The 70,231-nt window shown below is 49.5% G+C and overlaps 4 protein-coding genes and 1 long non-coding RNA gene across 7 annotated transcripts; 3 read left to right on the plus strand and 2 right to left on the minus strand.

Moving 5' to 3' along the window:
- Positions 1-1,904: 1,904 nt before the first annotated feature.
- LOC120699800 lies at positions 1,905-4,823 on the plus strand. 2 transcript variants are annotated; one of them, XR_005685595.1, is made up of 4 exons: positions 1,905-2,061; positions 2,601-2,880; positions 2,953-4,028; positions 4,441-4,823. It is a non-coding gene; the product is annotated as an uncharacterized LOC120699800 (long non-coding RNA). The 2 variants fall into 2 exon arrangements; XR_005685594.1 differs by having other exon boundaries at positions 4,519-4,823.
- A 759-nt stretch (positions 4,824-5,582) lies between these two features.
- Positions 5,583-6,851, minus strand: LOC120701087. Its single transcript, XM_039985251.1, has 2 exons — positions 6,291-6,851; positions 5,583-6,104 (listed from the first exon to the last, which is right to left on the minus strand). Exons 1-2 carry the CDS (start codon positions 6,849-6,851, stop codon positions 5,583-5,585), a joined length of 1,083 nt encoding a protein of 360 aa, XP_039841185.1.
- Positions 6,852-8,041: 1,190 nt separating this feature from the next.
- LOC120701088 (translation initiation factor IF-2-like) lies at positions 8,042-8,548 on the plus strand. Its single transcript, XM_039985252.1, has one exon. The coding sequence runs from the start codon at positions 8,042-8,044 to the stop codon at positions 8,546-8,548; it is 507 nt and encodes a 168-aa protein (XP_039841186.1).
- A 3,811-nt stretch (positions 8,549-12,359) lies between these two features.
- LOC120699796 (probable prefoldin subunit 3) lies at positions 12,360-50,213 on the plus strand. Of its 2 annotated transcripts, none has more exons than XM_039983876.1 (6): positions 12,360-12,522; positions 48,271-48,328; positions 48,657-48,728; positions 49,481-49,600; positions 49,674-49,775; positions 49,875-50,213. In XM_039983876.1, exons 1-6 carry the CDS (start codon positions 12,380-12,382, stop codon positions 49,944-49,946), a joined length of 567 nt encoding a protein of 188 aa, XP_039839810.1. In that variant the 5' UTR covers positions 12,360-12,379; the 3' UTR covers positions 49,947-50,213. The 2 variants fall into 2 exon arrangements, with proteins under 2 accessions (XP_039839810.1, XP_039839809.1); XM_039983875.1 differs by lacking the exon at positions 12,360-12,522 and adding an exon at positions 47,240-47,420.
- Positions 13,397-15,588, minus strand: LOC120699793 (HIPL1 protein-like). The gene is made up of 4 exons (XM_039983872.1): positions 14,911-15,588; positions 14,480-14,809; positions 14,144-14,307; positions 13,397-14,053 (listed from the first exon to the last, which is right to left on the minus strand). Exons 1-4 carry the CDS (start codon positions 15,283-15,285, stop codon positions 13,597-13,599), a joined length of 1,326 nt encoding a protein of 441 aa, XP_039839806.1. The 5' UTR covers positions 15,286-15,588; the 3' UTR covers positions 13,397-13,596.
- Positions 50,214-70,231: the final 20,018 nt, after the last annotated feature.

The raw sequence follows: 70,231 nt of genomic DNA on the forward strand, positions 1-70,231 counted from the left end.
GTCTTTAATTTTTTGGTCAATCATGGGCAAGTCCACTTTAGAAGATGGCTGCCTCCTATTCTCTTTGAACAATGGATCGAGGTGATCAACAACATCTACAACCATGTGTTTGAGGATAGAGCTGATGTACCTATCTGGAAGTGGAACAAAAACTCAATGTTCTCCACAAAATCAGTCTATGACTTCCTGACTAGGGAGGATGCTGGGAGACACTTTAATCACATTTGGAAAGCCAAAATCCCCTACAAGATCAAAATCTTTATGTGGTTAGTGGAGAATAATGCCATTTTAACCAAGAATAATCTAATATGAAGACATTGGGTAGGGGACCCCATATGTCAATTTTGCACTTCACATGAAACCATTGATCACTTGTTCTTTCAATGCCCAGTTGCTAAGATAACTTGGGGGGTAATTGGTTTCAACAATATAGGACTCGGATTAATAAATGGCTACCAGGGGTGTCCCTGTATACACTAGTGGCTGTGCAGCAGTCTACTGGGCCACTTGGAAATGCAGAAATAGAGCCTGCTTTGACATGAAGATAATCAAGAACCCTTTGGAGATCCTAATTCATGTCTGCTCATTCTTGACCTATTGGACAGGCTTATACAACTCTGAGACACAGGGGAAGATCTTGGAGGGCGTCCAGACTATGCTTGCTTGGGCCCATAGGATGATGGCGTGCCAGCCGACATCGACGACGACAACAGCCAGGATCCTGCCACCAACTCCAGAAGATGAACATGATGACAGCAAACTGAACCGATGGGGGAGCGCGGTCACTGAAGAAAAAACGCCGGGGACCTGTCGTTGTCCTTTTGATCTGTCTTGTGTCTTGACCTCATCAGCTTAAAACTCGGTCTGTAAAACTATTTGGAGGGTGCTGTGGCTTGGGAGCCTTGGGCCACATCTCTGCAGCGTTATCTAGCCTGAATCAGACTAGATTCCCCCCTATCCCCCTCTCCCTCTTTCATATTTCCCAAACTCTGTGAACTTTGTGGAATTTCTGTTGGATGCAATGGAAATGAGGGTTGCCTCGTGTCAAAAAAAAATATAAGTGTGGTCTTATTTTGAAGATCTTATCATAAGAAAATAATGATGCAGTCCAAATTTAATTTGGATACACGGTTCAACGATTATAGTTTTTTGAAGTTCTAAACATATCTGCATGTGGGATGACATCATCAATTTTGTCTTTTTTCACGCATTCATCAGATATTTTTATTTGAAATGAGTGCAGCGAACCGCGAACCTGGGTTCAGATTATTGGGCTGATAGCCCATCAACCAAACGTGGAATCTCCCGGCGATGGTTGTCCGAACCATCACCTGCATTGAAGACAGGTACAAACTCCTTTCGGGCGGCGAGTAGAGAAATTTCAACCGATCGACGCGCGCGCGACCGCCACGTCGAACTGGTCAAAACGTACACGAAAGCACACGGTGGCTGCTGCCGCACCTGTTCCGGGCACGCCGTCTGAGGCTGTTCACATTCATGTGTTTCTATATTCATCCTAAAAAATATATATATTATTCTGGTCATCGACATTTTCTTTTTTATATTATATTTTTTTCACTCATCTATCCTCTAAATCTTTCTCCTATACCAACTACCAGCAGTGGGGCCCACATGTCAGTTTATTTTTTCCCTTTTCTTCCTCCCGCAGCTGCTGTCGCTCCATATCCGCTCGTCACGCCGGCCCTGGCAACCAGCGGCGGCGGAAGCAGAGCGTGGGCACGGGTGGCTTTGTCGGCGGAGGTCTGCGCGCGCCAGCGGCGAAGGCGCCGGCGGAGCCCTGCGTGGAGCGGGCCGGGGGCGGCGGGCGGCAGAGGAGGAGCAGCGCGGGGCCGGGAACGGCGTGCCGGCGTGCGGCGGCAGCGGAGGCGCAGCGCGGGCCGGGGGCGGCGTGCGGTGGCGGAGGTGGAGCACGTTGGTCGGCGGCGGAGCCCTGCGCGGCGCGTCCGACCTGCACCGGACGTGCTCTGCCCCTTCGATTGCAGCACCCCGCTCTGCCCCTTCGTCTGCAACTTGTCCTTGTGAGCGCCAGAGGTGAAAAAGGTGAGCCCACTCTCGCAAGATCGATTTCCAATTTGTGTTTTGCATGTTCGTCAGCCAAAAATTCTGTGCAATGATAGTACTGATTAGAGAGCAACCCGGGTTCAGGGCAAACAGCAGAGCACTAGAGGACGAAACATTTTGCAACACCTTCAGTTAACCGAGATACATTATACATAGGTGAACAAACTCATCGATGGTGTCTTCACCTGCGAAAAATGCACAGAATCTGAAATAACTTTCTCACTCAAGAACTGGTCGGTTGGGTATTGCAGCAAGTGAATGTATAGGGATACACAGGAAACAGATCGTTTCCTCTTTAATTGCCTGTTCTAAACTACAATGTACTAGAAGAAAGAGGCCGTGCGTTATTCTGTATTATTTCTACTTGCAAGTGTAATTTTGGGGACTCAGGCTGCAATGTTGAAGTAAACTGTGTAGAATCCATCCATTCTTTTTGCTGGAATATCATTTCCCACCAGCACACATGGTAAATTGGTAATTCATTCCAATGATCAGTCAGACATACTTTTTATGAATAGGTGCAGTTGGTCTCTGCCATGGACAACTACCAAAGCTCGTTGCGAAATTTCTGGATGATGGAGGAGGAAGACGATGACATGCATTTCTTGCTTGATGATGATGAAGCGGAGGTGGCGACATACAATCTCCTGGTGGAAGCAGAGAGCTCTCGCACGCATCGTCGAAGTGATGGTCCTCCAAAGGTTATTCGGCGAGGGACCTTCCTTCTGGTCATAAGAGGATCAAAGCCGACTACTTCGTACCAAATCCAGTGTACAACGACAAGCAATTCCGTCGAAGGTATAGATGTGCATATTTCAAATAACGATAGCCCTATGTCTCTAGTGCCTCATATCAGAAGTGTTGTTTCAGATTTCGGATGCGTCGTCCTTTATTCAAGCGCATTAAAGAGGCTGTAAAAAATCATGATGACTACTTCAAAAAGAAATGCGATGCCACTGGCAAGGAAGGACTATCGGCTCTCCAAAAGTGTGTCGCGTCAATGCGCATTCTTGCTTACGGACTCCCGGCGGATGCTGTTGACGAGTACGTGCGTATCGGTGATTCAACTGCTAGACAAGCTTTGAATCATTTCTGTCAGGCTGTCATTGAAGTTTTTGGCGAGCAGTACCTACGGGCACCCAACGAAGCCGATGTAGCTAGGCTTCTTCAAGAGGGGCAGAATCGTGGGTTCCCGGGGATGCTAGGCAGCATAGATTGCATGCACTGGGAGTGGAGGAATTGCCCAAGGGTCAGTTCACGGGCAGAGGGAAGCATCCAACTATGATTTTAGAGGCTGTTGCATCGCATGATCTATGGAAATGGCATGCTTACTTTGGCATGCCGGGGAGTAACAATGACATTAATGTTCTTCATAGATCCCCTATGTTCTCTAGTTACCTAAGGGGTCGTTCAACCCCTGTGTCGTTTGCAGTGAATGGAAGGACATATAACATGGGCTATTACCTTGCGGATGGGATTTACCCTGAGTGGGCAGCATTTGTTAAGACTATTCGTCACCCCATGGAGCAAAAGATGCGGCATTTTGCAGCTCAACAGGAAAGTGCGCGCAAGGATATAGAGCGTGCATTTGGTGTGCTACAAACTCGGTTTGCCGTGATCAGAGGACCCGCATATGGCTGGGACCGTAGCCAGATTAATGATATAATGATGACTTGTGTTATTTTGCATAACATGGTAGTGGAAGATGAAGGAGCCCATGCTCGTAATGTTGATTTCTTGAACATAGGACAACTAGCTGTTCCGTACAGCAACAACCCAGACAGGGAGGCATTTGTTGCTGCACACCATAGGCTTCATGACCGAAACACGCACTATCAACTACAATATGATCTCATCGAGCACCAGTGGATGAGACTGGGATCTGCTCAACAGTAGATGCTCAACAGCTACAATATGTTTTCTCCCTGGTTATCTTGTCATGGCAGGTACATTGCAATTGAAATAATCTATGCCAGCCAAATACATTTTGTTTGTCCATGATGACAGGGCTCATGATTGTTTAACTACTTGGCAACTGTTTATATCTTATTTTACCTGGCATGATGAGTTGTGGATTTGGTTAATATAAGTGGGTCCTGTTTGGTAGTCTGAGAATTTCTTATCTAATTCTAGCTCTACATCTTGGTAGTCTCTTACAGGGTTCACCTTTCTGAGTTGTGCATGGTTGTATTTTGCACATTTGTATGATCTTTGATTTAGAGGTGGTTCCTGTTTTTTATTAACTATGTGGAAGGATCAGTGAATTTATGTACCCCTGCTAGTTCCTTTGTAGTTTTATTAGAATTCTCAATCTGCAATTTTTAATTTAAGTTTACTTGTGATTGTAATTGCCTGCAGAAGATGTTCGAGGTCTCCTTTTCAGATTACTTTTGTTTTCAGACTTTTGGGTAATGATCTATGGTTCACTGCACACAGTTTGGATTTTACAACCGACAAGCTCATGGAGGTAACTACTCTAAGAAGATGTTGGGACCAAGCTGGAGAGGCCTGCTGACACCGATGAAGCCATGGCTGGACAGGAGGTCGCTGCTGGCGAGTGATGATGCTTTCTTTTGGGTTACTTCTGTCGTTTGTGTTTCTAGAACCTATCTTGTAAGGTGGTGATATGAACTTCGAGTCAATGTTTGATTCCAGCTTTGCGCCACACTTTTGTCAGAAGCTGTTCTGTGGCTGCATGTTTAAGTATGAAAACTGAAGAATATTTGCATCGAGTTTTATCACGCCTCGTGCGTCTGCCTTTGTTTTTCATGTATTTTTCTGATCAGGAAAAATGAGACCTCGTCGAGCGTCTACCTTGGTCCTGCACCATCGTTCGTCGACCTCTTTTTCAGACTAGGAAACAAGTGCCAATTTGTCATGTTCTCTAATCATAATATTTCAGACTAGGAAACAAGTGCCTGCACTCGACTAACTTTAATCATAATATTTCAGACTAGGAAACAAGTAAAGGAAAGAGATAGGCATAAGTTACATATATGAAACCTTTAAAATTGACTTGTAGCTCGACACCTCTAATGTGTAGACTGTAAAGATGGCCTTTGCATGTGTAGTTTTTTCTTTAAATGAGCAGCTGCAGCAGCACAGGCGCCTGGTGCCCAGGTTGCAGCTTCACAGCCTGGGACAGCACAGGCTACAGCAGTGTCAGCAGCAGCCACAAACCCATATGTCAATCCACCACAGTATCACACCAAGAGATATGACACAGTGATAACAAGAGATAAATTCAGCCCAACACAAACATTCAGATTTTGAATGCCTGCTATATATGAGCATAATCCTGATTACAAAATAGGGGCATAAACACAAGTTGCATGATTGCCTTGTCACAAACACCTGTCCACAAGCTTACAGTAATATTACACACAGAAAATAAGATTCCAAGTCCACAAGCTTACAGTAATATTACACACAGCAAATAAGGTCCAAAGCACACTCAGACAACAGACATACAAGCTTACAATAATATTACAATGCAAGGTTCATGGCCCCTGTTCGTTCCTGCGCCTAGCAGCAGCCTTCTCCAGAATTCCGTGCTGACGAATTTCGTAATATGTTCGCAGAGGTGGTGGGCAAGAATCCAGATTAATTGCAAGGATCCTTTCGTCCTCTTTCTGCTCCTTCTCTGCCTTCTCCATGTCATGCTTCTCACGCATGAGCTGAATCTTCTCTTGCTCAAGTAGTATCAGTGACTGATTGTGGCTTCGCATTTCCTCGTAGCGCTTCTCATCTATCAAGGCAAGTTGCTGGAAACGATCATTTTTACGTGCAGTTTCTTCTTGCATCATAGAGATCTTTTGCAAAGAAAGATCTTGCATCTTCGAAGCGTACTCCATGGATGATGTTGACCCTGCAGAAGATTTCGCTTTCTTCTTCGGTACTTTAGATGTATCCCTGCCCGGAGGCCTCTTCTCAGCTGATCCAGTAGGGCTAGAATTATCATATCCAAGGTTGATGGTGTCGTCACGGCCACCTGACTTTCCAAATGATCTGACTTTTGGATCCTGCCATTTGGGCTCATTCTTCATGACTCCCAACAATGCAGGAACGCAAAGTTGTGTTCCATGACACCCGCAAAATTACTTGCTGCACGAGTGGTCTGCAGCAACAAATAGTAGTTGTTAAATTTACAATAACATGCATAAATTAGAGAAATGTACAGGAATAAAACAGGTCCACAACTCACAAACCTTATCGGCGTCGGACAGTCTGCTAGGATTCTCGCGAATGACATCAGCATGGAAGGATGAGAACTTCCCCACTTCAGCCTTGATAGTGTCCCAACGGTTCTGTAGAGACTTCACAGACCTTTCTGGGTACGCTCCCCTCCTCAAGTCGTATCGCTGCAGAATCCTAAACCACATGCCATCCTTTTTTTGTCCTGTACTTATAATTGGGTCACAACTTATCTCCAGCCATGACTTGACTAGGTTTACATCCTCTTCTGGGCTGAAATTGCTGCCTTTGCTCCTCTTTCCTTTGGAGGTTTCAGCTGCAGACACGGGAGGTTGATCCACATCTTCCTCATCGATTTGTGTAGATGCGGCTGCGTTTTCAGCAGGATCAAACAATTGTGGACTGTTGCTACCAGGATGCATCATTGGGACAGTGGGTGGAAACTGTGGCAACCCTTGAGGGAACCAAGATTGAGGACCTTGGTAGCCATACATGTATGGGTTCCAGGGGTATGGAGGCATGTTGCCGCCAGGAAATCCTCCCTGTGAACCATCATGTGATTGATTAGGATCCATCCTGAAATGACAGGAAAACACACATGTCAATGATAGCTATAACAACTGAAATATAACATCTACTCCCAATTGAAGTAAAAAAAAAGTCATGAGTAATGGAAGCAATTTTATAACAAAAAGTAGGTGGAGTAGCAACTGAAATATAACATCTACTCCCATAACTGAGTTCAAACTATTGTTAAGAGTAAAAAGAAAATGTGTAAATCGTATATTCAAATGTAAACTGTAGCTGGAATAGCTCATGTTTATCCCCAGAAAGACCTATTATCAGATTATTTTTGTACACTTCTAAAGAAAAAGTTGGTCTTTGTTCACCAGATCAATGTAACGTAGTCTGCTAATTCACAGCACAAATTCAGAATCACCCAGATAGGCAATGTAAACCACACCCTCATATAAAATTCAGAATCACCCTGACGAGATCGTCTTGCAACTCAGCAGGAAAAACTAAACACAACAAGCAATCCTGCAAACTAAACACCATATTCTAGGCCAACCCTTTTTCACCCGTGACACTAGTAGCATCAATCTAGTAGCATCATAACAGCTGCCAGAGAAGTTCCCATGTGATATCTTCCACTTAGTCCATTTTTTGTGGAACATCACTTGCTCAAAATAAAGCTAGATGCAGCCATACCCAAGAGTGCTGCAGAAGTGGTCAAAGTAAATGCTCGACATCAATTGTAAGTTGTAACCACAAGATAAAACGTCCTTCCCCCTAAATGCAAGCAGCTAACCTCTGTCCTTGGCACATTAACTTACTCTCGAGTACTAACACCATATAAATGGCGGTTACACCACATATTAACACATCCTTCGTACTATGATTCATCGCGTGCACTATTCACAACTAAGGCAGTAACGCATCAACAGAAGGGAACATGTCAGTATTAACTGTACCTTTTTGCTTAAAATGCAAGGCTGATAACAAGTAAATTCCCTGCCGTCTCGGCTTTTCTATGAAACCAGTGGATAATGGGTGCCAAGGACAAGGAAGCTCTGGTGGTACTTACAAACACATTCTGAACTAGGAAGGACAGTGTGTTGATCAAAGCACTGAACGGGATCCCCAATCCCAAGCCAAGAAGATCCTAACTAGCAATCCGCACCCAAGCACAGAGCAGTCGTGAGGTAGATGAAGGCCATATCAATTAATCAAGATGGCATGAATGCATGGATTTTTGCCGGCAATGAATTTCCAAAGTATTCTGTACGTGAGGCTAGCAGTTGGCGCCGAGCACCATTGCAACTGCAGTGCACATACCTCAGTTGGGCTGGACGGAGGGCGGAAAGAGCTGTGGAGCTCTCCTCGGATGTCGCCGCCGAATCAGGTGAACGCCGCCGCCTCCTCTTGCGCCCACGGGTGCGCACCGAAGCCTTCTCCAGGACCCTCGCACCCACGGACGGCCGCGCGGCCGGAGGGGATTCCGGGCCGGCCAGGCTCGGAGGCGGGAGCGGACGGCCGGGCGCGTGCTCCGGCAGGCGGCGGCAACCCGGATTTCGCTTCCACGCGGGGATCCAAAGTGGGCGACGGCGGCAGGCGAGGCAGCTCCGGAACGATGCAGGAAACCCGCTCCCCGGCGCACATCCACGCTCCCCTCGAGGCCCAGGCGCGCGCGGACGCCGGCGGATCTGTCCGCGCGCCGCTTCTCCCTCCCCGCGCCGACCGCTTGACGCGGTCCTCCTCCCTCCCGTAGCCTGCGGCCCACGCTCCCCTCGAGGCCCACAGGCGCGGACGCCGGCGGATCTGGCCGCGCGCCGCTTCTCCCTCCCTGCGCCGACCGCTTGGCGCGGCCCTCCTCCCACGCGTAGCCTGCGGCCCACCCTCCCCCCTCGGCCTCTGGCGACACCTCCGGGCCGGGGCGACGACTTCGCCGGCGGAGGACGGGCGCGGGGGATGGGGCTGCGGCCTGGAGCCGATTCTGCGGGCGGCGGGGGCGCTGGCAGTTGAGAGATCGAGGATGAGAGAAGGATACGGAAACCCCTGGGAATAGAGGAAACGGGAGGTTAACTCTGTTCGCTGTGCCGTGCGGTGGTTGGTGTTGATTCGTTGCGAAAAAAAATACTATTGTTAGTTAGTGGTTACTGAATGAGCTGGTTTGGTGTGTGAAAAAAATATTATTGGCTGGATGTAATGAATAAGAGTGTATCCGAGAGCCCGCTGCAGCCTTTTTTTTCTGGACGCCGTTCCTTCGGGAACATATACGGGACACCGGTGTGGATAGCCTGACGTCTGTAATCGCGCGCTGCAATGACTATCCACACGCTATTAAGCGTCAGAGCAAGCAATCATAATATTATTATTATTATTATTATTATTATTATTATTATTATTATTATTATTATTATTATTATACAACTTCCAGTGGTGTTTGCAGTACAACATCTGTCCGTCCCGTAGTACTCCCATTTGTTTGGGGCGAAGCTTCCGAGCGCCTCTCTCCTTAATTCCCCTTGGATTCTTCCTCGCCAGAAACCCGACGCGTCGTCGGTACGGTGAATCTCAAACATGTGTGTGCCGATTCAATTTTCTTGGAAAGCGACAAATAAAGGCTGGAGAAAAAGTTCTGTATACTACAAGAAAAAGCGGGACATGTTTTCATGTGACGAATCTAAAACATATTTCACGTCGAGTCGGACCCACTGTCAGTGGCATGCGCGGACCTCGTCCAAACTTTTAAACGGGGGCACAAAACGGGCTCCTCACACTACCGGCCTTTTGCTCTCTTCTATGAAACCGAAGCAAACAATCTCTAAAAGTCCATTGGCATGGCACTCATCGTCCACTACTATAGAGACCTTTGGTCCAGCACATTAATCCCGACTGCTTTTGAACCCGAAATCAATGATAACTTTAGTCCCGAGTCCAATAGCTAAAAGACAATAAAAATCTTTTATCCCGGGTGGTGCCTCCACCCGGAACTAAATGTCCCCCATTAATCCCGCGTGAAGCCATCACCCGCGACTAAACTTTTTAGTCCCCGGTGCTGACTCCACCCTAAAAGTCCGCCTCCCGAGTGAAGACTCCGCCCGCCACTAAAATGCATGTTCCTGGTTCGGCCATTTTTTCTTCAAAGTCCCGAGAAGCTCTCCGTCACTTTATATCTTGGACTTGGAGAGGAAGCACAACACCGGTGCCTTATCCTTTCGTCAATCTCTGAGCTCTCTTCTCTCCCCTCAACTCCTCTCTCTCTCTCATCTTTTCTTTCACACTTGGAGCAGGAGATTGAAGCGCTTGGCCGGGGAGGCGTGGGCGGGAGGAGGCCGAGGACCGCCGGCACGGGCAGGGCACCGCCGCCGGCTGCTGTGCGTCCAGATCGGGGGGCCAACGGTGCGGGCGGAGCGGGCCAGGCGCCGCCTCCGGCCGCCGCGCGTCCAAATCGGGAGCCACCTGGCAGAGCGGGCCGGTTGCCGCCGCCGGCCGCCGCGCGTCCAGGCCAGGGGCCACCGGCACTGGCGGAGCGGGCCGGGTGCCGCCGCCGGTCGCTGCGCGTCCAGGACGGGGCCACAGGCGCGGGCGGAGCGGGCCGGCCGCTGCGCATCCAGGCCGGGGGCCACCAGTGCGGGTTGAGCAGGTCGGGCGCCGCCGCCGGCTGTCGCGCGTGGGTGGGAGCGGCTCGGCCAGGCCCCAGCGCGGGCAACCTCGGGCGGGGCCAGCGCACGATGGGTCGGCCGGCGAGAGGGTGGCCTGGGGCAGGACCGGTGTGCGGCAGCTCGACGGCAAGTGCAAGCGTAGGAGGTGGAGATCGATAGTATTTTTTGATGAAATTGTTCTTAGCTGCTGTTGTTTGGAGGAACTTGGGGAAGATTGAATATGTTTAATTTGAAGATTGATGTTGGTTTAATTGTTGTAATTGAATGGAGAATTTGATGGGTTTGTAATTGATTGGGGAATTTGAGAAATGAGGCTTGCCGTGTAGGACAAGGATGAGGTAGAAGGAGAGGGCGCCATGGCCAGCGACAGCGGCCCGCCGGCCGACAAGCTGTCAAGGTCCACCTTTTTTTATTCGTGAAAACTTTTTTGTCCCGGGCCGTAGCATGAGCCGGAATTAAAAACACTCTTTAGTCCCAGTTGCCAGACTCGGGACCAAAGACCCCGATCTTTTGTCCCGGCTTGGGGATCCCGGTTGAAAAACCGAGACAAAAGAGACTTTCTAACCATGACTATTGAGCTGTTCTGTATTAGTGGTCAATTTTAGGCTGTTCCCAGTTAACCCCATCGGTTTGTCACTCACTGTATCGCTGACAATCTGACCCCATATCGCAGTGTCCTATTCTGTCTCGGAGTTGAGCATCAGAGCAAGCAATCAGGTAATCCCCTAAGCATCAAAGCAAGCAATCAAGCAATTAGGGAATCGTCGAAATTTGAATCGTTTTACAACTTTTATGCCAATAATCTAAAGATTTTTTTTGGAGATTTGTCCAGTTGGGGAGATTCCGCAGAAATCTCCTAAGACTTTGGAGAAGTTACTGAATTCATAAATCCACTGTCCAAACCTCAACCAAAAGTAAATTAAGTGAATTTTCAGGTTTTGTAGCCTTATTTCCACCCCTTTTCTTCAAACACATGCACTCAAAAAACCTTGCAACCAAGTAGATCGAGACCAAACCCTAGAAAAGCTCAAGGTAGCCAAGAACTTCAACAAATCATAGAAAATAAGAACAAAATATGAGGATTTGTTTTTCAAAGTTCAGTTCGACACGTGTGAAAGGACCGTGACATCTTTCCTCCAAAAAAAACGCCAATGGGAGCGGAGCTGGGCTGACCCGGCGCCTAGGGCTACTCCATGGGCTGATGGGGCTCTCGGTTGGACCCTTTGCTACAGTACTCTCTCTTTGTAGAAAAAGAACAGCCCAACGCCTAGAGTGCTCGTGACGGGGTCACGTTGGGGGTAACGCGCGTTACCCCCAGCCGAGCTGTCGCACATATTATTTCCCACTCTAGTTTTTGTATTTTGGGCCTAAAGTAGTCCAATAAATTAGTCCACATGTGTAATTCATTTTAAAATTGTTTCGAAATAATTTTTTTTTGTTTCAGAATAATTTTTTAAGTGTTCCGGCAATACGTAAAAAATTTTCGGGTAAAAATAAATATTTAAAAACAAAAAAATAATTATTAAACTTTTTATAATAAATGTGACTTCTAATATTTCCGCTCGTGGCCCCTGCCAAGTTAGAAGTCCCAACATACACCCGCAGAGCTGCCGGGGGCCTTGATTGTTGTTGCGCGCTCAATGGGCCTTGAATCTCATTACAAGCTGGGCCAAGCCCCATAACGAGGTCGGATGGACCCACCGAACAGAAACCCAATCCCTTCAACCCTTTGAGCGAAATGTGGAAAAGGAAGCAAAATCCATGGACCGATCCCATTGTCTCCACGCATAGGAACTACGAGATCACCCCAGGCGTCCAGGGGTCACGGACCGACCATAGACCCTGTTCAATAAGTCTCTTTGGGCTTTGACGAAGCTGCCGCCGCCTTCTCCCTCCTCTCTACACTTGGGCCTTCGCCTCTCTCTCTCTCTCTCATGGCGGCGGCGGCGGCGTCGACGCCGCAGGGGGTGGCGGAGCGCCGGGGCATCCCGGCGGCGGCCTTCGTCGAGGACGTCGAGGCCTACCTCCGCCAGGCCGGGCTCGACGTCAACTCCGCCCTGGCCTTCCTCCAGGAAAGGTAAACCCTGAACAAACTCAGTACCCTAGGGATCTCGCCATGCTCCGGAGCGCGCTTCATCCGGGAACAACGTACCGGAGTCGTTGCTCCCGCGCCGTGGCATCGGCTCTGAACTGGATCCACACTATCTGCCTATCTGGGAGTTCCTCCGACCAGTAGCTTGTGGGGTGGAGATGTGGCTGCTCTGTTTTCGATCCTACCTGCTTGTTCCTGAGAGCGGTGGCTATTGCCCCCTCCGCTTGTTAGTTGAGTTGACGAACTGGGAGCGATTGAATCGCCTGGTTCAGGGCTTCTGCGGGGGGTTTTGCGATTTTCTACTGGGTTCATAGAACATAGGCTGATCCTTCGCTTGGATCTCTGCAAGTTCCAACCTTGATAGCCGCCTTTGGCAGAGACTAAACAGATGGTTCGGTTCCTTTCTTTGCATCCTTCCTGGTTTTGGACCAGGTATATTGCAGAGGTGCATGCTCCCTGATTACGCACCTGGTAGGGGGAGCTGGGGGTGTTGGGTATGGAAGCCGGCATAATTCCCTGAAACTCACTATTTTTTTTTTGTAAACTTAGTGTTTTTTGTTTGTTGCCCCCTTGGATTGGGCTTGCTCTGGGAAAGGCTGTTCCCTCTTTTACATTTCACTAATGGATTAGCTTGCAATTCATTAAACATTTCGACCTAAAAGTCTGGAAATTGCCTTTGAACATGTGCCCTTTCCTTTTAGCATGGAAAATTCCATTTGGGCAATTTCTGAGAGGTCAGTGATTACGTTGCACATATTTGTTTTCTTCTTAATTGTTAGTGAAATATTGAGTGCAAGCCTGCGATGGAGTGATATAATTCAAACCCTTCCATGAGTTGTCCAATAAATGAGACGAAGGATTATTACAACGACCCACTTGATAAGGATTCTGTAGCAAGTACACATTTCTATGAAACTATATGTTTCAAAACAAATCTATTTTCCATTTTCAAATACACAAACTAACAAGACTTATGAATGCTAACAAGAATGCTCATGATGCACATTTGGGTCATTACAACGACCCTCTTGACCACCGGTAGGCGCATAGTTTCTGCCTTTAATTTGTCGTGCCACTGGAGCAGCAGTTCCATGAGCAGCAGCTCAAGCTGAAGGACAAGTTTGGTGTAGGCCGCCCTGCTCCTGCGCCGCCGCACAGGGACGAGGAGATGGCTGGGATCGCTACCAAGAAAACAAGTCCAAGGATGGAGATGAGCCACGTAAGCCATGGTGGCATCTTCTGCGGCGACGCGAGAGGAGGAGCGCCGCCGGCGTAGAGGCCTGGCTGAATGATTCGGTAGATGCCGCCGGTGGTGATGATGTAGACGTCCATGCTGCTGTCCTGGCACAAGAAGACGATGCTGCCGGCGATGGCCTCGCCGCCGCAGGGCACGGGGCTGCTCTTGGAGCACCGGACGTTGGGGATCCGGGCGGAGGGGTGTGCATGGAGCCCGCCAGCATTGCTCGCTGGAGTTTCCGCTGCAGCCCACACGGAAGAATTATATATGTACATGTACCTGTATGCATCCATTGGACAATAACTCAATAAGTATGGGTTAATCAACGCCTTAATGATCAGCAGCACTGACAGTTTACAGCATATGTACCTTCCATTCAAGAAGGGGTCAGCGGGACCTCGATTGACGAAACCACCTACGATGGATGGCGCCTGGCCGGCTGTTGGACGGCCGTGGTCGATGACGACGGAGACGGCGGCCGTGGTTGGAAAGGCGCTGTAGTTGGAGATCAGGTAGATCTGCTCATTCTGTTGCTGCACGTTCGTTTGCATTTACACAAGTTCATATTATTAAGCCATGACATATTTTGTACTGATTGTTCTTATTATCAGAAAATAGTTTTTAATGATAGTTGAAGGGTATAATCTGAACTTTTCTGAGACTATGAGATACAGTACTTGTTGTCATGTACTATTGTCATCGTACCTCATCCACTCCCGCGCAGTACAAGTCAGAAGGCTTCATGGAATCGAAGCTGCAGCCCCTCAGGTCGCCGAGTCCACTGGCAAAAATCTTGGGCTCCTTGTTGCCCGCCGGCATGCGGTCGACGTCGAGCCTGATGATCTTGCCCAGAAACGGGGAGCTCGCTTCGCCTCCTGCTCCACCACCACGCCCCACGGCGAGGTAGAGATGCCCATCATCGCCACCAGGACGGAAGAAGATCTGGCCTCCACGCGCGTCCACCAGCTGCGGCGGCAAACCCATGGCGAAGATCCTCCTCACCTCAGTTGGAGCAGCTCGAGCTTGATGAGTCCCCTGGTGAATCAAAGCAGCAGATCAAAGGTAGTAATAAAGCACATACATCTCAGAACTTTTAAATTTAGATCTGTATTCTTGACACGATCGAAGTACGTTACCATGCCATAGTCAACGCCCTTCGTGCTGAACTCCTCGACAACGAACTGGTACCTGCTCGATCGATTTCCACCACCAGCAGCAGGAGGAGGAGAAGGAGGAGACGAGGATGATGATGTTCCAGCGCCGCCGCACGCTGGTGAGTTGTCGCTATCGCAGGTGTAGGCGACAAACAAGAGTCCGTTGGCCGCGAACTCCGGGTGGAGCGCAAGCCCCGTTAGCCTAATGAGCGCCCGACCAGTGAGGTCGAGAATGGCCCCGTCGCCGTTGACCTGCAACGCCGCTCCGGACCCCCGTGGGGGCAGCATCGCAAGCGAGACCTTGCCGTCCTGGGTGTACAGGAAGGCCCTGCCGGAGCCGTCCGGGTGCACGGCCATGCCCTGGTAGGTGGCGGCGCCGGCGAGTCGCTCGAGGCATATGCCGGCATCCTGGTGCTGTGGCTGGGCGGAGGTGGTCGTCGACGGGGGTGGCGGAGCGCGGCACCGTGGGGGAATAGAGCTGATGCTGCCGGCGTTGACCGGCTTGGGAGAAGTCGAGGGTATGCACCTCTGTACGCGCAAGTACGAAGCAAATCAGCAACATCCACAAATAGCGTACGTGTGGATCTGGAGACAGTGTGGACGTTGGAAAAAAAATAAAGAGAACAAGAGATTTTGATTAAAATTAAAGGTTCAAAAATTGGGCGTCGATGTAGCCCTTACTTTTACTTAGGGGTGAATTTTAGTATGGATTATATAGGATGTTTGATACTAATTAAGGAGGCTAAACATAAAATAATTATAAAACTAATTAAATAAAGGAAGACAAATTCACGAGCCAAATCTGTTAAACTTAATTAATTAATCATTAATATATTTTTTCAGTAGCATATAACATGGTCAAATTCGATACGAGGGGGACTAAAATTTAATCACCCTAATCCAAACACAATCATAGAGCATCTCAAGCAAACTACATATCTCTCATATTCTTTATATCTTTTCTGTCCACCACCAATAGTACTTTTTACATTTTTAGTAGCCAGTGCGGTAGCAGATTTACTCAAAAGATAGTGTGTATGGAGGAATCTCCTACATTTGAGCAAGAGGAAGTTGTGTTTTGCAGGTTATCAAAAATATTTTGGTATTGCCGATGCAGCTGGAGCAACTCTCATTACCAAAATGATTACTTTTAGTATTGAAATTAGAGATCCTCTTACTTGGCAGAGGATGGCCTTGACAATGGTGGCGCAGGCGGGGTCGGAGGCGGGCACGTTCAGGGCCTCGAACTCCTCCCTGAGCACGGCATCGGCAGTGGGGTCACAGCAACTGAGGCCGACAACGTTGTCGCAGAAGTGCAGTGGCTCCCACAGCACCGTCGGCGCCCCTACAAGTGGAATAAAAAAACTTTTCAATGAAAATTTTCTCTGTTTGGTTTGTCTGCTTTCAGTTTATTTTGGTTTATTCTCTCCCAAAATATTATTGAATCGGCCGAAATTAGACCAGCCGAACAGATGTATACCAACACAGCAGCTGAACTGCTGAAGTGAAGAAGCTAAAAAAATAGTACCACCTCCGTCTCAATATATAACAACTTTCAAAAAGGATCAAAGTGATTAAGTGAAACATTACCATCTTTATCCAATATAATATCCCTAAAAAATTAATTTTAAATGAAAAAAGTTACATATTACATTAGTTGGGTTTATTGTGATAAACTAGTATTACTTTTATGTTGATAATCTTCAAGTTTAAAAGGTTTTATTTTGGCAAAAAAATCTAAAAAAAACTATATTTTGAGAGGAAGATAGCAGAAGTAATGCCAAAATTCAGCAGATCTGTTCCGCCCAAAATGGGAATGGGTGCCTTCTTCCCTAATCCAAAATTAAGAAAAGAAGATCTAAGAGGACCTGTAAATCATTGGACAGCAACAATTTCTACGAGGGCCGGTAAGTGGGCCTGTAAGGCTGTAACAAGTCCGGTAAATGGGCTTTTGGTGGTCTGAGTGGGCTTCAATTTGTACAAGCTGCTTCTCGGCTTGGCCCGTGGGCCTGATCAGAGTTGAGCCTGTAGACGGGTTGGCTACTTCGTTGACAACGAGAGCGCTCGGCCTCGGGCGCCGGGCTGGCTGGCTGCATGGGTACCCGCTGGACTACTTCTCAGCGCCGGCGAATCCACCGCTCCGCTTAGCACGACGACGAACGAAGCATCCACGCCTCACCGGTGGATGAACAAAGGCCCAGAACCCCGCGCCGGCGGTTCCGGCGGCCATGGTCCTGACCAGACCAGGGCGCTGACCGCCGGCGGCATCAGCGGAGCCACCCGCGATGCGAACATCGCCGTGTGCAGCGTCGTCAGCGGCCACACCGCGGCCCTGGTCGTCCTTCCGCCGCCGTCAGCGCTCGAACCTGCGGAGGAGGTGGCTAGCAGCGCGATGGCCACGAACGTAACGGGAAATCTCAGGAAACAAAGGAAGGCGCCAATATCTAGCTACGGAGCGCGTCCATGTAAAACGGATAAATTGAGCAGAGAGTTCAAGTACAAACAGGAAGAATGAAGCTGGGCACGGCGGCGGTTCGAAGAAAAGATCAGCATGCAGCTAGCTAGAGGCCACGCACTCACCAGAGCCGCCGGCGCATACTGGCATGGCTACAGTAGTTGAAGGGGACGAGGAGCGGCCACCGCAAGCCCAGCGGCAGCCCTGGCAGCAACACACAAGCAGCAGCAGGAGGAGGAGGAGCGGCGGGTGCGCCAAGGCCATGGCCACGGTGATCGATGGAGGAGACGGAGAGAAGGCTCATTTATAGAGCACCACCTGCCGTTCACTTTTTTTCTGACTCGCAAACGAAGAAACTGCGGCGAAGGTGGGTGGCCCAATACACTTTTTTTCTGTCGACAGCGACGGCGGATAGATGATGCCGGATACATGATGCCGCTGGTTTGTCGTGGTGCGGTAAACCACAGTTGGGTGGCGTAATGTATCCGTCTAAGTCTAAAGGGTGAGTACTCGGGGGTAGTTAGGACTAATTCGATCTCGCTGGAAGAACACGATGAACACTACAGGTTTAGAGTGGTTCGAGCCGCCGGAGCGTAATACCCTACGTCCACTGTGTGTTGTATTGCTTGAGTCCTTTAGTCTCGAGACAGTCTGAGAGAGTGTGAGAGAGCCTGAGTGTGTCTAGTGGTCAGTCCAGAGTGTGTCCGAGGATCTGTAGCGAGCGCCTCCCTTTTATATCTCAAGTGAGGTGCGTACATGTCCGTGGGGTCCCCGACAGGTGGGTCCAATCAATGTAGTATAAAATAACATACTGTTCATACATTATGGCGTTGCAGGCGAAGGAGATCTCATTCCTGGATTTCCTTGCCTGCTCCTGGGAATCCTCCGTTCAGCATACCCATACGCTGTCTTGTCGAAACGGCGCAAGGCGTAGCTTGTGGCGTTGGCTGCAGCGTAGCTGAACGGCCGTGTAGCTTGCGGCGTAGGCGCTATGATGGAAAAGTGACGTGCCGTCGTATCCAATTAATGCGGCAGACGGGCTCTGCGCGGATGCGGCGCAGGCGGCTACACTGTATACCTCGGTAATACGCGGTCTACAGTGAGACCTGACAAAGGCTGCCCCGCGTGCTGCGGCGGCAGAGCACGCCTCAACCACCCGTATTGAATGCGGTGGGTGGACGAGTCTCCCAGCGGAAGACGCGCGCCTGTGCCAGGGTACCGGTCAAACCGGTCCGGTTCGGATCTGGTTTGGGCCGGTACCAAACCGGCCCAAATTCAAAATTTAAATTTAAATTCAAAAAAATGAAAAATTCCTAAAAATACTTCAAGGTGCGACGAATCTAATGGTGTCAAATTTTCTCAAAAATTCGTTCATTTAGTATAGTTTGGGGGATTTGAAGTTAAACAAAAAAACGTGCATACAAAAGTATACAAATACAATGTAAAAGTAGTACAAAAGAGGGTTGGAGGGTTCATTTAGACTAAAATATGTTATACAAACATTTATTTAGTATACTTTGCGGGCATTTGAATTTAAACAAAAAAAACTTGAATTTGACCGGTTACTAGGCAAACCGACCGGTTACCAATAAACCGGCCGGTAAACCGGTCAAACCGGCCGGTATACCGGTCTAACCGGCTGGTATACCGGTACGAACCGGTTGAACTGCGCCATTTGAATTCAAATTTGAATTCCACCGGTTCCGACCGGTAACCGGCCAAACCGGACCGGTATACTGGTACCGGAGGCCGGCGGTTACCGGACACCGGTCGGATCTTAAAACCCTGGCCTGCGCCCGCGCCTGCGGGACACGTGGCGCCTCCGGACCCCCCCGGTGGTATATTGGTTCTACGCGCGCGGAAGGTCCGGACGGGCGCGAGGAGGTCCCGGACCCTTATGGGGGTCCGCGCCCTCGGCTGTTGGCCCGGAGCTTCTCTCCCTCAGGGACACGTGGCGTCACCGGACCCGTCCCAGAGCGGGGAGTGGGTCCGGGGCCGTTGGCCTGGTGAGGTAAGAGCCTAACCCGTGGGGCTCGGCTGCTCCGCCCCTTATGGCGTAGTTACGGATGGCTACGCGAGTCCTGCCTTGCTCCAGTAAGAGTGGGTATCCCTGCTACAGGGTACCGACAGTGGCCCCGGGGCCCACCTCGGGAGAGATGTCGAACCCGCAGGTGGGGCCACTACTGCGATTTGGCTCTGTATAACTTGAAGCCTCTTACTACAGGAGTCTTGACCGGCTTTGACCATCCATCGGGTTTTTTTGCTGCCTCATCACATCGTAACGGCTTACTGACTCGTGGCCCCCACGCAAAGTGGTACACCTAGTCACGCGAGCGACGCTCGGTATTGTTGCGGCCGGAGTAAACGGAATATTTACCATCAGCGCAGTTCTCGAAAAGCCTGGTCATGCCAGCGTTTAATGCGTGCACGTCTGCTCAGCTTCCGCCTCGCTTCGCGCGCGGGCGACGGTTCAGATCCCGCCTTTTCACACCTTTGTTCGTTACCCGCCCTACCTGACGGGCGGGCCTGGGCCCCCCTTGTCATGGACTGGGCGGTTAACACCAGGCGTGAGCGTCGCTTGGGTTCCAGCGACGGTTCCGGGGCGCGCCGGTTGGGTCAGGCTTCATAAAGGGACGAACCACATATCGCGGTTACTTTTCCGCACTCGCCTTCTTCCTTCCAACCTTTGCGCCCCTTTGCCTCCGAGCCTCCTCGCCCCTTGCTCTCCTGCATAGATTGCTCCTCACCTCCATAGCGAGATGGCATCCCTCGCTCGTCCCCGCCATTTCCAGATTGAGAAGGAGCTGAACACGGTGCGCTGCCTGCTTGGGTGGAGTTCTCTGGAGCAGGCTCGGTTCCCCTCGGCGATCTGCGCGCCGGGGAAATTTTGTTGTTCATCTCGCACATTTCCACCGGCGTGGGGCTGCCGGTCTCTTCGTTCCTGCTGTTGCTGCTGGAAGACTTCGGCCTCCAACTCCAGCACCTTACGCCCCACTCCCTCCTCCTGACGTCCATCTTCGTCCATCTATGCTAGATGTTCGTCAGGGTGCGGCCCTGCGTCGTCCTCTTCCGCCACTTCTTCGTCCTGGTGAAGTCCGGGAAGGGGAAGGATGAGGTGGGGGCGTACTACTTCCAGACGAGGAGCGACCTGCCGACGCCCTACATTCCCGGCCTCACTGGCGGGAAGTGGGAAGATTGGCACAAGGAATGGGTGATCGCCACCACCGAAGCCAACGAGCGCCTCGCCTTGCCGACCGAGGGACCCACCACCGACCGCCAGTCCTGGCGGGCTAAGCCGTCCCTGCCGCCAGCGTTTGACCCCGTGCTGAGCAAGATCAGGTCGCTGGCGGAGGGCGGCCTCACCTCGCTACACGTGCTCGGGGATTTCCTGAAGCGCCAGATCGCCCCCCTGAAGCAGCGGCCGCGTCCTACTTAGAGCTTCACCGGCCCCAACGACTGCAGCAGGACGCACCGCGGAGAGGGGAGCGATCTGACCCAGGAAGCCCTGGAGGTCCTGGTGCGAGTGGTGACCGGGGAGATCTTCATCCCGGAGCACATGATCCTTCCTCAGGGCGTCGTCCCCCTCTGCGAGGAATCACGCCTGAGGACCACGGTGCTGGCCACCCTGCCGACCCTTGACGACGGTGGGCTGGCAGCGCGCCAGACTGGAGGTGATCCGGACCGTGGGCTCCGGATCCCTGGTGCGTCCGGGGAGTAGGCCGTGGTGAGCGCCGCGGGGTCCGGCCTTCTGCCAAGGGCAAGCAGGCCGTGGCTGGTAGCGCTGCCACGAGCGCGTCGTCGGGGGAAGTGGGCCGGCACAGGTTGCACCGCGGCGATGGGACCCTGGTTATGGAGCCTGCCGCGAAGCGTCAGAGTACCGCAGAGGATGCGGGCCAGGGTAGCTCCCTGGCCCCCAGCTCTCGCGGGACCTCCGGAGTAACCGCGCCGCCGCCAGCACCGCCAGGAGATGTCTCCCCCCGGCAGCAATAGCAGCAGCAGCCACGGGTTGCGCCTCCGTCGCCGCCACGGGAGCAGCGGCGGCGGCGGCAGCAGCAGCAGCAGACGCAGAAGCAGCCACCGAGCCTCCGTGGGCGCTGGAGACCCGGCGCTTCGGGGTAAGTGTTCTTCCGTTCACTCCCAATATTCTGGGCTCTTTGCTTTTTGCTGAAGGCTTCTTCTCTTTGTTTGCTAGGGCCTCTCGCCAAGGCAGCTCTTCCACCGCCGCTAGCTCGTCAGCAGGGGTCCAGGTGACCGGGGCCTCGGCGGCGACGGCGGGAGCGACGGTGGGTGCGCCAGCGTCCGGCACAGCAACGCCCGACGCGGCGGCGGCGGATGCGCCAGCATCGGGCATAGCAGCGCCCGAAGCGGCGGCGGCTGGTGCGCCAGTGCCAGGCATAGCAGCGCCTGAAGCGGCGGCGGCGGGTGCGCCAGTGCCAGGCGCAACCACACCCGACGCGGTGGCCCCCGAGGCCCCAGCGACGGCGAGCATAGCGGCAGCGGGCGCGGCAACGGCGAGCACCTCGGTTCCTGAGGTCCCGACGCCTGTACCGGACGTCCCCTCCCCCAGCTCCCAACCTGCGGCAGAGGAAGAGCTGGAGGAGGTCTCTGGTAGGCAGCTCCTGCAGGGTCCCCAGGAGGAGGAAGCGGCTCCCCTCTCCCAGGTGCTGGTCCGGGTCCGGCAGACGATAGAGGAGGCGACCTCTACCACCGAGGCGGCCTTCCGGCGGGAGTGGGCTGCTCTGGAGAGCGAGCGCTAGCGCCTCGGCGACCGGCACACCCACCTGGAGGGGCGCACGAAGGCCGAAGTCTCCCATGCTGCGCGTGTTCGGTCCGAACTCATGGCCGACCAAGAGTCCTACCGAGCCAATCTTCGGAAGGTGTTCGACCGGGAGTTTGCGGTGGCGAGTCGGGAGAAAGCCGTGGCACTGCGGGAGGAGGCCATTGCCAAGGAGGAGGCCAGCCTCACGGTGCAGCGGTCCGAGATCGAATCCCGCAGCCAGGGACTCGAGGTGCGCAAGCTGGAGCTCGACAAGCTCTCCGAGTCCCTGCACCAATGGCGCTAGGAGCTGCAGGTGACCACCAGCAAGCAGGCTCCTGCCGAGGTGGAGCTCGAGGAGGACAGGAAGTCCCTTGCAAAGCGGGAATCCCTCACCACCAACATGGAGCGCCAACTTGCGCGCCAGCGCGAGGCCCTCAAGTTCCTGAAGGAGTCGGCGGCGAAGAAGGAGGCCACGCTCGAGGAGAGGACCCGCCAGGTGGAGGCGGCCCAAGCAGCAATGGACGCCCAGGTCCAGGAGGCGGTCCGGAAGCTGCAGGAGGACCAGCTCAGGGGGGCCCAGCGAATCGTTGCCTGGGCGAGCGAAGCGAGCTCAGCGCTGGTGCCACTTGGGATGAGTCCAATCCAAGTGGCAGTGCCGCCAGCTTCGATTGTTGATGCTCTCCCAGTGCTGAACTCTGCTTCAGACAGACTCCGACGTCTGGAGCTGATCCTTGCTGGACAGCTTGAAGCCGAGGGCCGCGAGCTGATCCGGATGGTGGTGGAGCACATTCTGACCTGCCTCCGGAGCCACGACCCAGCCATCTCGCTAGCCCCCGTGGTCGATGGTCCAGTGGCGGAGATGGAGGCTTCTGCTCGAGAAAGCGTGTGGGACATCGTCGACTTTGTCGCTGCTTAGTTCAAGTGGGAGCCTGCAGATCCCTGAGCTGGACCATCACAGCAGTAGCACTTTTGTTTTGTTTTTTGCAGATGTAAAAACATTGTATTTGTCGAAATTTCAATAGAAGAAAATTTTAACTTAGCTCTTTTGTCAGTTGTTCTGGTTTGTGGTATGCAGCACCCCAGCGCCCTGGCCCCTTGGTAGATAGGTTCAGTTGTTAGGACCTATCTACCATCCGAGCTGCAGAAGACACTCCAGAACCCCGTATGAGGTTGAGCAAGCGTCCTTGGGCATAAGTGTAACATAGACCGCAAGTCGAACGAGCGACTTATTCCCTGTGTAGCAGAAAGAACTACAGAGAGGAAAATCAATCTTGCTTGCATGGTAGTAATGATACTGCAACTTAGTTGTTTGACGCATGCAGATTCGATCCTTGGTGTCTGGCTCAAAGCGGACTCTCCGGGCCCCTTGGGAGACAGGCTCAGTCGTTTTGAGTATGTCTACCACAGAGACTGGACCTCGATCTGCATGAAACCTTAAAGCGGATGCCGGGACCCCCTGGTAGGTAGGATCAATGGTTTGAGGCTAGCTACCACCAGTGAAGGCTTAACCTGTATACCACTCAAAGTCACAGCTTAGTAGCAGGTCCGCGGGACCTATTCTGGACCGGCCCCCAGTCTAGTACGAGGTCCAGAGCTCCGGATACGCAGGTCCAGGCAGTTCAATGCTTGTTACAGAGTGGTGGAGAGTGTAGGCTTAGGGTGCGGAACCAGGCTAAGGCGCTACACAGGGCTCCGGACCACTCCAGGAAACAAACACGACTTTACCGGACCTGGTTCCGACGTTCCAGACCCCTCCTAGTCGTGGGTGAGGTCATTCTGTCGTACTCGATCCTTTGAGATATGGAGCTGGACCTGCCGTGTAGGACTTAGTAAGCCAACCCTTGAGCTAGAACGAGGTCCGGGCCCCTAATTACCCAGCTCCGAGTAGTAGAGCACTTGTTACAGGGTGGTGGAGTGTGTAGGCTTTGGGTACGGAACCGGCTAAGCGGCTACACAGGACTCCGGACCACCCCAGGAAACAAGCACCCCCTCTCCAGAGCGGGCCCTAGGGGTCCAGACCCCTGTCCCAGCAGCAAGGGGGTCCGGACCGTACGGTAGTCCAGTAACTCAATACAGATCTTAGCTGTAGCGACCAGAGTGGAAGTCCGCATGGGGGTTAGAAAAGAAAAAGCTTGAAAATCGAAATACGAAATAAAATTTGACGCAAAGACAGAACTGGGGGCAAATCTTTCCTTTGCAACTTGATATACATGGCTTGCGTGATGGATGCTAGATGCCGGGTTTACGAGGGCGGACCTCTACCCCTCTGGGCAGCGCGTTAATGCTAGCCGACGGTGCGATGGATGCCAGAGGCTGGGTTTACGAGGACGGACCCCCACCGCTCTGGGCCGCACGCTGATTCTATCTTATTACAAAGGAAAATTTCATTTCCCTGCTCTGCCTAAGTGTAAAACTTACACAGATGCTCTATATTCCATGGATTGGGTAGCGGCACCCCATCTTCTGTGGCAAGGCGAACGCATCCGGGCCGGCATACTTCTGTAACCTTGAAGGGCCCCTCCCAGCTGGGGGAGAGTTTGTGGAGCCCTGCTCGGTTCAGGATCCGCCTCAGGACGAGGTCGCTAGCAGGGAGCTCCATACTGTGCACGAACCGTTGATGATAGCGCCTGAGCGCCTAGTTGTAGCGTGCATTTCGGATTGCTGCTCGCCACCTTCGTTCGTCAACGAAGTCCACATCGTCACGCCGCAGCTGTTCCTGCATGGATTCGTCAAAAGCCTGGACCCGTGGTGAGCCCAGGTGAATTTCCAGGGGAAGGCATGCATCAGCACCGTAGACCAGGAAGAATGGAGTCTCCCCGGTGGCTCGGCTGGGTGTGGTTCGGTTGCCCTATAGTACGCACGGAAGCTCGTCAACCCATTTGGCACCCTGCTTCTTCAAGCAGTTGTAGGTGCGGGTCTTGAATCCCCTGAGGATCTCTGCATTCGCTCTCTCGACCTGTTCATTGCTGCGGGGATGTGCCACGGACGCAAAGCATAGCTGGATGCCGATGTCCTCACCTTACTCTTGGAAGAGTCTGCTTTTGAATTGGGTCCCGTTGTCCGCGATGATGCGGTTTGGGACGCTAAATCTGCACACAATGAACTTGAGGAATGCAACTGCTGATTTTTTGGTGATGTTCACCACAGGGGTAACCTCCAGCCATTTTGTGAATTTGTCAATGGCGACGTAGAGGAACCGGTACCCGCCGACGGCCCGGGGGAACGGCCCCAGGATATCCACGCCCCATACGGTGAAGGGTCATGAGGGTGGGATCATTTGCAGAGCTTGAGCTGGTGTGTGTATTTGCTTTGCATGGACTGGCATGCTTTGCAGGACTTTACCAGCTCAGCCGCATCCTGGAGTGCTGACGGCCAGTAGAAGCCATGCCGAAAGGCTTTACCAACAAGCGTGCGAGATGAGGAATGACTTCCACACTCGCCTCCATGGATCTCAGCGAACAACTCGCGGCCATCTCCCTGGGAAATGCACCGCATGAGGATACCATTGGCGCCACGGTGGTAGAGATCCCCTTCTTCCACCGCGTAGCGTTTAGCCAATCGTACTATGCGCTCAGCGGACGCATCGTCATCAGGAAGGATATTGTCTTTCAGGTAGTCCCGGATCTCGGAGATCCATGCATTGGGAGCTCCCTGAGCAGGTGGGAGTGGCTCTATGAGGTCTCCAGGATCCTCGACAGAGCACACATCCCAGGGCGGGCACCACAGGTGGAATGCCATCGGGACCGCTAGCTTCGAGGTGCTAGCTTGATCCCCTTCACCCAGTTCAGCAGGCTGGGCGGTGGGTCTCAGCAACCGTCTTTCAAAGACGCCCTCGGGCACGAATGCCCAGGTAGATGCTCTCGCGGAGAGATCATCTGCTGCTGAGTTGGATTCGCGGGGAACATATTGCAGTTCCAAGGCGTCGAAGTCCTTCTCGAGCTTCCTCACGTGGATGAGGTATGCCGCGAGCTGGGGATTGTTGCAGCTGCAATCCCCTCAGACCTGCTTGATGATTAACTGAGAATCTCCCTTCACCAGAAGCTGTCGGACCCCCAGAGACAGGGCTTGTATCAGGCCAAAGATCAGAGCTTCGTACTCCGCCATGTTGTTGGTGGCCTTGAACTCAAGGTGCACCATGTACTTCAGTTGATATCCGTTTGGGTCCATGAGGACCACACCAGCTCCAGCCCACATCTTGCGGATGGACCCGTCGAAGAAGAGTGTCCAGTGGGGCTCGGTGAAGACTGGTGTCCTGACTTTCGGCTCCGGGGGTCCGGCGTTGAGGTCCGGACCCCAGAATTGCTTGGGGAAGGAGTCCATTCCGCTATGAAGTCAGCCAGGATTAGGCTCTTGACTGCATGGCGAGGCTGGAAGTCCAGCTGGAACTCAGCCAATTCTGCTACCCACTTGGCGATGTTGCCTGTGGCGTTGGAGTTGTGCAGGATCGCTCTTAACGGGTAAGAGGTCACTATGACAACTCTGTGTGCCTGAAAGTAGTGGCGCAGTTTCCTGGATGCAATAAGTATGACATAGATAAGCTTATGCGTCTCAAGATATCTGGCCTTTGCCTCATGGAGGACTTCGCTGACGTAGTAGACCGGCTTCTGGATGGTCCGGATCCAGGTGTCCGGGTCCGGCTCGCCCCTATCCACCACGTCAGGCCCTTGGGCCCCCAGCGGTTCTGGGTTCCCACTGGGATGAAGCTCCTCCGGACCCCCTTGTCCGGGGTCCGGACCTTCAAACAGAGGAGTGGATGCTGGACCCCCATGTCCGGGGTCCGGCTCACCATCCTTGGCCGGAGGGACCCTGGTGTCCCCCTGGCGAGCTTGCTCCGTCCTCTCGGCGACCAGCACCATGCTGACTGCCTCTGCTGATGCAGCAAGATACATATACAACGTCTCACCTGGCTCTGGAGCCACCAATACTGGCAGTGAGGTGAGATACTGCTTTAGCTCCTGGAAGGCTTGTTCAGCCTCTTCGGTCCAAGAGCCTGGACCGGACCTCCTCAATAGCTTGAAGAAGGGGAGGGCCCTCTCAGCCAGCCTCAATATGAAGCGGCTAAGAGTGGCCAGAGATCCAGTAAGCTTCTGGACGTTCTTGATGCGGCCGGGAGGCCTCATCGCTTCGATCGCCTTGATCTTGGCTGGGTTTGCCTCGATACTTCGATGTGAGACCAGGAAACCCAGCAGCTGCCCTGCTGAGACGCTGAAAATGCGCATCTCGGCATTCAGCTTCGTGCGCGTGGCGCGCAGTCGGTCGAAGACGAGAGACAGGTCCTCAACTAGTGTTGTCCCTACCTTAGTCTTGACCACAATGTCATCAACATACACCTCAACAATATCTCTAATTAGATTACAAAAGGTTTTGTTCATAACTCGTACAAACGTAGGTAAGGCATTTCTCAGACCATATGGCATGACAATATAGCAATAAAGCTCATCTACTGTTACAAAAGCAGTATGCTTCCTATCCTCTCTGGACATCTGAATCTGGTGGAAACCAGAGTATGCATCTAGGAAAGACAAAATGTCACACCCGGAGGTGGAGTCCACGATCTGATCGATACGTGGAAGATGATAGGGATCTCTAGGACATGCCTTGTTGAGGTTGGTGTAATCGATGCACATCCGAAGCTTCCCGTTGGCCTTTGGGACGACGACCGGGTTGGCCAAACTCTCGGGGTGGTGGACCTTCTCGATGAAGCCAGCGTGAAGCAGCTTGCGGACTTCTTCACGGATGAAGTTCTGCCGTTCCAAGGACTGCTTCCGAGGTTTCTGACGCACCGGCGTGGCGTCGGGGTAGATCCTCAGATTGTGCTCGATCACTTCCCTGGGGATCCCGTGCATCTGTGACGGTTCCTAGGCGAACACATCGACATTTGCCCGGTGGAAAGTGATGAGCGTGTCTTCCTATTTCTCCTTCAGGTTTCCCGCGATGCGGGCGGTCCTGGAGGAGTCAGCTCCGATCTGCACGGTCTTCACCGGAACATTGTCCGGATCAGACGGCTGAACCTTAGGTGCCTTTGCAGGCACCCTGGCTTGCGAGGTGGATGGATCCTCCTCGGAACGTGCCGCCTCTGCAGCCAGAGCATGCAGTCTCTCAACTGCAGTGACGGCAGTGGTGCGGTCACCCCGCACGATGAGGACACCGGCAGGGATAGGCATCTTCAAGACCAAATACCCATAATGGGCAATGGCCATGAAGCGGTAGAGTGCCGGCCGGCTAATGATGGCATTGAACGGGAGGTTCACCTCCGCAACATCGAACTGGACGCTCTCTGTGCGGAAGTTCTCCTCGGTCCCGAACGTGACTGGCAGAGTGATGCTCCCCAGAGGGAACACCGGATGTGGGCCCACTCCGGAGAATGGGAGAGAGGGAGTCAGCTTGGACTCCGGGATCTGCAGCTGCTTGAACGCTGCATAGCTGATGACGTTAAGGCCAGCCCCACCGTCTATCAGCACGTGATAGAGCCTGATGTTGGATATGACAGGGGCGGTGACTAGAGGTAGTACACCAGCCCCGGCCATGTTCTCCGGGCAGTCAGATGGCCCGAAAGAGATGGTGGTGTTCAACCAGCTGTGGTGCGGCGCCGCCTTCGGGACCCCCGGCTTCACCGAAAGGACCTCTCGGCGAAGGGTCTTCACGTCCCGCCGGGAGACAAGCTCCCAGCTTCCACCGTACATTACGTACAGCTTCTTGCGGCGCTCCTCGTTATCGGAGTCGGAGTTGTCATGGCGGTAAACGCCCTTCAGCTCCCGAGCGGGGGATTGGTACCCCAGCTCCTTCTCCCCGGCAGCGGTCTCGCTGTCGGAGGCTTTCTCCTTGCCAGACCACTGGCGAGGAGGGGATGAGCCATCCTTGGAGGCCTGCTCACGCCGCCCACTGACCCGCTTCGCGAGTTTCTGGATCTCACGGCATTCAGCGGCGCTGTGGCGAGCGGTGGGATGCACTGGGCATGAACCTCCGCTGCCACCTTGCGGGCGCGGGCGTTTTCCATGCGAGTTCTGGCCCCCAGCCACCTCCGCAGCAGCTGGGGCCGCTGCTGCAGCGACTGGACAACCGGGATATGGCTCCCCGCGACTCCGGTTCTTGTTCTTCTTTTTATTGCCACCGCCCTGGGCGGTAGCCCCGGAGCCACCGGCCTTGGCGTCTCCGTCTTGGGGGGCTGAGTGCCATGCGCGGCCCTCAGCGGCCCTGGCACACTTGTCAGCCAGGGAGAAAAGTGTGGTAACACTTTCCACCTCGTGCGTCGCCAGCTTCTCGAGCATCTTCTCATCACGTACCCCCTGACGAAAAGCAGTGATAATAGATGCATCAGAGATACGAGGAATGGTACTCCGTACCTTGGTGAAGCATGAGATGAATGCCCGGAGTGTCTCTCCGGGTTTCTGCCTCACGGCGTGGAGGTGAGCCTCCACACCATGCTGCTGGTACGCGCTGGCGAAGTTCGCTGTGAACCTCGCTCAGAGCTCCTCCCAGGACTGAATCGTCCCAGGAGTGAGGTTCATGAGCCAAGTCCGGGCTAGCCCAGTCAAGGCTACATGAAAGTATCTCGCCATGACGGCGTCGTTACCGCCAGCTGCTGTGATGGCGGTAACGTACACCTGCAGGAATTCCGACGGGTTAGTGGTACTGTCGTACTTCTCCGACAGGTGCGGGCGGAACTTGGACGGCCATGCCACCGCGCGGAGGTGATCCGCCAGCGCAGCGCAGCCCACCCCAGCCACCGGGGTGCCCGCCTGTATCCGGGCATTCACCGGAGGCTTGGGTACCGCTGCATCCAAGTCGGTGTTGAGCCTGCGGTCCTCAATGTTGAGGCGACGTTCTCGCGCCCTTTCCACAGAGATGCGGGCATCCTCACCCGCACACCTGTGGTTGAGCTCTGCCTGCAGGTCTTCTGTTCGTGCACCCCTCACGGTGGGGGAGCGCACTGACGCCGATGCACTGCACTGGCGCCGGTGGTAGGGTACCACCGCATTGCTAGGCGGAGGTCGTTGCCCAGTCCTTGCAGAACTGGGGAGGCCTGAACCAGATGGAGGAGACGGTCAACGTCGTCCCGCCACTGCCTCAGGGTGTCTGGCGAGGCAGCAGCAGCTGGAGGGTTGCGAAGCAACTCCCTAGCCGCCGCCAGCGCACCGCCGCTCGCAGCTTGTGAGGGGGCCCTTGACGGGCACCCTGACTCTTGCCGACGTGCAGCGCACGCCAGAGCCGACGGTGGCTGCTCCACAGGCACGGTTGCCCCTTGAGCAGGAAGGCGAGAGGAGTGTGGCGCGAATGACGCCACACCCTCCGTCATCTCCACGTCGTCGTCGTGGTGGAAGTGCTCAGCCACCCGAACCATGGAGACGAGCAAGAGATGAACTAAAACCAGCTAGTGCCCCTACCTGGCGCGCCAAATGTCGTGGTGTGGTAAACCACAGCCGGGTGGCGTAATGCACCCGCCTAAGCCCAGAGGCTGAGTACTCGGGGGTTAGCTAGGACTAGTTTGATCTCGCTGGAAGAACACGATGAACACTACAGGTTTAGAGTAGTTCGGGCCGCCGGAGCGTAATACCCTACGTCCACTGTGTGTTGTATTGCTTGAGTTCCCTTAGTCTCGAGTGAGCCTGAGAGAGTGTGAGAGAGCCTGAGCGTGTCTAGTGCTCAGTCCAGAGTGTGTCCGAGGATTTGTAGCGAGCGCCTCCCTTTTATATCTCATGGGAGGCGCGTACATGGCCGTTGGGTCCCCGACAGGTGAGCCCAATCGATGTAGTCTAAAATAACATAATGTTCATACATTATGGCGTCGCAGGCGAAGGAGATCTCATTCCTAGATTTCCTTGCCTGCTCCTGGGAATCCTCCGTTCAGCATACCCATGCGCTGTCTTGTCGAAACGGCGCCAGGCGTAGCTTGCGGCGTTGCCTGCAGCGTAGCTGAACGGCCGTGTAGCTTGCGGCGTAGGCGGTATGATGAAAAAGTGTCGTGCCGTCGTATCCAATTAATGCGGCAGACGGGCTCTGCGCGGATGCGGCGCAGGCGGCTGCACTGTGTACCTCGGTAATACGCGGTCTACAGTGAGACCTGACAAAGGCTGCCCCGCGTGCCGCGGCGGCAGAGCACGCCTCAACCACCCGCATTGAATGCGGTGGGTGGGCGAGTCTCCCAGCGGAAGACCCGCGCCTGCGGGACACGTGGCGCCTCCGGACCCCCCCCCGGCGGTATGTTGGTTCTACGCGCGCGGGAGGTCCGGACGGGCGCGAGGAGGTCCCGGACCCCTATGGGGGGTCCGAGCCCTCGGTTGTTGGCTCGGAGCTTCTCTCCCTCAGGAACACGTGGCGTCACCGGACCTGTCCCAAAGCGGGGAGCGGGTCCGGGGCCGTTGGCCTGGTGAGGTAAGAGCCTGACCCGTGGGGCTCGGCTGCTCCGCCCCTTATGACGTAGTTACGGATGACTACGCGAGTCCTGTCTTGCTGCAGTAAGAGTGGGTATCCCTGCTACAGGGTACCGACAAGGTCCCTGTCGACGTCTTGGTTGAGCTCTTCGCCTGGGCGACGTGCTCCTTCTCCGACTCCAGCGGATCCATGGGGAGCATCTTGTCTAGGAGTTCTGCGTCTTGACCCAAGGACCATAGTTTCAAATTTGAATTCTCGTTGGGTCTTGTATGCAACTTTACACCACTGGAGGATGTGTGTTGTGGACTTCTTTGTAATTTACTTTTCCTCTAGGGTGTTGTCTGTAAGAGCCTGGCTCTTTTAATATACGGGATCCAGTGCCTTCGCAAAAAAAAGCCCGCTATTGTCCGCTATTAGTTTTTTAAGAGATCTACCGCTACTCTATACAATACAATAGTTGTCCGCTAAAGGGGGGTTTTACAAGATTTAGCAGTGATAAATGTCCGCTATGCCCACTAAAAATTTATTCAAAAGAAATAAAGAATCAATATAACTAGGGTGAATAATAGACAAAGCAGCAGAGACACAGTTGGACAGTCAAGAGATGTGTTAAGTCTATTTTTAGAGTGCTAGACGAATACTTCTAAATTTGTATATAATTATTGATTATTTTATTATTTCGCAAAATGATTTAGCTTCCGCTATAGCTTTTTTAGTTTTTTGGAAAGACTTTCGCTAAATATCTTAGTCCGTTATTTCTTATGTTGCTTTTCGCTCACATGGCGGTTTTCCTTTTCCAAAAAAAAACATGGGTACCTTATTCTTCGGCGTGCCAGTAGACGTCTCCCAGGCCGATGGATCTCCAGATACCGCTGACCTATTGTATTGGGCCATGACTCTGCGGCACATGATGGACCTGAGTCGGAGGCTATGGGGACAGGAGGTTGCCGCCCACCACTTGCAGCTTGACCGGTTATTTGCATCCATTCAGAAACCCACCTCTACACCGATGGCGCCAAAAAGAAAAAAATTGACTCCACAACAATCGAGTAAAATTTATGCTACCGTCACTCAATTTGCAAACGACTAGGATGAAGCCACGTGGTATTACCAGCTAACAAAATTGAGTGACAAGAACAAAATAAAATCAATCGATGTCCCCATCAAACACGCCAAAGAAAACTTGACTCAAAACCAAAATTACATCAACCGGATAAAATGTAAGTGAGGCCCATGGCCTATCAGATAGGGAGTGACTCCGAGTATCTTGTAGCAAGTTTTATGTGTAATGCTAGCAAGTATACCTTTTTTATGAAACTATATGTTTCGAAACAGATATATATTTACCATGCATTTTTCAAATACACAAACTCAACATATAAAATGTATTTAGATCAATGTTTGGAAAATGTGGAATAAAAAAGTATCACTTATCACGCAGCGGTTGCGTGAGCACCACCGGCGCCCCTGTGGACGGAATAAAAAAAACATGCCAACAATAATTAATAACAACACAGCAGCAGCTAAAGAAGCAGAAAAAATAGTACTGCAGCAGTGATGCAAAAATCTGCAGAAAATCCACACGGACAGCAACAGTTTCTACGAGGGCCCGTTAGTGGGCCTTTACATAAGGCTGGTGAATGGGCTTGTTTCTTATTGTTTATGTATGTGGTGCTCGGCTTAGCCCACGGGCCTCATCGGAGTTCAGCCTGTAGGTGGGCTGGTTGGATTACTTGCGGGTACTTCTTCTTCATCATCAGAACTCGGAATTCACATGAGGTCGGCCTCCGGCGGCTCGACTTCGTAGACGTTAGCCTGGTCGTCGTCGGAAGACGGGTAAAGCTGGACGGCCGCCCATGGCACTACTGCTGCAACGGGAAATCTTAGGAAAGAAAGGAAGGCGCCTATCTAGCTATATACGGAGCGCGTGGATGCATGTAAAACAAACAAATTGAACAGTGGAGATCAAGTACAAAGAGAATGAAGCTAGCAGCAGAGGCCACTCACCACTTCACCAGAGGCGGCGTATATATACCGACGTTGCTGCAGTTGAAGGGGACGAGGAGCCGCCGCAAGCCCAGCGGCAGCTGCAGACCCACACGACCAGCAGCAGCAGCCGCAGGAGCGGCTGCGCCAAGGCCATGGCCATGGTTGTCGAGGAGATCATAATGGAGAGGCGTCGAGGCGAGAAGGTGAGCGTGGGTGGAGAATGGAGATGGTCCGGGACGCTAGCCGCTCAATGCTTTATAGCAGCGCCCCCGTCGCCTTTGGACCCAGACCGGAGCACCGGAGTCACCGCACTCCCCATTACTAGGTAACGCGCCACATCATAACGTGTCGATGAACCTGTGTACTTGCTTGACTTCCAGGTTGTGACGCCTCCACGTGGGGCCGAGGGGCAGTCGGAACCAGGGTTAACCGAACCGTCGGTAACCGGTCCGGTTTGACCGGTTACCGGTCAAACCGGTCCGGACCGGTTCCGGTTCGGTCCGGTATGAAACCGGTCCAAATTCAAAATTTAAATTTGAATTCAAAAAATGAAAAATTCCCAAAAAATTCCTAAAAATATTTCAAGGTGCAAAAAATCTAATGGTGTCAAATTTTCTCAAAAATTCGTTCATTTAGTATGGTTTGCGGAATTTATAAGTTAAATAAAAAAACATGCATACGAAAGTATGCAAATACAATGTAAAAATAGTATAAAAAAGGGTTCGAGTGGTCATTTAGACTAAAATATGTTGTACAAACATTTATTTAGTATATTTTGTGGGCATTTGAATTTAAACAAAAAAAAAGAAAAAAATTTGAATTTGACCGGTTACCAGTCAAACCGGCTGGTATACCGGCCAAACCGACCGGTATACTAGTCGGAACCGGTTGAACGGGGAAGTTTGAATTCAAATTTGAATTCCACCGGTTCCGACCGATAACCGGCCAAACCGGACCGGTATACCGGAACCGGAGGCCGGCGGTTACCGGTCACCGGTCGGATACGTTAACCCTGGTCGGAACCACTGCCAGTTGCATGCGCGGAACCTCGCGCCCAAATTGTTGATGTGGCCCTTGGCTCCGGGACGACGTGCCTTTTCCATGAGCTTAAAATAACCTATGTCATATCAAATGTTTCAATATTAATTAGAAAGACTAAACATAATTTAATTATAAAGCTAACTGTATGAACCTAGGGTTTATTCACGAGACGAATCTATTAAACCAAATTAATCCATAATTAGCACATATTTACTCTAGCATCACAGGAGCTAATCAATTTTTTCGCGACCGTGCGTGAGCACGTTTTTCATTAAAAGGAGAGAAGAAAAAGTTACAAGAGGCCGAGCTCTAGAGCAAAGGAGCCGACTATAGAGTTCAGATGAGGCGATTACATTATTGTAGAGGTGCGACCTAGCAGCGCTAAGGAGCTAGCAAAAGGTAAATCTAAATGTCTGTAACCCGCACGGGACCAGGCCCGGCCCCGAGGGGGGTCGAGCTGTGCAGCCGCCCCGGGCCCCCCAAAACCAAGGGCCCCTCCCCACGTATAGAGACTGCAGGTGTAGTATAGGCTCAAGCTGTATTTGTAAGCCAGACCCTATGGACTAGTGCAGCAGCATCTGGATAGCACGGGGCAGCAGGCCTGCACGGCTGCACGTGCACCCACAACACAATGTGGCAAACATGAGTGCATGACTGGGTGAACTCCTTTAATTCTCTAGATTTATCGCCGCATCTAATCTAATCTCCTGACTCCCTCGCGACTCGTCACAACCAATCCAATCAAGCAACGGCAACTCCATTTTCTCCGGAGACCTCGACCACGATCCACTGCCGAACAAGTAAAGGCAACGGAAGCTGCCTCTATGTCTGATAGGAGTATATGTGAAGTTCAAAATTCATCAGTATGTCTTATTGCCTGATGCGCTATTTTCCATCTGTACAATCTTCAGAGTTTAGACTTGAGAATCCATTGTCCATATCTCCATCAAGGGCATTAATATAATTTAGCCAAGAGGTTTTTGCAACTTGATAATTTACTAATTTTGTGGACTTGATCATGTATGGGTATGGCATTACGTTTAGTAAATTATTAATTGTATTTTCATAATTTTTAGAACTATCATGTTGATAGAATGTATGTGTTAGAGCGTGCAAAAAGAAAAAAGATGAAACAAGTATACTACTATTATTAAAATATCTATTCTATCTCTACTATTTTTATTTTTAAGATAAGCAATAATTTATTGATCCGTCAATCGCTTTCTCTTCTATTTCTAAAACAAACAATAAATAATAATGTATGTATTAATCTTTAGACGTAGCAACACATATGCATATTTGGTACTTAGTAATATTATTATTATTATAGGGCCTCTTATTTTAGTTTCGCTCCGGGCCACCAAAATCTCAGGACCGGGCCTGCACGGGACCCAGCTGTTATCTCCTCTATAACAAGATACATGACCTCTTCAATCGTTCGGGTCTGATGATCAAAAGTTCTGTGATTCCTCTCCTTCCAAATCAACCAGCAAACGAGAACCACCAGAGAGTCAAAGCCGCGCCTATAGGTCTTAGGAATTTGTTTCCGGGCCTTCCACCAGATTGTTAAAAAATCAGTTGGTACACTGAGCAGCGCCGTATCCCAACCGACCTTGCGCAGGACCTTGAACCAGACTTCCCGCGAGAATGGACATGCAACCAAAAGATGATCAATAGTTTCCGACGATTGGGCACATAACGCACAGGAATGAATCTATTAAGCCTAATTAAGAGAGTGATGAAGAAAAGATCAGCAGTAGAGGCCCACTCACCAGTGTCGGCGCATACCGATGACTGCAGTAGTTGAAGGGGACGAGGAGCCGCCACAAGCCAACGCAGCGGCAGTTGCAGACCCACACGAGCGAGCAGCAGGCCAGCAGCAGCAGCACTGCAGCAGGAGCCGGTGCGGGGAGAGCCACGGCAATTTTGGATCCTGCCATTTGGGCTCATTCTTCATGACTTCCAACAATGCAGGAACGCAAAGTTGTGTTCCATGACACCCGCAAAATTACTTGCTGCACGAGTGGTCTGCAGCAACGAATAGTAGTTGTTAAATTTACAATAACATGCATAAATTAGAGAAATGTACAGGAATAAAACAGGTCCACAACTCACAAACCTTATCGGCGTCGGACAGTCTGCTAGGATTCTCGCGAATGACATCAGCATGGAAGGATGAGAACTTCCCCACTTCAGCCTTGATAGTGTCCCAACAGTTCTGTAGAGACTTCACAGACCTTTCTGGGTACGCTCCCCTCCTCAAGTCGTATCGCTGCAGAATCCTAAACCACATGCCATCCTTTTTTTGTCCTGTACTTATAATTGGGTCACAACTTATCTCCAGCCATGACTTGACTAGGTTTACATCCTCTTCTGGGCTGAAATTGCTGCCTTTGCTCCTCTTTCCTTTGGAGGTTTCAGCTGCAGAAACGGGAGGTTGATCCACATCTTCCTCATCGATTTGTGTAGATGCGGCTGCGTTTTCAGCAGGATCAAACAATTGTGGACTGTTGCTACCAGGATGCATCATTGGGACAGTGGGTGGAAACTGTGGCAACCCTTGAGGGAACCAAGATTGAGGACCTTGGTAGCCATACATGTATGGGTTCCAGGGGTATGGAGGCATGTTGCCGCCAGGAAATCCTCCCTGTGATCCATCATGTGATTGATTAGGATCCATCCTGAAATGACAGGAAAACACACATGTCAATGATAGCTATAACAACTGAAATATAACATCTACTCCCAATTGAAGTAAAAAAAAAGTCATGAGTAATGGAAGCAATTTTATAACAAAAAGTAGGTGGAGTAGCAACTGAAATATAACATCTACTCCCATAACTGAGTTCAAACTATTGTTAAGAGTAAAAAGAAAGTGTGTAAATCGTATATTCAAATGTAAACTGTAGCTGGAATAGCTCATGTTTATCCCCAGAAAGACCTATTATCAGATTGTTTTTGTACACTTCTAAAGAAAAAGTTGGTCTTCGTTCACCAGATCAATGTAACGTAGTCTGCTAATTCACAGCACAAATTCAGAATCACCCTGATAGGCAATGTAAACCACACCCTCATATAAAATTCAGAATCACCCTGACGAGATCATCTTGCAACTCAGCAGGAAAAACTAAACACAACAAGCAATCCTGCAAACTAAACACCATATTCTAGGCCAACCCTTTTTCACCCGTGACACTAGTAGCATCAATCTAGTAGCATCATAACAGCTGCCAGAGAAGTTCCCATGTGATATCTTCCACTTAGTCCATTTTTTGTGGAACATCACTTGCTCAAAATAAAGCTAGATGCAGCCATACCCAAGAGTGCTGCAGAAGTGGTCAAAGTAAATGCTCGACATCAATTGTAAGTTGTAACCACAAGATAAAACGTCCTTCCCCCTAAATGCAAGCAGCTAACCTCTGTCCTTGGCACATTAACTTACTCTCGAGTACTAACACCATATAAATGGCAGTTACACCACATATTAACACATCCTTCGTACTATGATTCATCGCGTGCACTACTCACAACTAAGGCAGTAACGCATCAACAGAAGGGAACATGTCAGTATTAACTGTACCTTTTTGCTTAAAATGCAAGGCTGATAACAAGTAATTCCCTGCCGTCTCGGCTTTTCTATGAAACCAGTGGATAATGGGTGCCAAGGGCAAGGAAGCTCTGGTGGTACTTACAAACACATTCTGAACTAGGAAGGACAGTGTGTTGATCAAAGCACTGAACGGGATCCCCAATCCCAAGCCAAGAAGATCCTAACTAGCAATCCGCACCCAAGCACAGAGCAGTCGTGAGGGAGACGAAGGCCATATCAATTAATCAAGATGGCATGAATGCATGGATTTTTGCCGGCAATGAATTTCCAAAGTATTCTGTACGTGAGGCTAGCAGTTGGCGCCGAGCACCATTGCAACTGCAGTGCACATACCTCAGTTGGGCTGGACGGAGGGCGGAACGCGCTGTGGAGCTCTCCTCGGATGTCGCCGCCGAATCAGGTGAACGCCGCCGAATCAGGTGAACGCCCACGGGTGCGCACGGACGCCTTCTCCAGGACCCTCGCACCCACGGACGGCCGCGCGGCCGGAGGGGATTCCGGGCCGGCCAGGCTCGGAGGCGGGAGCGGACGGCCGGGCGCGTGCTCCGGCAGGCGGCGGCAACCCGGATTTCGCTTCCACGCGGGGATCCAAAGTGGGCGACGGCGGCAGGCGAGGCAGCTCCGGAACGATGCAGGCAACCCGCTCCCCGGCGCACATCCACGCTCCCCTCGAGGCCCAGGCGCGCGCGGACGCCGGCGGATCTGTCCGCGCGCCGCTTCTCCCTCCCCGCGCCGACCGCTTGACGCGGTCCTCCTCCCTCCCGTAGCCTGCGGCCCACGCTCCCCTCGAGGCCCACAGGCGCGGACGCCGGCGGATCTGGCCGCGCGCCGCTTCTCCCTCCCTGCGCCGACCGCTTGGCGCGGCCCTCCTCCCTCGCGTAGCCTGCGGCCCACCCTCCCCCTCGGACTCCGGCGACACCTCCGGGCCGGAGCGACGACTTCGCCGGCGGAGGACGGGCGCGGGGGATGGGGCTGCGGTCTGGAGCCGATTCTGCGGGCGGCGGGGGCGCTGGCAGTTGAGAGATCGAGGATGAGAGAAGGATACGGAAACCCCTGGGAACAGAGGAAACGGGAGGTTAACTGCCGTGACTAGTGGTTGTGCTGATTTGTTGTAAAAAAAAATATTGTTGGCTGGTTGTTAGTTGCTGGCTGGTGCTAGTTTGGTGTGTGAAAAAAATATTATTGGCTAGATGCAGCAAACAAGAGTGTATACGGGAGCCCGCTGCAGCTTTTTTCCTGGACGCCGATCCTTCGGGAACAGGGGCGGAGGGCCTGTTATGGCCCACTATGGCCCGTGTCATACCTAAAGTCCAAAGAAATTTTTAGTACCCCTGCATTTCAGCCAGACCAACAAGCAAACAGCAAGGAAACTGCGGTGCGTCGGCCTCGGCTCCTCCGGCGCTCCCGGCGCTCCCTCCGCAGCTCCGCTCGACCCCGATCCCCGAAGGCTCCGCGCCGTGCCTCCGCGCCCCGCCTCCATGCCTCCGCGCCGCAGCCGCTGCCTGCCTACGCGCGCGCGCCTCCGGCTGCCACCAAATCCTACCTGCTGCTGAAATCCCGCTCGAGCGCGCCGCCGCACCCCAAAATCTCCGCTCGAGCGCGCCGCCGCCGCACCCCAAAATCTCCGCTCGAGCGAACCGCAGGCGCATCCTTCTCTGATCCCTTCCCGTCAGAGCACGCTGCTACCCCCAATCCCTTCCTGCTCGAGCTCCCACCTAGCCAAATCCATCCACAGGCTCTCCTCCAATCCCTTCCTGCTCGAGCTCCCGCCCAGCCAAATCCATCCACAGGCGCTCCTCCAGCCCAATGCCCCAATCCCATCCTCCCCAACGCAGCTTCTCTCTCTTCCCCAGCCCAAATCAATTCCGTCGCTGCTCCGTCCCCAATCCTCTCATTGCTAGCTTTGTCCCCAAATCCTATAGTCTGCTCCATTATCTACTGCTGAGAGCCATGGAGAGCTAGGAGGCGTGTCCTGGGAGGAGGGAAGGAGTTGTGTTGGGAGGCAAGGAGTTGCATCGATCTGGGAGGAAGGACTGGGGCGGTTGGCGAGCTCGCTGCAGCTACGGCTCGTCCTCCGACGGCGACGACGCCTCGGCCGCCAACGGAGAGGAGTTCGTCGACTCCAACGTCATCGAGGCTGGTAACTGTCCGTGCTTTCCCGAACTCTTTTCTTGAACGAGATTTCAGAGTGCACGCACTCTGAGTTAAGTTCACTGCGGAAGAGAACTGAGCTACTTTTCTTTGTCAGCATTAGCTACATGTCACTTGTACCGGGCTATTGTTGTGTGGTGATTAAATGTGAGCTTTAATTTGTCCTTGCAGTTGAGCTCAGGAGCGTATCAGATAGTTTTGAGATAAAAATGCATGACGGCAAAAACTTGAGATGAAGAGGACACCATTGGCTTTGACCTCAAACCATCAGATGCTATCAACATTGCTTTCTGGTGCAAGGTATGCATTCGCTTCCTCACTTTTCACAGTATATCTTGACAATATTTGTTTGAATGATAACTACTGTTGATATTGAAAGTGTTGTTTAACATATGCGTGTTAACTATACGAGTGTTAAAACACTCTGTTGAAGAATCTAAGCAACAACAGTTAAGCAATCATACCTTTTTATTTTGATCTTGATGCTAAACCTTGCTATTGCCGTATGATATGATCTCAATACAGTTATTATATGAACAGACTCTTTCTCTCCCCCTCTAATAATGATCGGCTTCGCCATACCTTAATTTTTCTTCGTCCTCCGCCACTGTTCGGGAACATATACGGGACACCGGTGTGGATAGCCTGACGTCTGTAATCGCGCGCTGCAATGACTATGCACAGCTATTAAGCGTCAGAGCAAGCAATCATAATAATAATAATAATAATAATAATAATATTATTATTATTATTATTATTATTATTATTATTATTATACCACTTCCGGTGGTGTTTGCAGTACAACATCAACATGTCCGTCCCGTAGTACTCCCGTTTGTTTGGGGCGAAGCTTCCGAGCGCCTCTCTCCTTAATTCCCCTTCGATTCTTACTCGCCAGAAACCCGACGCGTCGTCGGTACGGTGAATCTCAAACATGTGTGTGCCGATTCAATTTTCTTGGAAAGCGACAAATAAAGGCTGGAGAAAAAGTTCTGTATACTACAAGAAAAAGCGGGACATGTTTTCATGTGACGAATCTAAAACATATTTCACGTCGGAGTCGGACCCACTGACAGTGGCATGCGCGGACCTCGTCCAAACTTTTAAACGGGGGCACAAAACGGGCTCCTCACACTACCGGCCTTTTGCTCTCTTCTATGAAACCGAAGCAAACGATCTCTAAAAGTCCATTGGCACTCATCGTCCATTACTATAGAAAGGACTTTTGGTCCAGCACATTAATCCCGACTGCTTTTGGACCCGGGATCGATGATACCTTTAGTCCCGGGTTCAATAGCTAAAAGACAACAAAGATCTTTCATCCCGGGTGGTGCCTCCACCCGGGACTAAATATCCCCCATTAATCCCGCGTGAAGCCATCACCCGCGACTAAACTTTTTAGTCCCGGGTGCTGGCTCCACCTGGGACTAAAAGTCCACCTTTGGTCCCGGGTGAAGGCTCCACCCGCCACTAAAATGCATGTTCCTGGTTCGGCGATTTTTTCTTCAAAGTCCCGAGAAGCTCTCCGTCACTTTATATCTTGGACTTGGAGAGGAAGCACAACACCGGTGCCTTATCCTTTCGTCAATCTCTGAGCTCTCTTCTCTCTCCTCAACTCCCCTCTCTCTCTCATCTTTTCTTTCACGCTTGGAGCAGGAGATTGAAGCGCTTGGCCGGGGAGGCGTGGGCGGGAGGAGGCCGGCGGCGCGGGCTACCGCGCGTCCAGATCTGGGGGCCAACGATGCGGGCGGAGCGGGCCAGGCGTGGCGGGGCGGGGCGGGCGCCGCGCGTCCAGGGCGGGGGCCACCAGTGCGGGTTGAGCAGGTCGGGCGCCGCCGCCGACCGTCGCGCGTGGGTGGGAGCGGCTCGGCCAGGCCCCAGCTCGGGCAACCTCAGGTGGGGCCAGCGCACGACGGGTCGGCCGGCGAGAGGGCGGCCTGGGGCAGGACCGGTGTGCGGCAGCTCGACGGCAAGTGCAAGCGCAGGAGGTGGAGATCGATAGTATTTTTTGATGAAATTGTTCTTAGCTGCTGTTGTTTGGAGGAACTTGGGGAAGATTGAATATGTTTAATTTGAAGATTGATGCTGGATTGATGTTGGTTTAATTGTTGTAATTGAATGGGGAATTTGATGGGTCCGTAATTGATTGGGGTATTTGAGAAATGAGGCTTGCCGTGTAGGACAAGGATGAGGTAGAAGGAGAGGGCGCCGCGGCCAGCGACAGCCGCCCGCCGGCCGACGAGCGGTCAAGGTCCACCTTTTTTTATTCGTGAAAACTTTTTTGGTCCCGGCCGTAGTATGAGCCGGGATTAAAAACACTCTTTAGTCCCAGTTGCCAGACCCAGGACCAAAGACCCCGATCTTTTGTCCCGGTTTGGGAATCCCGGTTGAAAAACCGGGACAAAAGAGACTTTCTAACCAAGACTATTGAGCTGTTCTGTAGTAGTGGTCAATTTTAGGTTGTTCCCAGGTAACCCCATCGGTTTGTCACTCACTGTATCGCTGACGATCTGACCCCACATCGCAGTGTCCTATTCTGTCTCGGAGTTGAGCATCAGAGCAAGCAATCAGGTAATCCCCTAAGCATCAAAGCAAGCAATCAAGCAATTAGGGAATCGTCGAAATTTGAATTGTTTTACAACTTTTATGCCAATAATCTAAAGATTTTTTTGGAGATTTGTCCGGTTGGGGAGATTCTGCAGAAATCTCCTAAGACTTTGGAGAAGTTACTGAATTCACAAATCCACTGTCCAAACCTCAACCAAAGTAAATTAAGTGAATTTTCAGGTTTCTTATTTCCACCCCTTTTCTCCAAACACATGCACTCAAAAAACCTTGCAACCAAGTAGATCGAGATCAAACCCTAGAAAAACTCAATAGCCAAGAACTTCAACAAATCATAGAAAATAAGAACAAAATATGAGGATTTGTTTTCCAAAGTTCAGTTCTACACGTGTGAAAGGACCGTGACATCTTTCCTCCAAAAAAACCGCCAACGGGAGCGGAGCTGGGCTGACCCAGCGCCTAGGGCTTCTCCATGGGCTGATGGGGCTCTCGGTTGGACCCTTTGCTACAGTACTCTACCTTTGTAGAAAAAGAACAGCCCAACGCCTAGAGTGCTCGTGACGGGGTCGCGTTGGGGGTAACGCGCGTTACCCCCAGCCAAGCTGTCGCACATATTATTTCCCACTCTAGTTTTTGTATTTTGGGCCTAAAGTAGTCTAATAAATTGGCCCACATGTTTAATTCATTTTAAAATTGTTTCGAAACAAAAAATTTTTGTTTCAGAACAATTTTTTAAGTGTTCCGACAATACGTAAAAAATTTCCGGGTAAAAATAAATATTTAAAAACAAAAAAAATAATTATTAAACTTTTTATGATAGCTTGACTGCCAGTCATTCGAGTAACTTCTAATATTTCCGCTCGTGGCCCCTGCCAAGTTACAAGTCCCAACATATGCGCTTTTTTCTTTTTTATATTTTTAAAAAATAAAAATTTCAAAAATATATGTCCATTTTGAAATATTTCAAAAATACCCCCCGATCGCCCCCCCATATGGCGACAGACCCTAAGTGTTATTTTTTTCTTCAAATTCGCAACGAGGTCCCTGGAAAAAAAGGGGGCCTATCGCCCCCCCAACGGGCGACAGGGGCCTGTCGCCCACCCCAGCGGCCTGTCGCCCGTTGGGGGGCGACATGGTCCCTCCCCCCTATATAAGCCCTAGCCGCCATATGCCGCCATCCCCTTTGTCATTTGAGCCTAAAAATTCAGAAAAAAAGAGAGGGGTGAGGGGAAGAAAAGCGGTGAAGCTCTGCCGAATTGCGTACTTGTGATCTACCGGTAACTTCCGTATGAATCCATTGATATTGTATAACAATTTAATTTAATTAGCGGATTAGCTGAATTAGATTTGGTGCTTTAGAACACTCGTTTAGTATTACAATTTCAGTACTATTACAGACTTGTTTTTAAATTAATTATGAATTAGAATATAATTATAAAAGTACCTTATTGATATTGCAGCATAAGGCAATGGCTGCCTCCAATTGTGGAGGATTTTCATGGACCGAAGAAAAATCTAGTATAATACTTGATATCATGACCCATCTTGTTATCAGTAAGAAGTTGGATCCGTTAGCGGATGGTACGATAGAGATGGTGTTGTCCAAAGTAGTAGAGTTTAAAGATTTCACATTATTTCGAGGTATTACGATGCAAGATGTAAAGGGACACCTGCTAGAACGTCGGAAGATATACATGAGAGTATGTGAACTAACGAATCATCCTAATATTATTGGATTCTTACAAAGTTCTTATAAGATATGGATGCGGCCAGAGGTGTATGAGATGCACATTAAGGTAACTCTTATTAAGTTGTAATCTCGTCTGTCATTTCGAATCCATATTTATGAAACAGTAACATTGTTTTTTAATTATATACTAGGATTACCCCGAGGACACGGAGTTGATTAACAAAACGATACCAAATTTCCGTAAATTAGTATGTATCTTCGGTGAACTTATGCCGCAAACTAGACGAAGGAGGTGGATAAGATCTTCGGGTGATAGTACTTGGCCTGTGCAAGAACAGATGCCCGGAGGTTCGTCGAGTCATGCTTCAGCACCTCAACCACCAAGTTGTGTTAACTGGGATGACGACATGGATGACTTCATGCCCCTCAAACCATGGCCTCCAACACATGATGTTCCTCCCCCTTTACATGAACCTAGAATCAGAAAAGAGACAAAGGGAAAGGCAAGAGGTTCGTCAAGTCATGTTGCACCACCTGCAGCACAAACTTGTGTTAACTGGGATGACGACATGGATGACTTCATGCCCCCCAAACCATGGCCTCCAACACATGATGTTCCTCCCCCTATACATGAACATAGTTTCAGAAAAGAGAGAAAGAGAAAGCCAAGAGGTTCGTCGAGCCATACTACACCACCTGCAGCACCACCATCTGTCAACTGGGATGACGATCTAGATGATTTCATGCCGTTATCTATAACATATGATGTTCATCGGTTTAAAATGTATTCACATTTAGTATTGTTAATGTTGTATTATGCTTGTATGTATGTCTTGTACCTAACTTGCATTCACTGGACATGTACAACAAACAAGTGTGCTCTGTCACAATGGAACATTTCCAGTTCGACTTCCATTTTCCCTTGAATGCATGTAATCGTCATTGACATCCATCATTCACACACTTCACCTCATATTCTTTACTGCCAGACTTTACGACTCTGAATTCTCGTTTCAATGATATTGCCCATAGTCTCACAGCATCTTTTACGGCTTCAATGTTTGGATATGTTGGACCTTGCACTACCTCATTCCCTCTGTACTCCCATTCCTGATTTCGTACGTCTTCTGCGACATGACTGCCAAAACCATGCTCCTTCCACTCTTTTGGCAATGAGTACTGCTCGTCATCAGATGAGCCCTCATATTCTTCCATCTCTATTGCGGTTTGGTCTTCTGCCTCCATCTCGTCCACAATGCTATGTATCCTCTCTCCCTCATCAGCAAGGCCATGTGGTCCCATGTTTTGGTTCTCTGTCTCTTCTGACTCATCTTGCTCAACATAATTGGTTTCTCTTCGAATACTCGGAGTTCCTTGATCTGCACAATGTTGGATTTCATTTTGTGTCTTCTCCCGGATTTGAACAAGAATGGCCAGTGGCCACCCACGCTCTAGAGATGCTTGCATGTACTTCTGCCAGTCATCAGTGCTGTGTATCATCATCAATTCCCATAAATCACTTTCTACCTCCCAATTAACAAGAGACTGGACGGTGATCACATGTGTCAACGGATCAACATGGAACCCACGCTGCAGCCACTTACATATGGAACCAAAACTCCTTTTCAGAGGTTTATCTATGGCGCTAGATGTGCACTTAAAGGCAGAAAGATCTACTCCATTTGGCCCATACAAAACATTGTAGTCACCATAAAATACTTGAAACTGCATCTTACTCGACATATTTGTATATCACATAATACTTATCGAGTTATACTCTTTACTTCACTACCTTATTCAATAATCCGTAAAAACTAAGTATGAAATTCAACTACAACGTATAAGTATTCATAACTACGTGATGACACTCAAATTCTATTCTAAATCATAATTAATTTATAAACACGTCTCTAATAGTACTGCAATTGTAATAATAAATGCGTAGTACTAATTTACTACTACGTAACTACAAACTAAAGTATCATTAAACTCATACTTAAATGGTTCTACTATAGCACTAATTAAATTAAATTACTCACCCCTACTTAAATTACTCCTACTTAAATGCGTACTACTTAAATGGAAAAATATATAAACTAAATGTACTAACATGTAGATCACAAGTGCTGAATCCGGCAAGACTTCGCCGCTTCCCTTCTCCTCACCTCTCTCTTTTTTCTGGATTTTTGGTGGAATTTTCGGACTTAAATGAGGAGGGAATGGGGGGCCGGTCGCCCGGGGGGGCGACAGGCCCCCTGCCGCGCCCGTGGGCGGGGCCCAGTGGTCGCCCGAGGGGGCCCCTGTCGCCCGTTGGGGGCGACAGGCCCCTTTTTTTTCCAAGGACCTCGTTGCAAATTTGAAGAAAAAAAAATACACTTAGGGCCTGTCGCCCTATGGGGGCGGGCGAGGGTATTTTTGAAATATTTCGAAACAGACATATATTTTTAAAATTTTTATTTTTTTAAATATAAAAAAGAAAAAAGCGCCCAACATACACCCGCAGAGCTGCCGGCGGCCTTGATTGTTGTTGCGCGCTCAATGGGCCTTAATCTCATTACAAGCTGGGCCAAGCCCCATAACGAGGTCGGATGGACCCACCGAACAGAAACCCAATCCCTCCTCTTTGGGCTTTGACGAAGCTGCCGCCGCCGCCTTCTCCCTCCTCTCTACACTTGGGCCTTCGCCTCTCTCTCTCTCTCTCTCTCTCTCTCTCTCTCATGGCGGCGGCGGCGGCGTCGACGCCGCAGGGGGTGGCGGAGCGCCGGGGCATCCCGGCGGCGGCCTTCGTCGAGGACGTCGAGGCCTACCTCCGCCAGGCCGGGCTCGACGTCAACTCCGCCCTCGCCTTCCTCCAGGAGAGGTAAACCCCTGACTAGACTCGGTACCCTAGGGATCTCGCCCTGCGCCGGAGCGCGCTTCATCCGGGAATCGCCTACCGGTGTCGTTGCTCCCGCGCCGTGCTATCGTCTCTGGCCTGGATCCACACTGTCTGCCTCTCTGCGAGTTCCTCCGACCAGTAGCTTGTGGGGTGGAGATGTGGCTGCTCTGTTTTAGATCCTACCTGCTTGTTCGTGAGGGCGGTGGCTATTTTCCCCTCCGCTTGTTAGTTGAGCTGACGAACTGGGAGCAGTCGAATCGCCTGATTCAGTGTTTCTGCGGGTGGTTTGGTGACTTTGAACTCAGTTCATTGGCTGATCCGTCGCTTGGATCTCTCATCTCTGCAAATTCCAACCTAGATACCGTCGGTTCAGCACCTCTCTTTGCAGTTATTAACTTGTGCACCTCTGCTGTTTTTATTATCCATGCTCCCCGAGTATTTGGCGCACAAAAAATAAGAAAGAGAAATGAGAACACTAGCGCTGGCTGCGTGGCTAGCTGGATCTATTCCCTGAGACTCGCTGTTTTTGTGAACTTACTGGTTTTTGTGAGTTTATAGCCTGTAAACTTATTGGAGAGAAAAGCCCCTCATGCACTGCTTCTGTTCACCAGACTGACAGTATTTCTTATGGAACTAAATTGCTAATTCGGAGAAATCTTAGAAGCAGTCAGGGGAGACATAATTAAGATTAGTTTGTTTCAATTTCTTTTTTCAGGAACAAAAGCATTTATCAGATTTGGCTAAGATAGTCTGTGTGAAATTTCATATTTTATCTTACTTGGTTGCACTGATTTTGAGGAGAAATGTAACATGTATATTGTGTTTTGTTTAGGCTGCAGCAATACAAAATAGTGGAGATGAAACTTCTGGCACAACAAAGGGATCTTCAGGTGTTCATGCTTTTTTCGCTTAGATTTTTGTAGACTTTCTTCTGTGAATATGTGTGATGATTTGGTTTTTACATCTTATGATTTAATCTTTAACATAGCAGTAGCTTCCAGAATTGTTTAGATTGTTCATGGTATGAGCACAAATCTCGGTGTTCCACATCACAGCTATTCTTGATCTGGTATCAATAAAAGTAAATCTTTTAATTTGGTAATGTAAAATTCAAACTATTGTTGATGGAATGAACTTGCAATTCATCATACTGATAAATGTAACAGGCCAATGGTTGGCAATCATATGTACCTTATTAGCCTTCTATTCTGTTGACAGGCTAAAATTCCTGATATTGAGAAGTGCTTGGATATTGTTGCAGCATTACAAGCTAAAAAGGCTTTGGGTGAGGTTTGTACAGTTTCTGAGAAACCAAATTATCTATTTTTGCATTTCCTATCATGATATTACACTATTGTTGAAGGTTGTACTCTCGCACTCAGGCGAACAAAATGTTACCGTTTTGATGCTTTGCATGGTCTTTTGGTTAATTTACCTTATTTGAAGGCACTAGGTTATTACTCTGTGGGTCTGTGTTTTGCACTTTTGCTACCCTGAAAATGTAGATCTTGAGCCTATGACTATATTTCAAATTGTACTTAGTATTAAACATTGCTATTTGCCATCATTCATGCAGCTGCTGACCATGTGTTGTGCGCAGCTTTGATGTAGCTGTCACTATGTAGGTGTTGCCATCAATGTCTCATAATAATTTGTGTAGCATGAAATGGTCAAATCAAATGCATCAGATAAGCGTGGAGAATATTCTATTCTAACTAAGCAACCAAGGAATGTCATGATTCGATTAGGTTAGTGTGCCTGCAGCAGAGGTTGATAACTTTGTATGCTTGCACTACCCACAGGTCAAACCTTTCATTTACAACCACCTTTTAAACTTTCCTACTGCCTACACATAGTGCACAGCAGCAACAACAACAACAACATAGCCTACACATAGTGCACATTTTCAGGAAATCAAACTGTAGGCTTCTCAATAGTTTTTTTATGCTAAATCATTGTGGATTAGAATTGGAACATGACTTGAGCATATCAGTCCTATTAGTGAAAGTTAACTCTCTATGGCTTCTAATTAACTGATGCAGGCACTCATTGCTGATTTTGAATTATCTGAGGGGATCTACTCCCGTGCAAAAATTGAGGATACCGACTCTGTGTGCCTTTGGTTGGGAGCAAATGTGATGCTGGAATACTCCTGTGATGAGGTTATTTTGACATCCTTATCTTCATTGCCGCTTTAGTTAGGGGTCCAGCCCTCTCATTTCAGAAATGTCGCAGGCCAATGCCCTCTTGAAAAAGAACTTGGGAAACGCCAAGGCCAGCTTAGAAGTCCTTGTTGCTGATCTTCAGTTCTTGCGAGACCAACAAACCATCACTCAGGTAAAATAGTTATGACTAGTTTAAAGGTAAGTTCACGTGATTTGGCAATGATTTTACCTGGGATCTCATACCTGTACTGTGGAACGATATCTTGGTCAGGTTACAATTGCTCGGGTATTCAACTGGGATGTGCACCAACGGAGAAGCAAGCAGGCTGTAAAAGAAACTTGATCAGTTATTTCACAAGTCCAGCCAGTGAGATAGGGGCATTTTTTGGTACCTTTTGCTACCTCTGTCAGATTAGTCCATCATAGCGTGCCCTTTGTTGTTGATGGTTCCTTTGCCGTGTAACATTGTATCGGTTTATTCTGTTTTTTGGTGTGGGAACTCCATTAATAGTAGAAGATGATACTTTACTGCATGCCCTTGTTCTGACTTGGCGGATCACGTTTGAGAAAGTAATTTACCATTCGCCAGGGTTCACAAAGCCTTGCAAAATGACATTACATCGCTGATCAATGGTTGTAGTTGTACAACACTATATATTCCGACGGACGGTGACAGTCTAGGGCTTCAGTATGAACTGTCAACTGTAGCATTTTGCCTTAAGTCAGAGATGGTCAATTAAGCTGATTCTTCAGTTCACGACTGCTAACTGCCTGATTTTACACATACCATATTTGCACTAATGATTTGGAACTTGGAAGCTTAACTCTCACTGTAGCTCAAGTCAGTCTGAATTGAGCTACAGCCTTCCGATTCCGAGTTGCGTGGGCGTGTCGGACTGGTTGATGTGAGGGTGCTATTCCATCTTCTTTTCGTACTCCTGTATGTTCCTCAAAATAAAATCTACCATACATGTCCTGTCCGGTTTTGCACCTAAAGCATCACGTTTTTGTTCGTGATGGTACGAGTTGACGCAGGTTATCGAATAAATTTGAGTTTAACCAAAGCTAACCATTTTCAGGCTCTAAGATCTGCATTTTTTCTGCAATGCCGCCGGCCACCCTGTCACTGAACCATCATGCATTCGTCAAGGCCGTTTTGTCTCAAACTTCCTTCTCGCTGTCAACGAGGAGCAACAAATTCAGCTCCATGTACATGCAAGCGCTGCAGTTTCTAATCAGATACTAAGCAGGTCACACAGGATGGCACAGCACTGCTGTCCTGCATTCTGAACTCTGCTCCATGACAGCAACAGTTAACATGCATGGCAACCGTGGGCTATGACTCATGACCAATTACTGGTGGTAATCCCTGCATCTTTATTTGTATATATGCAGGTTCGTCTTCTCTTGAATTTTCTTTGAGGAAAAAACATTCTATTGAATTTGTTCAGTTTTTTTGCTGGCTAGAGCTTCCATTTGATCTGGTCTTGCTGTCTAGCTAGTTTTACAGCTTGCCAACATTCTTTGTTAGGAATAATGAATACAGTACAGTATAGCTTTGCCAAATTAAGCTGATTCATTTCAGCCAAAGTCGATAACCAACAAACTGCCCGACTATGGCTTGCCTTCGTCTCTGGCTTTTGTTTGAACTGCCAATGATGTTAACCCTTTTATGCTGAGGCACCGACTATGATGATGAAATGTCCCCATACTTGTGAGCTGCTAAACTAGGATGGCTACCATATACAAGCAATCAGTTTAGAAGCGATGTAATTACAATGCGGAAAATCTGAGCCTAATATATAAATGATTTCTTTGATTATGCAATTTTGTACTTTTCTTGTAATCTTTTGTAGTTTTATTAAAAACTTGTGTACCTACTCCCAATGTAAATGAAAAAAAATGATGTGATCTTATTTTAAAATGAATATTATTGATGATTCCTTTATATATGTTTTGAGATGAATGTGCATATCTCACTGTGTTCAAATAATTGTGAAATTTCTAAATAACTCTCCGTTCTTCATAGCTTCCAATGGCGCGAGCCGACTCCGGTTACGAGTGATGATGAAGGCTCGTCATCAGACGAGAGCACCTCGTATGAGGAGGATGTGGTAACATCGCCTCTGGAGAAGAAACGTCGTACGGAGGAAGAAGATGATCCAACCTATACTCCAATGGCGGATCCTTCAACACGAAATTCTCGTACCCAAGCACGGGAACAAGCAGATGATGAGATGCTAGGAAACCCTGAGCCCCGCGGCCACGTGCGGGGCGTATCCTCGAGGCACACCCAGAAGAAAATGGACTCATGGCAATCTGATGCCACCTCTCACCACATGAGGCAGAGATACAAGGAAGGGCTCATCCAGAAAGGCAGAGATGAGGCAGTGAAAGACATGATCATGGGGGTGATACAAGAGGCCTTCACGAGCACCGACCCTAGGATGGTGGAGATGAGGGCACAGATGTTCCTCCAGGCTGGCGTGCTGCCACAACAAGGTCAAGCCGTACAAGGGCAGATGCCACCCGGTACCTCACAACCCCTAAGGTATGCAACCGATGAAATCATGGAGCCAACACTTGGCATGCTCCAAGTGCCCTATGGCAGGATGGGGAGGAAGAAGAATGTGGCGCAGGGAGAGGTACAACCGCCCGACCCTGAAGCCAAGTACGAAGGGAAGCCTATCCTGCCCGAATATGCCTTGGTGGACGTGGTGTGGACGGATGATATGTTCGACAATGATGAACTTGACTATCCCATTGAAGAAGGAGGCACAACCATCGGCAGTGCTCTCGGCTGTCGCGTGCTATGGAACAAGGCTGATATTGTCTTGGAAATGCGGAAGCCAGCATCAAAACCATCGCAACCGTCTTCGTCCCCCCCCCCCCCGAGTGGCCCAAGTGACGACGGTAAAGGCAACGGTGGCACTGACAATGGCGGCGATGGCAACGACAATGTTGGCAGTGCAGGTAGCAGTTCTCAATGTAGCCCGCATTCCGACACGAGAAACTCAGGTAGAGGGGGCGCACCGGGCAATGAAACACCACCTCCAAGTGGTTGCAAGGGCACCGGGCAATGTCCTCCTGCGCTAAAGAAGCCTATAGAACAAGATGAGGGAAAACCCGACCACCTCACTATTGAGGAATGGGCAGCATTCAACATAGCAGAAAAGTACAAGTACTCAACAGCGTTCGAAAGGTATATATGCTAATGGCAACCCCACGTAGTCAACAGAGATGATGCTAACAGACTTTTCCACTCCTCCTTGTCTTATTTACAGGCCGCGAACACCGCCATCAATCTGGCCCATTTCTCCGAATCGCCCTGATAACTACAAAAATGACAAGTTCATGTTGCCCTTGGGCCAGCTTGTCCAAGAGGAGCCATGGGAGGTTCAGAGGTTCCATCTCTGGTATATGAATGTTGCAAAGTTAGGAATGAAGAATTTCATTGTGAGGCCCTCCAATGATTATTTCCACTTGGAAGATGATTGTCTTTTCACCGTTGACTTTCACGACATGCATAGGCTGCTGCGGTGCAAGGATCTCAACGTGGCAAAAGTCACCCTTTTTGCCCTGTAAGTGATTACACCTCTGCATCGTTGAATATACGCTCATTACGATCAAACCAACAATACCATGACGAGGACTTGTGCTTGCAGAATGCAATCATATGTATGCAAGGAACTAGAGGAAGATATTATCTACCTATCTCCTATGCATATTACCAAAAGGGCCATCATTGAGTACATTGTACATGACGCGCACCCTAGCTTGATGAATTTGGACAGGATGCAACGAGTCGAAGTCCGGACTAAAATGCAAGGCGAGATCAAGTACAGAAAAGGACAGTACATCTTACAAGCCATGAAGAAGATCCAGGGAAATGAGTGTGTCCTTAACGCGCACCAATTCGGGCAAGTTAAAATGATACATGTAGTAGCTATTGGGTTCACCGCTTTTCATGTTTCAAGATTTGAGATCCATATTATTTCAATTGTGTAGCTTGGCCATCATGGACCATTGGATTCTATTTGTCATCTATCCTCAGGATGGAAAGGCTGTCATATTCAACTCCTTGCGCAAGACGAACAAGGATGCGTACAAGGATTTCGAAACCTGTCCGCGATAGTAAGTGACGATATATTCTTTTATGCACTCAAAGTACATATCAAATTTATTGTTGACACTTGTGGTTGGCATACAACACTTACAGGAAATATGCGGAAGATCCCAACTGCTATGATCGGAGGTCCGAGAAGAAGAAGCAGAAGTATGGCACAAAATTGCGCGTGAGGCGACAATTCTCGGTACATATGAAGAATCCTATGTGCTACTACATCGTGCATGCTATCTATGTGTCCTAATGACTGTGTGTTACATGCATGCAGTGCGGCAAGCAACCTGAAGGCTCAGTCTCGTGTGGATACTATACTTATGAGTACCTCAAGTCTTGCGGAAGTTACAACTGAAGCTGGAGGCAGCTCAAAAAATCTATAGGATGGTGGCGAATAGAAAGGGTGGACAATACACGCATCACTCAAACAGTATCCGACATTTGTAAGTTTATCACTGACGAATGTTGTCATGTTGGGGGGATTTCTTTTATGCCGAGAGCGAACTAGCGATGGAGGACAAGTTCGCGAAGCTACGCAACTGGGGAACCGACCTCGACATGAACGACTACAAGTTGCAGGAACTTTTCGAATAGGTTCCCTTAGCTTGTGTCATTATGTGAACATGTATTGATGTGATTTTGTGAACAACGTACTATGTGAATATGAATGTAATAAGAACTTAGTGTATGACACGATGAATCGTGGATTGACACATGAATGGATGTAATATATGGTTTCCTCTTTGTACATGTGTTTTCTGATTTGTATGTATTTTCAAATTCATTTTTAGATTCAAAATCAAAATCAAATAAACTTTTATTTTTTTATTCTGCAAAAGCTTAACTGAGGCAGACACTTAATGATAAACCGCCTCAGTTAAACCATATTAAAGGAGGCGGACATGTTATACTAACCGCCTCTGTTAATATGGAATAACCGAGGCGGTTACCTTAAGCTGCCTGCCTCGGTTAAATGATTAAACGAGGCGGTTGGCTACCCGCCACAGTAAAGACCACAATTAACCGTGACCTTGCGTCCGAGGTGGTTGCCTTGCCCGTCTTGGTTAAGCTATTTCGCCCTCCTTTTGTTATATTTTCTGTAGTAGTGAATACTAATTCACAAACAAATGGTTCAATTTATATATATCAAACACACATGGAGGTGTGATGCGAAACCAACTAGATAATAATAAATATATCATATTTTAGAGTATATGTTAGATTATTTAATAGACTAGCAAAGTGTACGTGCGGCACGCACGTATTAGAAAAATTTTAAATACGTGTTTTGTATTCGTAGAACATACATGATTGTACCAAATTTTCTATTCTTTACTTTTGAAATGTCGCAATTTTAGATTCTAGACAAAAATGACCGGACCCATTGGGTGGGAGCCATGAAACATATCTACTAACCTACAAGTTTAATCAACTTACCGTGGAATACATATGCCTAGATAGATTGAAACTTTGGTTTAACCAGATCTCAGTTGCATAATAAAAACACATGAGTGCAACATTTCCTTATCCCTCTTGTTGCCTTCAGCAAAGATGAAGTAATTAAGAACTATGAAATATTCAACATGCCAGCAAAGGAATATTAAAACTTCAGTGAGAAAATGCCACCTAATTTAATGCCCCAAAACTGCAAACTCCATCCAACTAATAAAACCCCGAACAAAATGTAAGGGTCCAGGTCTCCAGGATCAGAGTGAGTGAGAGAGATAGAAAGACAGACCATGCCGCTTCATCTTAAGACCAGCACAACCAAATCATTCCAATCAGTACTCCCAAATCAGCGAGCGTACGCCACCTGCTTCACCTCTCTTATATCAAGGTCTAGTAACTCAATTCTTTCACGCCACTCTCTAGTCTGCTCTGTTTTTTTCCACGAGTGGAGAAAGCAAGCACGCCTGCACAACCGAGTAATTGCGCATGAGGGCGCGGAGGTCAGGGTGGGAGATCGAGTGACCACTTCGATACAGATCAGGGACGCCAAGCGCGCGTAGGAAGGAGCCGCGCCGCAACGGGGACATGAGCAGGTGCAGCTAGTGGCGGAGCACGAGGGGAGGTCGGCCTCTAGGATGGCTGCCTCCTCTATCAGGAGCCTCAACGCGGTGCGACAGCGAGATAGACTGGGAAGCCTGCATCCAGCAGCTTCGATGCGGCGTCCGTGGCTATAGGAGGAGCCGAGGAGGCGATAGTAGAGAACCTGGTGTACGAGAGCGAGAGTAGGACCAGACCCTCGCGGGCCGGTCCCCATCGCCGCCGGGAGCCTCGGCGATGAAGTCGGGGAAGTCCTTGGGGAAGACGCGGTCGGCCATGTCGACACCGCGTGTGCTCCGACACCGGTCGAGGCGTGCGAAGAAGAGGACTTCGGTGGCCTTTCTCTTCTTGCCAGTCCCACCACCAGCAATCGAATCGAAAGTATGCCGGATGTGCTCGGACCCGGCGGTCGTCGAGGGGCGATTGAGCGTGGTGGGCGGGTAGAAACACGGTCGGTGTGAAAAACAATTCCATTTTGGCAGAAACATCTCCTAATCTGTAATTTTTATGGGTCTCCATCCCCTCCCACCTCCCTCAACCCTAACAAGTGGGTCCAACGTGAGGGGTACGGTGGGCCCGATTTGAGTGAGAAAAGTTTTCAATTATTTTTAATTTTTATAGTATAGTATGGATAGATAGATAGATAGATAATAAATAAAGAGAACTTGAGGTAGATAATAATAATAATTAGCTATAAAATTTATTTTTTATATTAACTTGCTAATGCACACAAAGCGTAGAGACTGTTTTGGCGGCCCAAAATGGTGGGAAATCAGAGTTGGATAATGGTGGGCTGGCCTATTTGATTCCGAGATGGAAGGTGGGCCTCCAGATCAAGGGCCAAGGGGTGTTGCGGCAGACGATATAGGTCAGGTCGCAATCAAGCGCAAGGGGGACTCGACGGAGAAGACGGTGATGGCGGCGAAGGCGCCTATCACCTCGGCGATCTTGCGCCGCGGGGCGCATGAGGGCGTCGCCCAGCTGCTCCCCGCTGCGGGGCATGGCTGCATGGGTCCTTTCGCACACGGTTCGTCCCGTCCTCGGCCGATTTCCTCAACCTCTTCTTGCTGTATATGTTCTTGCATTAGTATATCGTTGCCAATAACCGTACCAATCACTCAATCCTTTAGATCTAACAAGTTATCGCCTGTCGTACGTACGGAGAGGGAACACTCTGCCAAATCATCGAGGTAACAAACTAATTAAACTAGCGGAGAGAGAGAGAGAGAGAGAGAGAGAGAGAGAGAGTTCCTAGTGATATCTTACTCTTGAATTGAACGACTTGCGAACACAATGACGTGATGCAGTGGCGAGGAGCACCAAGCTAGCAGAGCAAAAAGCTTTGCCCTTCGGGAGGCGTGGAGTTCTCCCCAAAGGACAGAAGATCGTCAGGATCGAGCGGTAAGTGCCTCGTACGTGCAGAGTTCAATCATCCAACAGGTCGTTCGTGTTTAGTTTATACATGCACGCATGCTAATCCCACTGCAAAAACTAATCCACCGAATATGCGAGAAAATTGCATATTTGAGACTCTAAACATCTATTGCGCTTCGCAGTTTTAGTATTACTAACATCGACTTTGTAAAAATAGAACTCCAAATATGTGACACTTATTTTCATATGTATTTCCTCTCTTTTCTATTTTTTTCATGTATTTCCCTTCTATATATTTTTGCACCGCGACATTTTGTTTCACCTCCCGTTTCTCCTTATCGTCGCCCTCTCTCCCGTTTGTGACTCGTGAGGAGACCTAGGGCCGGCAGCCATGGACACGGCCACTCGGCTAGCCACCCGATGAGCCAGCACCGGCCGCCTACAGCCATCTCCAGCCTGCCACCGGCCCTAGCCCTGGCTGTGGCAGGCTCTGGCCGCTGAGGCAGACTCTGGCCGCAACCGGCACTAGCCCCTTGCCGAGCCAGCACACCTGGCTTGACCCCAGGCCGAGGCAGACTTTGGCCGCCATCGGCACTGGCCCCTACAGCCTGCACGCGGACGAGGCAGCGCTTGAGATGGTCATTGATCAGGTGCGACGTATGCCAACCCTAATCCGTGCCAATTTCATTACTCATATTACAAAGTACTAGCACTATCTAGAAGTATAGGAAAGTGATTATGAATCTTCATAACAAAAATTGTTTCTTCTCATCATTACAGCAACAAGGAGCAGCGCATAGTTGAAACGAACCGGGTTCCCGAAAGGGCAACCCGACTCCCTGTATCGTCGTGATAGTCCCTGGATCAGTCGCTATTACATACAGAACTCATTTCAGGCAGAAATCACAGTCACACCAGTCACACCAGCGATTACAGAACATCCATGGGTTTAACTTATTACAGCATTCGGGATAACAGTAATAATCTCCGAGTACAAGCCCGCTGGGCTAAATGAGGTGCAAACAGAAAGCGTAACGGTAACTAGGTCTTCATGCTGGTCCTCCTCCGGGAATCCTCTTCTCCACACGCATCCTTGAGTGTAGCACGCCTTCAGTCGTACCACCCGTCGTCGTTGTTATCGTACTCCGAGTCATACCCTGCATCTACCCAATCTATCCCCAAGGATGGGATAGGTCCACGTCACCATCCGCATGAAGCAATATGTGGATGCATAAAGGTAAAAACAATGCCAAGGAAAGGCTATGGTTTCCTATGCAAGCATTTATAAAAAGTCATCCATTCTCCTTCAGACGCGGGCAGCTCCGGCACTCCGGACTCCCGGTCAACTAACTTCCACTACAACAACTACCCAAGTTCGGTGCGGGAACTCTCTCTCCCCGCACCTGAGCTGCTATCCGAGCAGGAAAGTGGACTAGAGGAAGGTAGAAAAGTATATGTGGATCTAACTACATTCGTGGGGCTAGATCAAGAGTTGTACATGACCGAGTACGCGGCTATATATATAGTTTTCACCCTGCAGGGGTTGTACACCTGTACCCACTCGCCCCGAATCCAGCCGGCAAGCAACTCCAACTATCTCCGAGGCACCAGTCAACGAAACTAACGGCTACGGCACCATCCTACTCCCGGTCTGGAGCGCGTCCTCCCGCAGTAGGTCGCCCGGGGCTGTGAAGCTATCTAGAATGGAATCTCCGTGGATCCTGCGATCGGGGGCTAAAGGGTCCTGCCCACTCCCCCTAACACTGAAACACTCTCCTCCTGCAGTAATGGTGCCGCGCGTAGCTAGCTCGGGCTAGGTCCCCCCTCATAAAGGATAAGTGGTGTGCACGTTTGACATAGTTCCGTCACTAGGGCCACAAAGTCAAGTCCTTAATCCCTCAAGGGCGAGCGTCTTCGTCCACAGTTTGTGTTCCGTAAACACGGTTCGCGATCGGCATCCATTACAGGTATCGCCACCTCAAGTCCTCAACTCATGTTCCCACGGGAACAGCCCTGCACCCGCCACAGGTGCTCGTCACCCATCACAGGTGCTCACAGGGTCGTGCCCAACACACAACCCCCAGCTCCCAACCCTAAGGTCGGAGAAAGGGTCCGCTCGCCCCGCTGTAACCTATCCCCAACTCCTATATAGGTGGAGGCATCTTCCAGCACGCAAGGACTATATCATATATATGTATTCCCCAAACCCCAATCTCACACAAAAAGTAGCAATAGCATACAACAACAATGATAAACATGGGTAACAAGGAATACAGTAGTAAATGGCCATGCAAGCTCATCTCAACACTCAATTTGGGGGCGTAGCGTGTCTAGCAAGTGATGCCTAATAGGTACTCAAAACATGGATGGGCATGAACCTGGGGTCTCCTCGTAGTGCTCCTGGAAGTCGGGGTAGTCGTAGCCTCCGGTCTGCTCCTCGGCGTTAGGTCCTAATCGTAATTACGGGAAAGTATAAGGGTCCAAGTGTAAAGATGCACAAAACTCCTCAAAAGAAGATCCAAAACACAGCAACTCCTACTCTAACGCGTAGGTCATGATTTTAGAAGAACTATGAAACTAGTTTCATAATTTTCGGAGCTACGGTTGATTTATTATCAATTTTCTAAGCCTAAAAGCATTTCTAGAAATAATAAAAGAATTTCGGAAAATATAAAAGAAAAATCAGTGACACGTGGTAGCCTCTGGGCGTGCCACGTGGCATGCTGACGTCAGCATGACATCAGCATGATGTCATCAGGGGGTCGGGTATGATGACGTCAGCATGGCCCCATGCTGACGTCATCGTTGACCCGGTCAACGGCCGTCGGTCTCAGGGGGGCCACTGGTCAGTCAGCGGGTCTCACCGACAGGTGGGACCCGCGTGTCAGTGCCATGGAAAGAAAAGAAAAAGAAAGCGCGCGTTGTTGGGCCGAATGTCCTCCTGGGCTTCTCTTCCTCCATGGCCTTCTGGGCCGAACTCGGCCCGTCCTCTCCTCCTTCTTCTTTTTCTTTTTCTTCTCTCCCCGCTGCGGCTGACAACTCCAGCCCACTTGTCGGCGACTCCTGGATCCCGTGCGGCCTCCTCTCGATCCGGTGCGAACTCTAGCGCGTGTGTGCGTGTGTGTGTGTGTGTGTCTTGTGTGTGCTGGGCAGGCTCGCCACGCCGCGAACGCGACGTCGCGGCGTGGGCGCGACGACGTTCCATGGCAACGACGGCTCGGCCTGGCATTCCAGCGGGCAAAGGCCCATCCTTGGCGTTGGCCCGCACACGCGTGCACTAGCTAGGGCCAAGGGCGCGGCCTTCGGCCAGCGCACAGGCACGCTCGCCGGCAAGGCCCTGGCGAGGCTACGGCGGCGAGGTGCAGGCGATAGGAGGGCCAGGGCTCGTTCTTGGCGGTCCAGGCGAGGGAAAACGCACGCGCGCGGGCACCTGAGGTCCCAGGGCCGCGGCGTGGCCGCGCTTCGCACGGCGGCGCTAAGGGTTCAACGGGTTGCGGGGTGAACGGCGGCGCAGCTCGTCGGGCTCCTGCAGGCGTGCACACACAAGAGGGAAAGGGCTCCCTAGGGCTGTCTAGGGTCGGCTCAGCGGCGGCCAAGGCATCGCCGGCACAAGGGGAGGATAGGCGCGACGGAACGGCGGTGCTCACCTGGCGGCTCGTGGACGAGGGGCTCGGAGCGGTGGCGACTCAGTGCAGGCGGGCCGATGCAGTGCCGTGCCGCGCTGCAACGTTGGCGTGGAGGTTCGGGTCGCCGGCGTGGGGAAGCTCCGGCGACGGGTTCTTCTCCTTCCTTTCTCTTCTCCCTTCCTCTCCTCCTTGCCTCCTCTGTTTTCCTCTCTCTTGGCAGCGGCGGCGAAAGGGAAAACCCCTGGGTGGCTAGGGTTTTCGCGGTGCGGCCGTGGGGGTTTTATAGGCGAGGCGCTAGGGTTTATGGGTGACCCGGACTCCAAGGAACGGCGCGGATGTGACGGGCTCGCCGGGCGGACGCGTGGCATCATCAAGGGGCTCCGTGCTAGGGTTTTCCCGGGCGCGGGCGGGTCGCGCGCGCGCGGCGGGAGTCATGGCCGACAGCGAGGGCAGAAGCGGGTGTCAGCAGGGCAGGCGGCCGGCGGGAGATGCGCTCCGTGCGCTGTCGCGAAGCGCCGTGGCAGAAAAAGCAGGGGAGCGTGGGTGGTTGTGAGGAGGAAGGGAAAGCTGACAGGCGGGGCCCGCCTGTCAGTGGCTCACGGCGGCGAACGGGCGTGGGGAAAAGGGGTAGCGGGTTGGGCCGGCTAGGTTAGGTGGGTCTCGGCCCGGTTTAGATAGTAGGCTTAGGTTAGCTTTTTGTATTTGATTTGAATGGTTTTAGTTCAATTCAAATACCACACAATTCAAACAAAAACCATTCAGACGAATTTGAAACAAGTAGAGGCAATTAAACTCCAAATCCAAATGTGGCACACTAACATTTAGGTCCTTGTGTTAGAATTATATTTTAAATTCTAAGAATTTGGGAAAGAATAGCATTATCCCTTAAGTGATCCTAGCTACTAACACTTCCACGCAAAAAGTTTTTGAAAATTCGTATTTTTGAAGATTATAACATTCCGTAAAATTACGGGATGTTACAATAGTGATGGCAACAGGGCTATTAACTCATCGCCCGACTTTGGAGAGAGATGGTATCAGGGCTATTAACTCATCACCCGACTTTGGAGCGGTCGAGGATGGCTTGGCACTGGCTGTCACGATTGCCCTAGCGAGAGATTGTTGCTACCCAATGCTCCTCTGGCAATAAAGAGCAATATTCATGTACTTGATGTGCCAAGGTGATGCCCTTAATTATTTTTATTTATTGTTTGTGAATAGTACTTTCAATCATGATGTGCCCTTAAATTTTTCATTTAGGTTCAAACTAGGGTTGTGGAAAATATTATAGGAGTTGATTGAGATAGCTTACAAATAATAGAGACACATGATGAGTAAGGTCGAATTGCACTTATTTGTGAAAATTGGATGTATGAACTTTTAGGCTTGAGAGAAGAGGAGACAACAAATATTCCTGCAAAGGTATTTGATCATTGAAATGGATGAACATGGTCTTAATTATGATGGTGCTGCCATTCCCACTAGTGATGCTGTACCAAGTGAGATGGTGATTTCATCATATGATAAGAACAACCCACCAATGGATATTAGTACAATCTACTAAACAATGGAAGAGTTCAAGATGGCAGTACGACAATTTGCCATCAATAAGGAGTTTGATTTAAGGACAGAGAAGTCAGATAAGAAGAGATATAGGTGTTATTTCAAGCCAAGTGATGATTGCTCTTGGAAAATAAATGGCACCAAACATAAGAGCAAAGCACTGAAGAGGTGAATAAATTGATTTGTTTTGATTAATTCTCTCTTTTTATAAGTTAATATGGTTCTCATTATTTATGTGTTTTGCAGGTAATAGTTTTGGTTAATCACCATACATGTGTTTCTATGATGAGGGTCAAAACTAAAACTCTGTCTCACAAGTGGGTAGCTAGCAAGACTATGGATATTCTTATAGATCATATTAAAATTGGTGTAAGGAATTGAAGGACAAGTTGTAGAATTAACAGAAGGTCACAATTTCATATGATACTATATGGTGGGGTAGAGAAAAAGCTCTTGCCGAGGTTTATGGTAAATACGAAGAGAGTTTTGAGTTGTTGTTCAGGTGGAAGGCCGAGGTAACTAAGAGGTCCTTTGGGAGTGCTGTAGAGATTGAGGTACTTGATGTGGATGGTGAATTATGTTTCCATCATTTTTTCTATGCTCTTAAACCATGCATTGACAGTTTTTTGTAAGCTTGTAGAGCTCATTTGAGCACAGATTTTGCAGCACTTAATGGAAGGTGGAATGGTCAGTAGGCTGGAGCTGTAGGATTGGATGGTGACAATTGGATGTATCCGGTTGCTTATGTCTTCATAGCTTCTAAAACACAAGACAACTGGACTTGGTTCATGCAACAATTAAAGAAGGTAATAGGTGATCCTCCACTCCTTGTTATTTGTTCAGATGCTTGCAATGGCTTAGAGAGTGCAGTGAACAATGTATTCCCAATTGCAGAGCAAAGAGAATGTTTTTTCCATCTTATGAAACATTTTGCGAAAAGGTTTAGAGGGTTCAGCTAGATAAATCCTACAGCAAGGGCTTATAGAGAAGACATATTCTATGACCATATGGTAGCAATCCTTACTCAATTATCAAAAGCAGCGAAATGGTTATAGATGCATAGGTGTGACTTTAATCCATAAATTAAATGTAACTACATCACTAGTAATATTGTGGAGTCGTTCAATAACTTGATAAGAAACCATAAGGACTTACATGTTGATAACCTTGCTAATAAGGTTAGAGAAATGATCATGCAATTATAGAACAAGAGAAAATATATTTGATACATGGTACCTGAAGGTAGGATACTTCCAGCTATTATACTTAAGTTTAGACAAATACTAGAGGTTTAGGGCATTTGAAAATTATATCATCCGTTAATTGGAGTGCAGAGGTCTAGGACCATGGCACAAAAGTTGAGAGACATATTGTAAGTTAAATCAAAGAACTTATCTTGATTTGAATGGCAGCACACCGGTATGCCATGCCAACATGTGTTGGTCGTTGGCTGGTTACAAAGGCCAATACATGTTCATATGACTTACCAGTGTGCCACCATTTAACACAAGTACAAATTCTTTGATTTAACTTCACAATATGCCTCTTAACTTTCCACAATGGTCCTAGACCTCTACACTCCAACTAGCGGATGATACAATTTTCAAGTGCCCCAAACCTCTAGTATTTGCCTTCAGCTGAAGCATAATAGCTGGAAGTGAAGGTAGTCTGTATCTAACATTTCTCTCTTGTTCCTGCATGATCATTTCTCTAATCTTATCAGCAAGGTCAGCAGCATGTGAGTCCTTATGGTGTCTTACCCAATTATTGAATGACTCTGCAGTACTACTAGTGATGTAGTCACATTCAATTTCTGGATTAAAGGCACACCTATACCATAATAGATTATGATGGGTTTGTAACGATTTCACTGCTTCTGATGATTGAGTAAGAATTGTTGCCATATGGTCATATAATATGTCTTCTCTGTAAGCCCTTGCTGCAGGATATATCTGGCCGAACCCTCTAAATCTTTTCACAAAATTATTCATAAGATGAAAAAAGCATTCTCTTTGCTCTATAATTGGGAAAACATTCTTCACTACATTTTTAAGCCCTTGTAAGCATCAGAAGAAATAGCAAGTAGTGCAGGATCATCCATGACCTCCTTTAATTGTTGCATGAACCAAGTCTAGTTGTGTTGTGTTTCAGAAGCTATGAAGCCATAAGCAAGTGGATACATCCAATTGTGACCATCCACTCCTACAACTGCAGCTAACTGGCCATTCCACCTTCCATTAAGTGCTGTAGAAACTATGCTCAAATAATGAGGCCTACAACCTTCCAAGAAACCATCAATGCATGGTTTAAGAGCACCAAAAAAATGATGGAAATATACTTCACTATCCACTTCAAACCTCAGTCTCCACAACACTCCCAGGGAACCTCTTAAATATCTCGGTCTTCGACCTTAATAACAACTCAAAACTCTCTTCCCATTTACCACAAACCTCAACAAGAGCTTTTTCTCTACCCTCGTCATTAAGTATCACATGAAATTGTGAGCTTGTCCTGCAATTCCTTTGCACCAATTTTCGGATGATCTCTAAAAATATCCACAGCCTTGCTAGCTACCTACTTCTGAGATGGAGTTTAGTTTTAACCCTCATGGTAGAAACAGATGTGTATGGTGATCAACCAAAACTGTCACCTGCAAAACACAAATTATGAGAACCATATTAATTTACAAAAAAAAGAGAAAATTATTCAAAACAAATCAATTTATTCACCTCTACAGTGCTTTGCCCTTTATGTTTGGTGTCATTTATTTTCCAAGAGATCATCACTTGACTTGCAATAACACCTATATCTCTTCTTATCTGACTTCTCTAGATCGAACTCTTTATTGATGGCAAATTGTCACACTGCCATCTTGAACTCCATTATTAGGTAGATTGTACCGATATCCATTGGCGGATTGTTCTTATCATACAAAATCACCATCTCACTTGGTACGGCATCACTAGTAGGAATGCCAGCACCATCATAATCAAGACCATGTTCGTCCATTCAGCGATCAAAGAGCTCTGCAAGTAGATTTGTTGCATCCTCTTCTCTCAAGTCTAAAAGTTTATACATGTAATTTTCACTTATAAGTGCAGTGCGACCTTACTCGTCATGTGTCTCCACTATCTGTAAGCTACCTCAATCAACTCTTGCCATATTTTTCCATAGGCTCTAGTTCGAACCTAAAAGAAATAACTAAGGGCACATCTATTACTACCTGTACGAATGCGAGTGCTATATACATGAATAATGATAAAAAGAAAGGGCATCACCTTGGCACGTCAAGTGCAATCGTGCTCGCCGGTGCCAGGCCGCTCCAGAGCAGGGCGATGAGCTAATACCACCATTGCCATCACTTGTAAGTCTGTAACAGGTATCAGAAGCTAAAGGTGGAGGAGACCCTGATCGCGCTGTCGATGTGAGGCTCGAGCACTGGCAGCTGATCAGTACAGTGCCTCACCTCGCTGTAAATGGGCAGCTGATCAGATCAGTCCAGCAGGGTAAACCTTTTTCAGACACCAGCGCTACCAACTAATCAATCCATTCCCTGGGGAAATCAGTCGATGCTGTACGATGGGCTCCGAATCACTGAATGACAGCAAGATCTTTGTGATATTTTGTGGATAAGCAGAGGTGTGATTTCTTCGACCATAGTTTCCAGGATTGCTACTGCTGTGCAAACAAGAGTACCATCTCATCATACAATGGAAGAGTGCTGTCGTACTAGTGCACGGACAGACATCATCCAACTGTCTGATCTGATTTGACCCATCATTAGCTCGTATTTGCAGTAGTGAGTTTTCACTTTTTAGAGCCTCGCCATCACAACTAAGTAACTCACATGGAAGCTGAAGTCGGTCTAAACTGAGGCTACTGAGTGAGCTATGGTCTTCCAGTAGCCACATACTTAAGGTCGAGTCTACCTCGTGAAGCTAAGAGCTGACCAGCCTATCCAGCAAATTTGGATTTGACGAGCTCACCTTATAACTGCTCGACCGACTAGGCTCTGTGATACGCATCTTTCTGAACGCCACCGCCCATGTCGTTGATGAGCGGCGGCCGGCGGCGCCGACAGGCCGGCCTGTCACAGAACGCGTTTCTTGGCCGGCCTTCCATCTCGCTGTTAACAAGGAACCAAAAGTTCAGCTCCCTGTACCTGCGTATGCACTGAAGTCTGAACCTCACATGCACTGCATGCATGTTCTGATCATCCGAGCAGCACACACAGGCTGACAAAGTCAACGTCCCCCTGAATTTGGCTTTGCCCGATTGACATGGTCCTTCCCGGTCACGTATAACCAACAGCTGCCTAACTGTGACATCTCTGGCTTCTGTTTGAACTAAATCCCCCTCCCACTCCCCTGGGCACCCCTTAAATGTTGATCCTGTAGCCCAGATTAAAGTTTGCACAATTTGCATGAAGATGTTGGTTTTACACCTGATATGTTCCCATTGTTCTTACTCATTGTCCTTGTATTGTTAATCCACCGGTTTCTAAATGCAAAATATTTTTTTGAGGAAGTTCCGAACTAGGCTCCGTGGTTGCTATTACAATTAAGAAACAGCAGAGCATGAGTGCAACAGAAATAAATGCAGAACAATACATGCTGGCTGCATCACCATATTGTTCTCGATGGTCCCTTTGCTGTGCAACAATGTGTCGGTGTATTCTGTTTTATGCATGGTATGGAAGTCCATTAGTACATGATGACATTTGATTGTTTTTTCCTTCACTGCATGCCCATATTTTGACTTCATGGATCAGATTTCAGAAAATAATTTACCATTCTTCAGGGTTCAAAGAGAAACCTTGCAATTGACCACACACATAGTTGACTGAAGATAAAACCAGTTGACATGTTTGCTGCATGGCAGAAATTGCAGTCCTCACAGAGATAAAATTGTCCATTGTCATGTTGAGCAAATATAGGTTTGAAAATAAAAGGACAGATGAGATGACTATTAGATTTTACCTTGTCATCCCAGGGCTTGACAATTAGACTTTACCTTGTTAGAAATAATGTTTTTTGCTTTATAGTGTCCTCTCGGATGCATCCTGCATTCTCTAGCTAGTTAACTGTCGTGGCCGTACAGTGCCAAGCGCGGGGTACGATAGAGATGGTGACTGCCTGGGGCTTCAGTGTGAACAGACAACAACTACAGCATTTTACCTTCGTATCAATGGATCTAACTTCTTGATTTTATAAATCTGTGGCTTGTATTGACGTTACCGAGTTGAAAGCTTCACTATCTCCCGCTTAATGAAAACATTCCCAGGCACGCTCAAAAAAAAAACACATTCACTATCTAATGGAAGCTCAAGTCAGTCTGAATCGAGCAACAGCCTTCCAAGTTCCAAAAACCCGCAAACAAACCGCATGATCCAGCTTACTTCAAGATGCTAAGAGTTCACCAGTTTACCCAATAAATTTGAATTTGATCAAATTAAGCAGACCCCATAATTATTTCACCGAACAGTCTATGATCTGCATCTTTCCCACCGCTCGTCGGCCAACCCTGTCGCTGACAATAGTTTCACTATCCTGCTTGCTTACTTCTGCTCCATGTCAGCAAACACTAGACGTGGCAACCATGCCTTGGTCACTATCAGTGTGATGTTACTGGCTAGAGCTTCCATTTGACCTGGTCTGATTTTTCAGCTGGCAGAAATTCGTGGTCAGGAATAAGGAGTTGAGGATGGATTTTGCCAAACCAAGCATCTTGATCCTTTCCAGTCAGGGATAGCTAACAACTGCCTGACGGTGACTCATAACCTGGCTTCTGTTTGAACTACCAAATTCGGTCATTATGCTGTTCACATGGAATGGAAGCTGAAGTCAGTATGAATTGTGCCACACCCTTGCAGTAACTTGATGCCGTAAAACAAATGCAGTTTTACGAATTGACGGCAAATTGGCAGAGTTGATTTGGCCGGAGCTACCCTTATAAATGCTTGACCAGGCTCAACATTACATCTTTTTACGCCACCGCCGCCCACAGCGGCGATCTTGAGTGAGCTTACACAACCTTGAGGGTATCAATCAGCTGGCCTAATTTCTCTCTAGCCGCCAAGATGGATCAGAAACTTCAGTGAGCATGTTTGTACAGTTAATAGCCTCTTGAGCCTGGTCAGTATGTTGCTGCTAGTTAGGGTTCCGACCTGACTTGATCTGGATTGCTCAGGTTGCCAAACTGTGTCGTGTTGTCAGCAATCAGGATTGCTCAGTCAAATTTACTTTGGTCACGGATCTCGCGTTCTTGTTTCCAAGATGAATGTTATACTGAAAGGATCGAGGCCCAAGAAGGGGGTTGAATTGGGACTTTTTCAAATTTCTACCCAGTCCTTAACCTAGACTAGTATTGCCCAATCTACAAATTTGAAACCTAGTCACTAGAGCACGTTAGCAAAAGGTCCTTAGGTAGGTAAATACGCTATCATGATCATTTTGTCTAGATGGAGGCACACTAGCAAGATCAAAACCTAAGCAAGAGATCACACTACCATGCAAGTTGTCCTAGTCAATCTACAATCAATCAAAAGTAAGAACAACAACAAATGGATTTAATTGCTTGAAATAAAAGTAAGAGACACGAGACAACCGAATTTTTTCCGTGGTATCGAGGAGTTGACGCTCCCCCTAATCCACGTTGGAGCACCCACACAAGGGTATAGCTCCCTTGCTTCACCAAGGAGCAAGTGATCACTAAAAATGCTCCTTCTCCATCTCCGGAACGGCGAGCTTCACACCGTGTACAAACTTCTTGTCTTGGGGCTCTCACAAACTTCAAGAGCTCACCAAGAACCTCCCGATCACCGAGGCCGGCTAGGTGCCGTCAAACACCAAGAGTAACAAGCTACTAAGCTTTCACTTGACCTACACTCAGTTGGCCCTAGCTCAAACACACTTGCTACACTTGCAAAGGTTGAATTCTTCAAGGTTGAAGCACAATCAATGTACTAGATCTTTACTCTTTTGCTCAAAGCACTTTCTCTTCTTCTCAAGGGTGGCCTCAGGTATTCAAGGTGTCAAATGCAGTTCAAATGAGCCAGGGGGTGCCCTTATATAGAGTGGAGAGGGTCATATAGCCGTTGGAAGTCCACTGCAGAAAAATCGTGATCATCGGAAGAATCGACGGGTGAGAAATTGAAGGCATCGGTTCAACCGGTCTCTCTGTGTCCAAATAATAGCCGTTGGGGGTTCTGACACAGTATACAGGCTTGCGTCATTGCACCAGTGCATGATCCGTAGGGGCATCGGTTCAACCGGTGCTGAAGAGGTTCACTGATCAAATCAAACAAGCTTTCTGGAACATAGTACATCTGTCGGTACCCCAGGACTGGGGTACCCCCTCTTGCTGTGTCTAGGCAAGGATCTTGTAGTTATCCTTAACTACATCCAGACAGCCGGACCCCTGCGGTCCGGAGTCCTGTTCTCCCAGCAACGGCCATTATGCTTCCCCAGTTGGGAAAGGTCCGGAGACACCACGTGTCCCGGAAGAGGCAGGAACTCGTACGCGAGCAGCCGGGGCTCCGGACCTCCCAAGGAGACCGGACCCCCGCAGGGTCCCGGACCCCTCATGGGGTCCCGGACCCCCTGTATAGTAACCGGACCCCTCACTAAGGGAAGAAATCGGCACCCCGCGTCGGGGTGGTCTGGAGACGCCACGTGTCTGCAAGATATGGCCGTTTGGGTTTCCATATTAACGTTCACCCACCATTGCATTCATTGCGGTAGGTGGACGTCTGCATTGATATGGCAGAAGCCGAGGCGATTCTTTGACCAGGGGGCACTATTGATCGCGTATTACCGAGGAAGTGGAGCTGCTGGCGCCACCTATACCGCGTCTGCCAGCCTGCCGTAACAGATGGATACGACGGCTCGGCTTCGCCCA

The sequence above is a fragment of the Panicum virgatum genome, chromosome 3K, assembly GCF_016808335.1.
Source record: "Panicum virgatum strain AP13 chromosome 3K, P.virgatum_v5, whole genome shotgun sequence".
Classification (NCBI taxonomy): domain Eukaryota; kingdom Viridiplantae; phylum Streptophyta; class Magnoliopsida; order Poales; family Poaceae; genus Panicum; species Panicum virgatum.

Excerpts from the sequence above, each read along its gene's own strand:
- LOC120699793 (XM_039983872.1), bottom strand. The coding sequence starts at position 15,285 with ATGGCCGTGCACCCGGACGGCTCCGGCAGGGCCTTCCTGTACACCCAG. Across the intron at positions 14,308-14,479 it reads ACTGCGCGGGAGTGGATGAG|CAACAGAATGAGCAGATCTA; the intron begins GTACGATGACAA and ends ACGAACGTGCAG. Across the intron at positions 14,054-14,143 it reads GACCCCTTCTTGAATGGAAG|GTACATGTACATATATAATT; the intron begins GTACATATGCTG and ends GGATGCATACAG.
- LOC120699796 (XM_039983876.1), top strand. The coding sequence starts at position 12,380 with ATGGCGGCGGCGGCGGCGTCGACGCCGCAGGGGGTGGCGGAGCGCCGG. Across the intron at positions 48,329-48,656 it reads CACAACAAAGGGATCTTCAG|GCTAAAATTCCTGATATTGA; the intron begins GTGTTCATGCTT and ends TTCTGTTGACAG. Across the intron at positions 49,776-49,874 it reads ACCAACAAACCATCACTCAG|GTTACAATTGCTCGGGTATT; the intron begins GTAAAATAGTTA and ends TATCTTGGTCAG.
- LOC120701087 (XM_039985251.1), bottom strand. The coding sequence starts at position 6,851 with ATGGATCCTAATCAATCACATGATGGTTCACAGGGAGGATTTCCTGGC. Across the intron at positions 6,105-6,290 it reads GACTGTCCGACGCCGATAAG|GATCCAAAAGTCAGATCATT; the intron begins GTTTGTGAGTTG and ends CCCAAATGGCAG.
- LOC120701088 (XM_039985252.1), top strand. The coding sequence starts at position 8,042 with ATGAATTTCCAAAGTATTCTGTACGTGAGGCTAGCAGTTGGCGCCGAG.